Below are 69,089 nucleotides of genomic sequence, written 5' to 3'. Positions count from 1 at the left end.
ACAGCTGTCTGATTATTAGTTTGTGAGATATTGCATTTTGAGTGAAGCTACTCTTGTTATTGTGAAAAAAATGGAAAAAAAGGAATTTCGTGTGTTGATGAAACACTACTTTGTGATGCAAAAAAGTGCCGCCGATACCAAAAAATGGCTTGATGAGTGTTATCCAGACTCTGCACCGGGCGAAGCAACAATTCGTAAGTGGTTTGCAAAATTTCGTACTGGTCATATGAGCACCGAAAACGATGAACGCAGTGGACGTCCAAAAGAGGCTGTTACCGATGAAAACGTGAAAATAATCCACAAAATGATTTTCAATGACCGAAAAGTGAAGTTGATCGAGATAGCTGATACCCTAAAGATATCAAAGGAACGTGTTGGACATATTATTCACGAATATTTGGATATGAGAAAGCTTTGTGCAAAATGGGTGCCGCGTGAGCTCACAATCGATCGAAAACAACAACGAATTGATGATTCTGAGCAGTGTTTGGAGCTGTTATAACAATGGACGAAACATGGCTCCATCACTTCACTCCGGAGTCCAATCGACAGTCAGATGAGTGGACCGCACGCGATGAACCGAACCCAAAGCGTGGAAAGACTCAACAATCGGCCGGTAAGGTTATGGCGTCTGTATTTTGGGATTCGCATGGTATAATTTTCATCGACTACCTTGAAAAGGGAAAAACCATCAACAGTGACTATTATATAGCGTTATTAGAGCGTTTGAAGGACGAAATTTAAAAAAACGGCCTCATTTGAAGAAGAAAAAAGTTTTGTTTAATCAAGACAATGCACCGTGTCACAAGTCGATGAAAACCATGCTGAAATTGAACGAATTGGGCTTCGAATTGCTCCCTCATCCACCGTATTCTCCAGATTTGGCCCCCAGTGACTTTTTCCTGTTCTCAGACCTCAAGAGAATGCTCGCTGGTAAAAAATTTAGAATCAATGAAGAGGTAATCGCTGAAACTGAGGCCTATTTTGAGGCAAAGGACAAATTGTACTACAAAAATGGTATCGAAAAGTTGGAAGATCGTCATAATCGCTGTATCGCCTCTGATGGCAATTATGTTGAATAATAAAAACGAATTTTGGCAAAAAAAAAAATGTGTGTTTCTATTAAACGATACGAACTTTTCAGCCGAATTGTTTTTAATTGCTATTGAATTTTTTGGGAACAAACTTAAAAAATGCCTACGTCGCAGAAATTAAGCACTTGTGTTGCATTTTCATTTTTATTTAACTATGCAGTGCTCCAAGTTTCCAATTTGTACTGGTGTTCGTTTCGTGATCGGAGGTGTAAAAGAAAAAAGTACGTCGACAACATCCGGAAAATAAGAAACGTTGCTTCAAAACGTCAGCCACTTAAGTGAAATAAATATTTTTGAACAATAAATGACTGAAAAAGTCATTTCTTATTATAAAAAACAAAAACGGTTGTTAACAGTTTCCAGTTTTGTTTGATTATGATTACATGGTTACTTTGATGGAAAACTGCTGTTGTCGACAAGTTTGTCAATTGATATAGTCGAAAAGTGACGAAAAAAATATAGTCGAAAAGTGACGGAAAATGTAATTGACTAATAATTATATCATTAAATTTTTGTTTGAGCTGTTAGTAGAATGTTGTCACTAATAGTACTGTTGTTGTACCGTTGAATTCCACTATGTTATATCACGTCATTACACTCTCACAAAGTCACTATTTTCACAGTCACTATTTTTCCGAAAGTGTATAAAACGTTATAATACAGATACGTATTTCGGAGTGCTATTTGCATCCTTCTTCAGTGTATCGGTTTTATAAGTTTATTGAAAGAATGCTGCAATGAAGTTCCTTTTATACAAACGTAAGTAGGTAGAAACGTAAGTAGGTAAACCACAAAATGAAAGGTAAAAACAGGTAACAGAAAACTGGAAGAGTTAAGTGTTTTCTATGTTTGTTTTTATCTTAGATATGGGTAGTAACTGGAAAAGCCAAGAAGATCTATTGCCTTGGTCTCGGTTTAATAAAGAGATGGAGTTATTTTTGAAAATTTCTAAACTTTCTGCTGAATCTAATTTCCATGGATTGGAAATTTGTCTTAAGATTTTTATGTCATTAGTAGAGAGTTCATGATCTTCAAAAAAGGCATGTTCTGCTACTTTTGACTTGAAGTGATGTGGTAGTCCCTTTTCCAATTCTTTGGATGCTTTCGCTATTTCTGAGATATGTTCCTTGAAACGAATGTCCAGTGTTCTCTTTGTTTGTCCGATGTATATTTTATCGCAATGAGGACACGAGATTTTGTATACCCCAGACTTTTTCAAATTCTCTGTAGGATCTTTTGTAGAACCTAGTAGAGTTTTCAATTGGTAGTTCATACTGCTGAACACTAAATCTAAACCAAATTTTCTTAGTTTTGATTTTAGTGGGTGTGAAATGTTTTGATTGAAGTCCACTGATATTCTTTTAAAATTTTCAGAAGGGGGGGGTCAAAGTTGTAAGTGATTGTTTTTTCAACAGTCTTAATTTTTTATCGAAGATGGTTTGAATTGTATGCTCTGGATATCCATTGAACTTTCCAATTTCGAAAATAAAGTTTTTCTCTTTTATCGCAGCATCTTTTCTAAGGGGCAAAGATAGCATTCTGTGAATCATATGGTGGAATGCTGCCATTTTGTGTTGATGGGGATGATTAGAAGTATTTGGTATGACACGGTCCGTATTGGTTGGCTTCCTATATATTTCGAAAGTTAAGGATTTTGCCTCCCGGACAATAAGAATGTCCAAGAAAGGTAAACTGTTGTCTTTCTCTTCCTCATAGGTGAATTTAATATTTTTATGTAAATTATTAATTATTTCTAAAAAGTTCGATAAATCGTTGCGTTTGATGATGCAAAATATATCATCTACGTATCTCCACCAGCGATTAGGTAATAATCCCTGCTTATTTAGAAGTTCTTCAAGGTTTGCCATGAATAATTCACATAAAAACGGGGAGAGTGGATTGCCCATTGGTGCCCCTTGTAATTGTTTATTAAATTCCCCTCTGAATTTGAAATAATTTACATCCATGCAAAGCCGAGTTAGAGTAAGATAAGACCGTACTTTGCATTTCCATAAACTACTACTATTTTGTTGAAGTAACCAATCTTCCAACAGATTGATTGAGTCCTTCACTGGGACACTTGGGAATAAGGCGGTTACATCGAAAGATACCATCATTTCGTCATCTTTGATATCGCCTGAATTCTGAAGTTGAGTAACGAATGTCTGTGTGTTAGGAACTGATTTACTGAAGAATTTTTTTGGCATAGAATTGGAATTATATTATGTTATTTAGAGAAAACATGTTTTAATGTAACGTTTCTGTATATGAAATAACGCAAAAGTAAAACATGTTATTTAGCTAAAAACATGAAATCAGAGTTTTTATTCATAGTGTGAACATAGCATTAGGCTTAATTCATGCAACGTTTCTTTTAGGCTGTGAACCATTTCGCGGTTAATTTTAACTTTTGGTTAAAATCTGACACTCGAGTGGTTAATTTGATGTTGTCAAAAATAACCCTGCTCGAGAGCATGGTTATTTTTGACAGATCGATAGTTATTTTCCAACACTGAAAAAAATCTCGCAATGAAAATTCTAATACTAATTCTTTAGTTGAAATTATTTCCAGTGGAAAATAAACCCAAATAACTTTCCGTCCGTCAAATTTTGAAATGGGCCACAGTTTTAGTCAAATTTAACTACTCGACACCAAATAACCACTCAAGTGGCAGATTTTAACCAAAAGTTAAAATTAACCGTGAAATGGTTCACAGCCTTAGAATCGATTTTCCAAACCATAAAAATATAATTTTTGATTACCGCGTGCTTTCAAAATGTTGAGGAATATATGAAGAAATTGATTTAAGTTTCCTGCTCCATAGTACAGTATTTCCTAGGATACATGTATTTTTATTTTAAAGTTTCTATTCTGCGCAGTATATGCTCAAGTAATCTTCGAGTAGGACATTATTTTTCATAAATAATAAATATTCTCGACGTAAAAAAAGTTTACGTCATTTGGAATTTTCAACGTAAAAAAAGTTTACGTCATTTGGAATTTACAACGTAAAAAAAGTTTACGTCATTTGGAATTTTCAGCGTAAAAAAAGGTTTCCTTATTAATTTGCAAACCAGTTTGTATAAGTCAATTAAAACGAGAAAAGCACTTGGGTTGGTTTTTTTAATCAATTAATGACAATTAATTACCAATTGACTTGAAATGATTTGGTTACAATTTGGATATCAAAAGCGTTTATATTTTTCTATTTCAACAAATGATAATTATGAAATTACGTTCCGTAGATTCCCGTAGACATCAGTTAATGACATTGGAGAAGGAAATAATTGTAAAAAATAAAAAATAAAAAATTCTGGACCAGCAAATATGATTTTTGGATTATGAGCGTTGAAAAATTCAAATTGTTATTAGAAGTGGCGATGCAAAAAACAAAAACTTTTCTCAACTTGGCTCAATTCAGTTTCAAGTTCTTGTGAGTTGGTTGCCGTTTTGGTTACACCTGTTTCTGGTTTTCGGTTTCGGACGTAACGGAAATAGTGGTCAAAACTAGGCCGGTTTTCACAAATAAAGGCTTTGTGGTTTCGTAAGTTTTTTTTTCGTCCGAATCCGGTTTCCTGTTCTAGAAATACAACTTGCTCCGAATGTCAGATCGTTATACATTTGCATATTTCGTGATTGCCCTCGATTAACGTTAGCCTATCATACATACATTATGAGTGTTACTTCACACTTATGTGAACTTAATAATAATTTCAATTAAACGATTACAAAAACTCCATTGGATTGTTATGGCTGTACTGCATGCGAGGAATTCAGCTTCGAAAAAAGTTTCACAATGATCTAGCCAAAACATAAAATTTGATCCAGTTTCCAGAATCAGTAGGTTGGTGAGAGTACAACGATTATCGTATAGTGGTAATTGAAAACGATTCAGCCAAGGTGTTATTCGAAAAGAAAATAGCGAATTTCCGAATAATACCAATTCAAAGGTCACGAACAACTTAAATACAAATTGATGGCAAGGCACAAATCTCCAAATATCAAGGGGAACGTGCCATTTGAGCCAATTTGTTCTGATTCCTGATTCCTGAATTCAATGGTCACGAACAACTTAAATAGGAGTGGTCCGAGGCTCCACACGAGCCAGTTCTCATACGGTCCGTTTGCTGTGCCTTTCCAAAAACACGCACACGAAGTCTAAAGCACAGGCTCGTGTGCCGCGTTTCTACTAGATCAAGAGTCGTATCTTTCGAAGAACCAGCTCGCGATTCAACTGGTGTGCTGGCTCATCTGCTGGCTCATGAGCTGGAATGGGGAGCTAGCTCGTGAGCTGACTCATGTGCTGGCTCATGTACTGACTTGAGTGTTCGTTTTTTATTTAATAATATAAAATAGTTTTTAAGCACACAGTGTCCGCTCTTGTATTGTCTCTCGTCAGTAGGTGGACTACACAAATAGCACACGCACATGAGTTTTGAAAAGCACAGCACACGAGCTTAATACGCACACACTGCAGGTGTAGAGCAGCTCATGTGCTGAGCTCGGACATCACTGCTCAAAACTATTTCAATTTTTAGGTTTTATTATTTGATGGACATGCAAACCTTTTTTGCAGCATTGGTTCCCAGTTTCAGGTTCCACAATTATCGTTGGAAACTCATCCTAGCCCCGTAATATTTATTCAACCATCCTTAGATTTTTCTTAGTCGTTTGGCTTCCCAAGAAATGTTTTTGATGTATAAAAATGTCATGTGTAAATAGTATGTAAAAAAACAATAGATGAAAATGTCCCATTATACATTTTGCTTATGCCTACTTGTGTTTACCTGTTCTAATGTATCTGGAACACGCGGACCAGTTCTAATTATTAGAACTTCAAAATTGTAGTGAGTTAGGTAAAAATACGAATGGTAAATTAAGAAGGTTATAAAAGAAAAGTGTGATATCATAGTATATCTCTACCAAATTTCCAATTTTTATTAAAGTTGCGGGAATTTTAGTGGGGCATAACTCCTCCATTCAAATGTCGGAAGGACTTGCCCTCCATAGTTGCCGCCACAGAGACTGTACAATTAAACTCACGCTTAGTTTTGCTTTTAAAGTATATTCAAAAATGAAAAACTGGAAAAAGATGTAATTTCACAAAGTACTTTTATCTTTGGTAGACTTTTAATAATAACTTAGTTCACGTAAGGCGTTAGTTTGGGTTCAGTGCTGTACTTAACAGTAAATATCCTCTAAATGTAGTTCCTCGACTAGAAAAAAAAGGCTAGTATCAGGACCTCTACAGAGAATTATTTGGTATTCATGTATAAATTGCCAATTCACTGTGAATCTAATTATTCACTTAAAAAAAACTATGCAAGTATCTGCTCTTTCTCTTGATAAATCACAAAATTTCTACGCATTGTGACTTTTGATGGAACTGTAGAAGCATTTGTATTCTGTTCGACTGCAAAATCCAGGAGTTTCTTCTGAAACATTAAATACTATTTCACTCCTGATTGCTACTTCGATACTGATCGGGATCAGCTGCCTTTCTCAAATGCTACGGCGAAATTAGCAGGGATTTCAAAAACTTTTACTAAATGGGATTGATTTCTACAGTAGAAACGGCCGACTTGGAGACTTCCCAGAATATACTAATATAAGATTTTAATCGTGAACATTTCTTGTTTTATCTAACGTATCAACACAATTTTTGCTACACGCCATCGAAAATATAATCAGCATTTTATGATAAAATTTCCAATTGACATAACCACAAATTATTCAAAAGTTTTCTGAAACGTATGGTATCAAAGGGTAAGCGACGATGATTTTGAGGTAATAAGCGACATTTTATTTCCCCGTTATCTACTGGGTAGGTATAAAAGGTATGTTTGGTTCATTCTAGCTTGCGCAGTTAACGCAGTTTCAAATGGAGGAGGAATAGATTTGCTGGTCAAGCGTTGTATATTCGAGGGAAATGACATCGAAGTGACATAATTAATTGGTTCTTTTGAAAGCAAACATTCAGTTGCTTTGCTTTCAAGAAAAATGCACCGAACGGTGTTCAATATCGGAAAAAATAAAATTACACCGAAAAGCGAGAAACGACTGATTTTGACAGTCCTTCTATGGCTATAAATGTTTACAAAGCTATTCAATTTCAACTGTTCAAATATGAAAATCAGAAGTAAAAGTAATCAATATGGTGAACTGTTCGCAGTGAGAGCTTCGCACCAAACGAATGGAAATAAAACCAACATTCATTTGTTTTTCGTCCGAAAAGAATACAAAACTAATGATGCGTTTTGATGACTTCAGGATATGCAAGTGTTTCCAAAAATATTCTATTGTTCATTACATTTGATTTGAATTAAAGGCAACTCTTCGTATTTACGTCAATCCGGTTACGTCTTTGAAATTACCTGCCCGTTTTTTTTCATGTAGAGCACTTTTTTTAATGTACTATTTTTCACACAACACAAAAAAACCTGATTGATTGGTTGTATTGGAATGTCTACTATCAATAGTGATATGAACAAACAAACCTAAAATATTGCTGTTATTTATTCAACATTCCTCAGAAGCAGTACATCAGATTCAAATAATATTATTAATATTATAATACTAACGAGTTTTCGTGATAGACGATTTTCATCAATGAAGCTGTAGTCTTGAAAAATTAAACATGACATAAAATAAGAAATGTTATTTTAACAGATTAATTCATTCTTAGTAGCTCAAAAAATAGATTTGAAAAAATTCTTTGAAAAAATTAAGAATGAACTGTTAAAAAAATACTCTACGATGAATGAAGAGATAGTACAGTAAAATAGAGTAACTAGAAAGTAGCAAAAGTGAAACCCCTGCAATTATGGCCTTTTACGACGTGGAGGCAATAACCCATCAAACTTATTGCGCCGGATTTGACGTGGTCTGTAGGCTTGTCCTGTCTGGGAACAAATAATAAGTATTATCAATGGAACTCAACCCCTGGAAACATTCGATACTATTGCATTGGTGAATGGACGGATTGAAATCATTCACAAATGACAAATACTCGACTTGAAATTTGAAATATGTTTTCGAAAAGTGTTATTGTGCAGTTTTTTTTTCAATTTTGGTTAATTTATTATCTCATGTGAATCATAATTTGAAGAATGCAACTAACGATATATAAATAACGTACATTGCAAACCACAATTTAAGAATAATCAAACTCTGGTTCAGCGAACGCGACGGTCTTCTTATGTAGCGAAATGAAGCCATATTATTGCTAGCATGTCAAAACTCTGTCGTCAACAACCCTTCGAGAAGCCACACTGCGTATCAGAGAGAATAAAATAATTCGAAACCTCAGACAACACATGCACAACATTCAGAACACGAACACAGCTACATCTCGAAGGTCCACCTTTTTCCTACCGTTTATTAATAATATAACAGAATTATCAAAATGACTCCACCTTTCTGTCATAATAATAAATTGTTTATGATATTTTTGCGTCTATCCCCTTTTTACGACGTTCCATTTTAGCGCACACACTTCTACTTGAAGTATATGAAATTGGAACCAGAAGAGTGGTATTGGTGCACCTTGTCCGTCTTCGTTTCTTCCTTACTGCCTACTCTGAACGACTCCGTCCTTCTCTGACGTGAAACTGTGCACATCTGTCCGTCTCCCTACGTGTTCAAGCCGTTGATTATATTTATGTTTATGCTTTATGAAAGATAGGCGAGCAAAAGAAGAACTGCGGGTTTTCAATAAATATTATGATTCGTGTATGTTCCATCGCTGTACACATCCCTCTGCAGACAGACGTACGACCGGACAGATTACTCGAGACGAGAGTTTTCCAAGCTCTGATTGTGTGCAGCGAAAACACGTTAGCGGCTGGTTCTCGTTTACCATCGTTTGCTGTGCTGTGCTGTGCTGTGTGAGAGAGTTTTTCTCGCTCTTGTTTCTACGCTCAGCATAAAGCAGCCCACTAGGCGAGACTATGTGCCTGTGTGTGATGTCGAAGCGGTGTGCTGAGCATAAAACATCAGTAGTGCATCCGTTACTAGTGTGGAGGGGATGAATTCGGATTGTGGTGGGGATGAACGGCACTTCATCAAGGGAATTGCGTTGCAGGCTGGTGTTGGTTCCGCGGTCAGACCAGTCTTTGCGCTATCGTCGTACAAGTAATTGGTTCCTTTGTCAATATTATGTGGAAGTTTGTTTAGTAATGTTTTGTAGTTTACGGAAACGCGATCTCTGCTAAGAGGAGCTGAGCCACCGCGTGTGTTGTAGCGGGAGAGCGGTTTTTATGACACATGAGATTTTTTCATCCGTCTTTGTGTCACGCAAGAAAAACAATACTACGAACATACAGAAAAAAAATCAAAAGACCGAGATTCGAAACTCGAACGCTGCATCATAGTGAAGTGTAAAATTATTTGTGTTTTTTATCGACTCGTCCATCATACACGGGTGTATGCTCGCGCGCGCTCACTCTCTCCCTCTATCATCTAGCTCTATGTATCTTTCGGTCTCGAACTCGATTGATTTTGACTTATCGACCGAATGGCTCGCTTAGCATATAGTTTTAATCAGCAGTAGCGCGTTGATTGTTGAATGATGTGGTCGAAAACCGCAAACGTGAACGAGTGATTTCTATTCAGTAACAGAAAAATACAATTATTTGCCTAGTACTCGCCACATTCGCGAGTAGTTTGTAACGGAATGTCGAACAGAGTGAAACGTTTAGAGTAATCCAGCGATCAATCAGTAGAATTATGCGACACTCATTATCCCAGTTCAAGTGAGGTGCTAGTAGCAACAAACAACTGTTCCGACGGTGATATGAACATAGTGATGTAAACAAAAAAAAAAGAAAACAACCACAAATTGGTGCAATAATCTGTCCCGTCAACAAATCGGAAGTGAGCAAAATATTAGAGTAGTGCGTATATAATGACAGATGCAATTGCAGAATAGTTCGAAAGGTCATAACGGGACTGTGTTGAGCAATGATCCAGGTCGATTCTGTTGGATATTCAAGATTGAAAGATGATTCGAGTGCTGAAGGTGAACAGAACTTATTTACTAATATATCGAAACATAAAACGGCTCTATTTGCTCATGCCGACGGTAGTCTGTCTCTAGTTGCGAATAAAGCTTAATGTAACAAATAAAGCTGCATACGAATGTTCATTTGCTTTAAGATGTCAATTGTCGATTCATGTTTCTTTTCGTACTTAATTTTAGAAATGGAATGATAGGAGTTCATGAATGTTATTCCTATTCTTCTGATTTGGGAAAACAATTGAATAAAGTTCAAGCTTTGCATGGGCAGATGTTTCTTAAGATTAAAAAAACAATGATGAATGATCTTAAGGTTAAGCTCGAGGGTAAATAAAGTAACATAATAATAATTGAGAAACAAATTCATTAGATGAGATGTGATGTGTCTATTCGTTGTTTTGTATCATGGTTTTATGATGATCTAAAATATATACAAGTTATAACAAATCGCAGCAACTTTTTTTTTTAATTTTTAGAGGTTATCACTCGCTATTCGGATCAGAAAAATATTCTGATCCAATGTACGGGGTTGGAAATCAAAACCAAGTAGGCTGCGTGAAAGCCAATGGATTTACTCGTCACGCTATACCTGTTCTTCGTATTAGAATTATTAGTCTACAGCTTTAGGGCATGTTCAGGAGTGGTTTAGTTCTAGATGCATAATTTATATCAGTTACAAAATTTAAATCTGAATTTTATAACAAGAAAAACTGGCAGCCCCAGCAGTGTTTTACTCGTGTTTCAAATATACAAAAAAATAGAACAGCATCGTAGACCAGTTTTAAATTTGACAGAAGAACTGGTCGAATAAATAAAACTAGAACGGCTTGCTGGGGATACATTTGTTCCAGTTTCTGCTCTATTATAGATCTTCCATATAGAACTTCTAGCTGCTGAATTTGCTCTTAGAAGATTAAAAGTGCCTTCTATAGTTACCGGGATTTACATTGCAAGGGTTAATCTGAAGCACTAGTTCCTCTCTCAAGGCCAGTTGCGAGAGGCTAATAATATTCGTTTCGGCCGATAACATTAGAAAAACTACATTAGGAGTTGTTTTAATAAACGTTTGATAGTCAACAAAATAATCGATTTGAAGAAAAAATGTATGTAGAAAAAGTAAAAAATTAAATAATGATTTCGCAATGTTTGTTTTTTGACAATTTGCAGTTATATAATGTTTATACATTATCATGCATAGAAAATCGATAGTACTATTAAATCAGTTAAATCGAAAATCTGATTTAAAACCATGATCGATGTAAATTTAAATTGGAATACATTGATTTTTCAATAAACAAGTGTATTTTAAAAAGCGCTTGATTTTGCTTTCAAAGTATATTGAAAAATAAAGAGCTGTAATGAAACTTTCCATTCAATTTGCAAAGTCTTGGTGTTACATTCCTTTTGTGGAATTTGGCCTTTCTGTTTCAACAGACTTCGCAGCCGATTCATTGCATGGCTAGTACTACGATCCTCCATTCAATTATCTGCTCCAAATATGTGCCTGAAACTTGATGTAAATTCACAAACTATTTTTATTTGTGTGGCTTTACATTTGGAGTTGATCTAATGTATCTGATAATTAAGTAGTGCACAATTCTACTTTTAGATTTGTATGAATAAGATAGTAATTCGGTTTTGAAGTTTCATCCGGATATGTTTTTAAATTAACTCTTCATTTCTAGTTTCAGTGGGATCACTGATAAATATATTTCGTGAATGTATATCAATTGTGCATGCACGTATTTGGAGCAGGTAGTCGAAAGGAAAGTTACTTTACAGTTTCTCGTTTGTCAATATATTTTCAGAGCATTCTTTAAAAACACAGTCTTGTTCATTGAAAAATCAATGCTCTCTTAATAAATTTTATATCGTTCATGGTTTTAAATTAAATTTTCTATTCACCTGATGTCTATATTACTGATTTACATGTCGTGTACATTTCATAATTTTTTTTCTATGGTAGCTTCGACTGGATTCTCTAAAAATATTGAAAATTGACTATATTTCAAGTTTGCAACCACACTATCTTTTCAATACAACAACTGTATATAGCAAGAAAATGCGTCATTGATTCGTTGCAAACTAAACATAATTTAGAGGACGGGTATAGCGGCGTGATGTTTTTCACGCAGTCCGCCTGGGTTCGATTCCCAACCCCACACATAGGAACAGAAAGTTTTCCTAACCCGAAAAGGCAAATGACGGCAATAAACATAAACATTAGTAGTAGTAATTAACTACCGATGGGTAGTTTTACTAATTAAAGCATTTAAAATTGCGATGATTGACGCAACTGACCTAAGCGAGTTACTATTTCGGAATTTAAATTGAAAAATTCAGCTCAATCTTCAAGACACGGTAATATGGTTTCACCGCGTAAAGACCATGGTTTTGTCGCGAAAAGAACATTGTTTTCTAGAATGTATTTTCTGTTTTGAGTCTTTCCATGAGAAAATGAAATTAAATGAAATACGGAAATAAAAATTTTCAAAATATAATTTAGAAGTTATGATTTTAAGAAGATTTGTAATATGTTAGCTTCAAAGGGAAGAATTGATTTACTCAACTTCAATTTTTATAATGGACGAAACCGGGAGATTTTTTATTTTTTTTAACTCCAATTCTCAAAACGAGCAAAACTAATACATTTGATAGGAGTATTAGCACAAATTCAGACGTTATGTCGTAATATATAGATTACAATGATGAATGAAATGAAATATTTTTTTTTTGCATAGCATTCTATCGTTTATAGATTTTTTCACTTTAACAAACGTTTTTAATGCCTCATCCTCGAATAGAAAAATGATGAGTAGCAAATAGGGAATTTCTTAGAATCAAAAATAATTCTTCTTGATAATAATTCTTGAAAATATTTTTGTTATAAACTGCGTTATGATTTTTGTATTTGTTCCAAAAAGTCTGATAAAAACGGTTTATTTATTTAGATAGAATAAATACATTTTATATAAAACTAGAAGAGAAGAAGTATGTAAAAATATATAAAAATACATTCAGATGTATTTAAACAAAATAGTCGGGGTTTGCTTGCCGGTGATTAACAGAAAAACATTTAATTTCTATTTATCAATCGAATATTCCGCAAAATCAAGTGAACATTTTGACTAGGACTTGTATTCCAATGCCTTTTTTTTTGCTCTTTCATTAAATCATTACACAACCCATCACATTGTCACTTGATTTAGAAGGTTCCGGAGGAAGAACATTGGAGTTACGATTAATTTTCATTGATGATGAATTGGTTCATTCTGATTATGAAATCATAATCAAGGGTTATGACTTTGTGAGAAAATAAAATTAACGGTTCCATGATATTTGAAGCATGGGAACGATAACGAATTTTGTTCCGTGCAATCATATTTTTGGTGTCAACATAACTATTGCAAATTTGTGAATTTTCATAAATACTGATATTTGTAAAATAAGCAATAATTTATTTATTGTTGGTGTGTTACGAATGTAAGCAATGGATTCGTGCTTGTGTACCAAGTCAATTCTTTGTCGTTAAGGTCTAAGATCGATTGTCCGGGAAGGATTCTTAATGTCAGCAGGATCGTAACACCATCCATAAAATGGTTCTGTACGCTATGAATCGGCTGTGAAGTCCATTGAAATAGGAGGTGAAATTTCACGGAAGAAATTTAATACTAAGCGTCTAATCAAAACAGTCGGAACATATAACAAACTGTACTTTTTTCTTATAAACGAAAACTCATACCGAAACTAGTTTACACGAAAAGGATGAAATATACGTAGTAGCAAAAGTAAGTCTTCATTATGATCATTTCATCTATTGCAATTAATTACTCCCTGTGGTTGGAATCATTTTTCGCATGAAAGCAATTTATCAATAAATCGATTCATTTCATTTTTCAGTGGCTAATTTGTTATACAACATATAAACTAGTCTAGTCAGCAGCGCAGACCAGTTTATGTGTGTGATTTGTTTGACTGGGTGTGCATGAATCTGCGTCCACGTTTGCATCGGGATCAGACTGAGCCGTGATCGTTTGAAGAAACAAAATGAAAACGATACGCAGAAAGATGTTAGTTGGATCCAGCGGTTGTTCCTCAGACCATTACGAGCAAGCATCGACTTGGCACATACGGCTGTTTTTAATACGCACGAATCCATTGGTTACATTCGTAATATACCGACAGTGAATAAATTATTACTTGTTTTACCAATACCGGGTGGAAGAAAACGGAAAGATTAGTATCAATCGTATTACCAATATTTATGAAATTTAACAAAAATGTGATAGTTATGGTGAAGCCAAAAATATGATTATGAGTAAAAAAATCTCATATGTTCCCGGTTTCATACGATATGAAAATTGAAGTTGTGTAAATCAATTATTCTGTTTAAAACAAACGGCCGTTTACTTACACACTCTTGAGTCGCTGTAAGAAGATTTCACTAGAAATTCTAGTGAAACTACACATTTGGCCGTTGATAAATAAATTATCATGTTGAGTTTAGAGCTTTTCATACGCATGATACTCATGATTTGCAGCTAATATTACTCGTACATGATCGCGAGATTGAGCTTTCATTATTATTCGGTATGAAGATACTTTAGGCGTCTTAGAGCTAAGGCCTTATTAAATATATCGTAAAATTAAAAAAAATGGGTACGCAGCGTACTGTCACATGTTGTTCCGATTTCTTCATTACAATAATTTCAATTAATAAATCACTCAGTTCACAAAGCTAAAGCATACCTCAGTATTCGAGCAAAAATTTACTCGTTTCGTGCAGTAAATCGAGTACATAAATTTGAAGCTTTTCGGTGTAACTGACTAAAATCAAGCGCGTAGAGCACATCGCTCAGTGGCAATGTAAACGGCAGTAAAAGTCAACGGGAGTCAACAATTGAATGCATAATTTTATCAATTTTAATGAGGTTAGCTCTCCGCCAAAATAAAATTCGTACCAATTGTTATTATCAGCCCCGGTTGTGCGGTTTTGTTTCAAATATGAAATTGCGAGGCAGACATTAAAATGCAGCGAAGTTTTCAAAGCATACGAAACAGAAATATGACAGAAATACTCTGAAAAATTGGAAACCATTTTGATTTTAACCCGTTTTTTTTTCGATCGTCTTGCCGCCACCGAAACCGGCGACCATCGATCGTCGTTCGACATTCCACTTGTGTGCAGTTCGTTTCTTTTTGGTTTATTCTCCTTATCACCTTCGTTGTCAGACAAGTTGTGCCTTTTCCTGAACGAAATCACTGGCTGCAATTACCAGTTTGCTCATAAGATTCTGCTGGAATCTCGGCCGAACATGGAACTCGCCGGGTAACCCAGGCACGCATCTTCACACAGCACGGCCAGATCAAGTTCTGGAGTTCCTGTATCATCTTCCGACGCTTTTCTTTCATCTTCTCGCACTTCTTTAATTCTTCCTATATGGACACGCATACGATCTTTACATTATACTCGCGATTTTATTCAACTTCAGGTGATTTTATTCAACTTTACTTAATTCGAGCTTATAAGTTCACAAACACATGCCAGCGCTGGAACAGCCATGTCGAATCTAAGACAAACGCGTCGTCGGTGCGCCTGCCAAAGTCCTCGAGAGATGCTGTTAATTTATACACATCATCACCTGGAGGAAACCAGTTTTCTGCCCGAACACCACTCGAAACGCCCATAATCGTTCCCAGTCACACACACGTCCTGATGCAGCGGTGCAGTATGCAGGGAGATTCATTTTTTGGACTCTTTAAGAAAAGTCTTGCGAGGTTATGCTTTTATCATATTTTTGAATAGTTTTTTTATGAAATTAAGCTGTATATCATAGCTCCAAATGATAGATGATTTATATCGATATATAATGTTCTTAGAATTGTTTTGACTTGAAATAAATTGCTTATACTATTAGCTATCAGAACGCATTTGCTCAAATGTCACGTTTCCCGATAGATTTGGAGATTTGTACTTTGTGAATGGCTCATACTAGAAGCTAGAAACAAACTGGGCAAATTACTCAAGTGAAATTCTTGGAGAAAAAATTCCGACATGCTTCTTTCAATTGTTTCATCAGAAGCATCAATGTTCATTTTTTAAATCACACTTATTAAAACTGACGCATATTAGAATAACCATGTTAGGGTGGATCAAAAAGTCGATTCTTTTGATGTTGTTGTGAAAGAACTGGCATTTTTCAAACTACTAAATAACTACTGAACCGATTTTTTCAACCGATTTGGAATGTTGTCTAAAAATGCTAATAGTTTCTCGGGAAAATAGGTACATACTTCGAAAAAACCTTGCGATTTTACATCCCATAAGATGCACTTAAATGAAGCGTCGCATGTACATGAAATTCATTTAAATAAATAAAAAAAAACACAGATAACGAGAACGGTGACTTGAACCGAGAATCATTGAAGTACGTCCGTTAATCGACTGAGCTACAGCCGCACTTGCTAGCTGAATGGAAATTACGGTCGGAACAAGTAAAATTCCGTCCTATCTAACATTAAGTGATTACAAATGGAATTTTCAGTCATTTGACAAATTAGATCTTCATGAATTGCACCATATGTGGGATTAGGTCACCAGTATAATTCAATTTTTTTTTAAGTGTAGATATGATAAAGCTGTAGCTTTATGTTCGAAAACGCTAATTGTATAAGTACTTAGCGGTTTTCATGACATACGCTGGTTTTTAATGTTTCCTATACTCGGAACACGATTAAAACGCTTCTGGAGTTGGCAGTTTTTTTATTTTCAGATTCAAATCCTAAAACTGGCACTAATTATGCGTTGAGAACTAGAATACTCATGAACTTATCTCATTTCCCTTCAATTATATTAGACCACATAAACGCTAGATTTGAAGAATATATGATTATTCTCGTCGTATAATTGACAAAATCTATTTGCGGCCGATCTTGAAGCCGGCCGAGAATTGAATGGAAAGTTACTTCACAGTTCTTATTTTTTCCATAAACTTTGAAACGAATGCTAAGCTTTTTTTTAAATATACGGTCATGTTAATTGAATCAATGCATTCCAATTTTATTTTAAGTCGATCATGGTTTTGAATCAGATTTTCGATTCAATTGATGTCTCTTTTATCGTGTAAATTTCAATATATTTTTTTCTGTGTAGAGTTTAAAGATGAAAGAGAGAAGTATAAAGCTAAAAGTGGTCATTTACTTTTGCATTTCACATTTATTTATTCAGCCTTCATCAATGTCGTTTTGTTATCTGTGTTGTCATATTTGTTATATTTTCAGAATATCATCTTTTTACAATTTGATTGTTGCTAAAATATTTGTGGACGATCGGTGCTCAAAATTAAAAACTTATGATGAATTACGCACAATGTGTTGCATATCTATCTGCATTTATGTCATTTTGAGTCACTCGTATACGAGCTCCAAACATGGCCTAAATGCAGAAGAACGTTGTTTGAGATAGTTTTCTTTTAAATCCAGTCATTCGATGAATTAAAATTACTATAGTGAAATTTATAAGATTTCCTTTTCGGGTTGAATGCGTTCACAAACCTTTCTTGAAATCGATATGCTCGCTGGTTAAGCTAAGTTGAGATTTACTTAGTTTCTTGTTTCACTGTTGGTATTCCGTCTACCAAATATTCGAAAGAAGTTGTTTGGAAAATTGTAATATTAAATACATGGGAGTCGAGTTCTGTTCCGTTCCAAGTTTATAACTGATTCTGTCAAGAGTATCTTCATATACCTCGTCTTCTTCGGTAGTCACGACCATTGTTCCTGGTAAACGATCATTGTAAGGTTAAAACCTGGGTTAAATAAATAAATAAAATCTCTCAGTTAGTGTTTGCTAAAAAAAACAAAATAAATCGATCTAGTAGTCTCTCACCAGGAACCAATACTTTTAGAAAACCATTACCGCAGCCTGCCTGGATTGAACCTAACCTGCATATAGGTTCTAGTTTTTTCTTTGATCTTATAATCTTTAAAATAGGAATAAAAAAAGAACTGATATTCTAAAAAATAAAACTTCTTCACTTATTTTTGGACGAACTAGTTTATTTTGCCCATTCACGAGATGCCATATCTACATTCCCTTCTATTACAGCTATGTGAACACACGGACATATCATCTATCATCGACGGGAAAAAGTCTTCACGCCAACTTTGATTGAAAGTTTTAAAAAAAATTCTGTAGTTGTCAAGGAATTGATTTTTCCCATTCTTAATGGTTTTCAATCGTTTGTTCAAAAATTTTTTGAAATGGAATGTTTTTAACCAACAGTTTTTCAGTACATCGTTATGATTATAGTGAGAATCTTATAGTTGATCGCCCTCTTCAACCTTTAACTCCAGAACTGACATTCAGTTGAAATGAAAAGACCAAATTTTATGTATTTGATGTGATAGAAACACAGATTTGAAATATTCCCAAAATGAAATAAGCTGATAATGAGCTCATTATACAGGGTGATTTTTTAAGAGCTTGAGAACTTTTTTAAACAATAAAACGCATAAAATTTGCAAAATCTCATCGGTTCTTTATTTTAAACGTTAGATTGGTACATGACATTTACTTTTTGAAGATAATTTCATTTAAATGTTGACCGCGGCTGCGTCTTAGGTGGTCCATTCGGAAAGTCCAATTTTGGGCAACTTTTTCGAGCATTTCGGCCGGAATAGCCCGAATTTCTTCGGAAATGTTGTCTTCCAAAGCTGGAATAGTTACTGGCTTATTTCTGTAGACTTTAGACTTGACGTAGCCCCACAAAAAATAGTCTAAAGGCGTCAAATCGCATGATCTTGGTGGCCAACTTACCGGTCCATTTCTTGAGATGAATTGTTCTCCGAAGTTTTCCCTCAAAATGGCCATAGAATCGCGAGCTGTGTGGCATGTAGCGCCATCTTGTTGAAACCACATGTCAACCAAGTTCAGTTCTTCCATTTTTGGCAACAAAAAGTTTGTTAGCATCGAACGATAGCGATCGCCATTCACTGTAACGTTGCGTCCAACAGCATCTTTGAAAAAATACGGTCCAATGATTCCACCAGCGTACAAACCACACCAAACAGTGCATTTTTCGGGATGCATGGGCAGTTCTTGAACGGCTTCTGGTTGCTCTTCACTCCAAATGCGGCAATTTTGCTTATTTACGTAGCCATTCAACCAGAAATGAGCCTCATCGCTGAACAAAATTTGTCGATAAAAAAGCGGATTTTCCGAATGGACCACCTAAGACGCAGCCGCGGTCAACATTTAAATGAAATTATCTTCAAAAAGTAAATGTCATGTAACAATCTAACGTTTAAAATAAAGAACCGATGAGATTTTGCAAATTTTATGCGTTTTATTGTTTAAAAAAGTTCTCAAGCTCTTAAAAAATCACCCTGTAGATATAAACAACATACTGTATGCTATCAATAGGAAAGATTCAAAACATGGGTTTTGAATACTTTTGATTTTGATCGCTGGTCATAGTCATATTCGTTTGTTTATTCAATCAGAGTAAAATTGACGACGTCAACTCGACCACTAATGAGATTTGTTTCTTAGAATTCTATTTAGTGAATCAGTTTGAGTGACTTTAACTTTTCTTCGGAATTACCTTTTTTTGTCCCGATTGAGCAGAGCACACTGAGAGGAAGCTCGTGATAACTATCATGAATCTGAGATCAGAAAAAGTTGCCTTAAGTGAGTCGATAGATTTTAACAGGTGGGCGGTTTGCCTTGGTTTTTTATCCTTGATCTGAGTAAGTTGGTAAAAAACACTGTACTAAAAATGGAATTTTTGTGTACCCCCGAAAGGGTACTAGCTTATTTAGTACAGTGAAAAATGACCTTAAGGTTAAAACCTCAAATTCTGAACAAAAAAAGTTATATTAAATGTCACAGATTTTCATAGACAGTCTAATGATTTTCTGAACTGTTCTTTAGGTATCTGATTATTTTTCATTCCATATATCCCTTCAATAATTGGCACGATGCGGTTCAACAAAATTCACTCGGTATTTTCAACATACTCATACTAGTATTAATCACACAACCACTGCGAATAAGCACACCAACACATTCACACGTGGATTGTACAACGGGATGTTGTGATCCTTAAAAGGCCAAGGTTGAGAAGAGGCAAATGTTTTCTTTATAAATTCATACGCTTAACACAGCAAGAGAAGATTTCAAAATTCACTTCATTCACTAAATTAAATATAACTTGTAACTTCTTTCACCTGGCAACACTGGAAAACATAAACGCAGTTACTGATCCTAATCAGGGTGCTCATATTCACAATTTTTTCTGTAAAACTAAAGATTTTTTAATCACTTTAGCTACAGTCACAGATCACAGATTTATCACATTTAAAAAGATTATAGGTTTTTAGATGTTTCACCAAGATCTTCAACTTTTTTTATGCAGTTCATGCATCACAGATGGGGGAAGAATTTCTAATTTTGAAACACATATTTTTATATGGCAGCCCTGCTCCTACTCGCTCTTATTTCAGTGTACACACAAAGAAAAAAATGTATCAACGTCTAAATTCGGGTTTACACAGTGATTTATTTTATTGAAATAATGACAAAAGAAAATCTGTTCTGATATTGCAAATATTGTTGCTTGAAAGTTCAAAACCAGATAGTTAATCTTTCTCAGTGGATTAGTTTATTTTTGATATTTTTCAAACATATTTTTACTAGTGCGTTGCTGTCAATTTTTTGACTAATAATTTCACAGTAAATAAAATTTGAAAAATCAGTTTTAAAAGAACGAACTTTGGATAAAGGTAGTATTTGTAGCGTTTTAAATTTACGTACTAGTCAGTTGAAACAATAAAATAAAATTAATAAGCTTAACACTACTAGTTATTTAAACTAACGTTTTTGTTTGTTTCATTCATATTTTTAGTATGGTTCGGTAATAATTGAAAGAGGAAGTAAATAAAAAGAGGCTCTCGTTGGCAGTTAGACCATTTTTTGTTTCGAATATACAGGTTTTAACTTTAGGTCGTTCGCTTCTTCGAGCCAGAAAAATTTTATCCTATGTGTGGGGTTGGGAATCGAATCCACATGGGCTGCGAGAAAGGCGTTGACTTACCCATCACGCTATCGAATTATTCACACACTACAATCTAACTCTGTATGGTAATCGGATTGCACCGAGAAATTAGTACTTCTGTAGTTCTTAAAAAGTTAGTAAAAAATAATCTGGAGTTCGGTAAAATCGATTCATAAATAAGAGCAAATCACCATCTTGTTAATCTTATCTACCCAAACATAGCAAAAAAAAAACTGTCGCAATAATTTACCTAGATTTTGGGGATATTCACTTTCCATTCATCCTTGAAGCATTCTACTCAAAATCCAATGAAAGTGCAGGTCAGAGTCTAAAATTAGTGAATTTTCTTTTAGTTTTCACTAAATTTCGCCAAATGCTATATATTTTTTTAACTAATTTTCTGAGTACTTTGGAAGTATTTTGGATACATTCAGATGGCAGAGTGGTATATTAATTTCTATAGTCCAACGATTCGGTTGGGTAAAAAAATAGAAATCCAGTATCAAATATGTTGTTTTTGTGAAGAAAGCGATAAAGCGATTCTACAATAAATCAACCGAAACAAATATTTTTTTCGAAGCTTAATTCATAGTAACTTATTCGACCTAAATTTAGATGAGTATGAACAGCCTTTTTCAATCCTCCTAGCGGTATAATGATGCCTTTCTCATATTACTTATATTTTCAAAAACATGACTAGAAGATGCTGCCGAGAATTTTTTTCAAACTTGAATAAAATCAAATACTTTTCTTGGGTATAATTTACCATAACCTTTTCAATTTAGCTATGTCAAGTTATTATAGATTTAATTGTGGCTAGCCTGCACGCTATACAAAATTAAACAAAGAACGTTGAGTGCTAGGCGATGGTGTTTTTTTCTTCCGTACCAGCACGTACCGATGCGTACCGGTTTTACATAATTTTGTATGACAGTTTGGAAGTTTTGACCCTCATCGCCCTCTAATTCCGGAACTGGAAGTCGGATCTAGGTAAAATGGCACAGTATCTTTTAAGACTATGACAGCTTAAATTTGAATCATAATTTGTGAAAATCGGTTTAACCGTTGCTGAGAAATCGAAGTGAGTTCCGTTGTTGGAGCTTTTCTTGACAATAACCGGTGCTTTCGTAAGCGGAAACCGGGGACTAGCTGTCGCAAAGTAGATTTATATATTCACTAACAAGGTCTGCAACTAGATGAATTTATCAGTAAGTTTTATAAAAATTTGCATCTTGTTTCGACATCACTTGTGAATGGAATTTTTTTAACTTATCGCAGTGTAATACCGGAACCGGAAGTTGGATTTGGATCAACTTTTCGGGGACCTTTTATTTACATCTTAGTTTGTAGAAATCGGCTATGAAATTTCCGAGGAGATTGCGTGGGGATTTTCTTATAGATTTGCAGGCATTACCTTGTAATTTCGGAACTTGAAGTCGGATAAATATAAAAATCAATGGCAAGCTATGGGACCATAGGACCTATCGTTTGAATCTAAGCTTGTGAAAATCGGTTCAGCGATCTCTGAGAAAATCGAGTGACATTATTTGTGACATACACACAGACATACATACAAACACACACACACATACACACAGAAATTTTGTGATTTCGACGAACTGAGTCGAATGGTATATGACACTCAGCCCTTCGTTCAAAAGTCGGTTTTCACAGTGATGGAATAGCCTTTTTATATGAGAAAGTAAAAAAAAAAGAACTGTTCACGAGAACCTCTCATCGCATCAGATTCCGTGAAAACGGTGAGAAGCTCAATGTAGTTATTATATTGATAAACGCAATTGGTTCTTGAAGCATCATTGTATCTCAGGCATCGTGAGCATACTTTAACCGATTAGACCGGTGGAAACATTGATTTAGGTTTTAGAAGTTTTGAAGAATTTCCCAATTTTCTGTGAACAATATATTATATTATATTGTTATTAATTTAATTATACATCTATTTGCCACCGATTTCTCATTTTGAAACCTTGCCTTTATAGTTTAGAGCTCAAAGCTGTTAATTTTATGTAAATATACAAGTATTAGTACTCTTGAAACAAAATCTACGGATTTGATCACAGAGAAAAGTAGTATCACTGGCTCCAAGCAAGAATCAGTATCGAACCGACTTGCACTCGGTGCGGCTCGATAAAGCCGTAATGCAGGTAGCTATACAAAGCCAAAGAGCAGGTTCTGGACTTTCTGTGATTTAGTTTTGTACGCCGTTCGCTTCAAACGAGAGACATTTTCATCGAAATTCTGAAAAAAAACAAAATTTTTGAGAAAATGGATGAAATCTTTATTAGCATCGATAGAACGATCAATTTAATTTAATGTTTGGAAATGATTTCATGTAAATGAATGCCTCGGCTCCACTTTAAATGGCTTGTGCAAGGTCCAATTTTGACACACTCTCTTCAATATATCGGCCGGTATTTCACGAATAATATATTTCTCGATTCACGATCTAGGCGGCCAATAGACGGACCCAAAACGTGAGTGAAACTGTTCACCAAAGGCAACTCTCAATTTGGTCATTGTTTCGCGTGCTGTTTGGAATGTGGCACCGTCTTGTTGAAACTACATGTCAGGCAAGGCCGAAAAAAATCGTCAATCATCACACGGTAGCGCTCGCCATTCACAGTAACGTTCCGCCCATCGTCGTCTTTGAAGAAGCACGGCCCGATGACGCTATCGGTTCATAATCCACACCAAACAGTGACTTTTTGGGATGCAATGGTAGCTATTGCAATGCTTCTGGCTGGTTTTCACTCCAGATGCGGCAATTTTACTTTTTGACGTATCCATTCAACTAGAACTGAGCTCCGGCGCTAAACACAAATTTTCTGTTAAAAATGGATCTTATAATCCGAGCATGAATTTCGATAGTAAAATTCAATGATTTTCAAGCGTTGTTTGTTCGTAAGTCGATTCATGATTAAATTATAAACCAAGTTTGAACAAGTTTGACAATAATTCACGCGTGATTTTTTTATATCATTTGTTTTATCCCGGCTTTAACCATTTTGGTCGTTCACCGGGTAGAAGTTATTAAATTTGATCGTTTTGGCTTACAGAATTTCGTGTTGTTTTATGTTTGTTTTGTTTTCCTGTTCCGTTGTGGCCGCGGGATATAATGATCCCATCCCAAGAGGGTCCACCCGTGATCTGTCAAAAACAGTGTGGCCAAAACAATATCAATTGGACACATAAAAAAGCGTAGTAATGCACTTAAATTTAAAACTTTAACATACACTAAAGCTTTACAATTTACAAAGTAATTCAAATGAATTTGAAGTCTAAACGGACTCCAAATTTTTATTTTATTAGTAAATAAATGATTTTACGCCATGTATAGTATTAATTTTTTCATCTAAGAATGAATGAATTGTACTCCGAACCAGGGGGGCGAAAACGCTCAATCTACAACAAAAAAAAAGTTTGTGACAGAACTTTGTGAGTCCATGGATAGAACCCGATTAACGTTGTGAATAAACTCCAGTTACATTTGTTTGTTTTTAGAATTCAAGAGCATGAACGTTTTCGTTGTGAATTTGAGATCGTTCCCGTCTGAGGGAAGGGCCGACACAACGTCTGATGCGAAAATAATACTTATATGGTGTTTCTTTAGCAAAATCTAGAGTAAAATAGCCCAGTAGATACATTATAAATTCTCGAGAATTCATTTTGTCATTATATCTGATGCGTGTCTTTAAGACCGTACAGTAAAAAATACAACGTAACATAAAATTAAGAATTGACTAATCGAAAATTTTCAACGTTAATCATAATTACTATCTTCTTTGCATAGAAATTCACTAATTGTTGAGTTGTCCGATTAGGACGAGAGTAAAATTGTAAAGGAATTACATGATTGCTTCTGGTGAAAGTCTTTCCCTCTATGAGCGTTGCACCATTTAAACTAGACATAACAAGCAGTACTCAAACATCAAATGGACTAAACCTCGATACAAAAAAAAAGATCTGGGATTAAATTCAACACTGTACGCGATTTCAATTTATTGAATCGGCGTTTTTTGAAATTTATTGCTACGTGTATTAAAATCTGCCATTCTTCACAAATCAACAGTTTCATGAATCGGACTAACTTCAAATGAGACGCTCGTCGAAGCTATGTATCACCGATGATGTTTGATAGCGTCGAGCGGCTATCACTTACCGGGAGAAGCTGGTGCAGACAGATATGGTATATACCGAGTCATGAGAGGTAAACTTCGAATTGACGTTGTGCGATCCTGAGTCTGGCTGTACACTTTTCGATCATATAATGGCAGCTTTGACCAAGCACAGATTTTAAACCCGAGAGAGTACGTCAATGCTGGTCAGATAAGGCAGAATTTACACAACTCAACCATGCCCTTCATGTAATCCGAGCAGGGATCGTGTGAGAGACGGGAGAGAATGAAAAAATGCATATATAAATGCAACTAAAGGTGTTGGGGCGGAATAAAAACTGGAAAGGCCACATACGTTTTGGAGCAGTATTTTTCAAATCTATTTTATTTTTTGTTATTAAGATTTAGCCAGACTTTTGTTTGATGAAGAATGAAAAAAACAAATTCATAGAGCTTATTACTTGATATTTGAATCTTTTGAAACAACGCGCACAGCAAATCGTTCGTACTTTTGCGAAGCATGACGTATTCCCTTTTCGCTCTGAACCCTGTTTATTGTGATATAAATTTACATACAGTGTTTCTTTTGTTCTTCTACATTACATTCGCACAGATTTGAAGGAAAATGGCTACATTGATAAGGACAGCAAAAACGAAAACCAGTCGGTAAAATTACTATCGAAGATGTCGGAAGAATTTGCCGAGGATTGCAGCAGGCGGGAAAAGTTGAACGATCACCATCATCTTTCAACGCGGCATCAACAGCACGATCGTGATGAGATTGCGCATAACGAGGATAATTTAAGTGACGAAGAGAATAATGACGAGGACACTGGCCGAAGTGAGGATACAAATGGCAATAAGAAGAGCGACTATGGATACCAAAATTATACGAATCACGGAATGAGGGATGATCAGTCAGCAGCCAATATGGCTGGATCAACAGCGGCTGCTGTGGCACTTGCTGCAGCTACAGCAGCGGCGGCTGCTGCTGCATCGAAAAATCCTATAGCTGCTACTTCCACATTGTCAAACGAATTTAATCCCGCCGCATTTTTTCCTCCTCCGGGACAAATGTCGATTCAAGCCTTTCAGAATGCGATAGCCCAATTTACCGCTAATGCGTTGGCTAACAATATGGATAACGAAACGGTGGTGAAAAATCTCGCCATACTGCAATCAGCATTGTTTACTCTGCAGCAACAGCAGTTTCTGCAGTTTCAACTAATTCAACACCTACAATCTCAGCTGGTGAAGAAGCATAGCGTTAAAGATGAACCAACGAATGAATCTAGTAACAGTTCCATGTTCGATCCTAGCAACAATAATAATAACAATAATCATAGTAAGCGAAACGAGCCTCAAGACCTGCGAAAACAGGAACGTCCGGAAGATGATGAAGAAATCGAAGAGGAAGGAATTGAAGATGCTTACAGTAAAAGCTATCAGATGGCGAACATCATGGCGGCGGCAGCTGCCGCTAGCGGTGAAAATCGGCCAGTGATTCATCCTGTTCCTGAAGAAGACCTAAGGTAAGCTTAGTTATAGAATGTTTCCTTGCGACGTGAGTTGTATATTTATCTCGTTTTTCGTTTATTTTTTTCATCAAATCTAAATTATCAGGAAACCGAAGGCTTCCGAAATGTATGTCGAAAAGCCTCCCAGCACGCTCCCATCGCCATCTGTGGTGTCTAGTGCAAATGTCAGCCTTACCACCTCCTCCTCTATATCAAACACTGCTCGAAGTAGTTTATCCGAAAAGGACGAAATTTTACCATATCAGGACTCGTGTTTTTCCTCGTTAGCCGCAAATATCATAACTGATCATGCACCGTCGATTATGGGTGAACCGAATTCACTTGCGATGTTGGAGAAGAAGGCACAGGAAGTGCTAAATTCTGCCTCGCAGGGTATTCTGTCGAACAATCTGCTGGATGAGCTTGCATTTGCAAACGATAAATCATCTCCGAACGGACGGAATGATGCTGCACTGTTCAAGCATCGATGTCGGTACTGTGGTAAAATTTTTGGATCCGACTCATCACTCCAGATCCATATCCGGTCGCACACAGGAGAGCGACCATATAAGTGCAATGTTTGTGGAAGTCGGTTTACCACTAAAGGGAACCTGAAGGTTCACTTTCAGAGGCATTCGGATAAGTATCCACACATACCAATGAATCCGAATCCAGTCCCGGAACATTTGGATAAATACTTTCCGCCGTTGATTCCTCAGGAAGCATTGAAAGAGCAACAACAACAACAGCAACAACAGCAGTCACAAACTCCCTCAACATCTATTCCGCCTCCAGGACCACCAACGCAATTTCCTGGCATTGAATCACGAGGGTTCCCTCCCAGATCATTTTTCCCCGATTTTTATTTACCTCGACCACCACTCGATATGTTCAGCAATGCTCTCAATGAGCCCCCTCGGAATCCTGTAGATCTCTCACAGGTCAAAAAGCCAGATCCGCCAAGAGAACCTACTCCAGAGATGAGGATATCACCGGAGGTCGTGATACGCGAAGCTCCACAGATAAAACAGGAACTCATGGAAGAGTCTCTAGACCTTTCGGACAAATCAACAAAGACTGCCCACAAGGAGGAAGAAAAGGAAGAAATTGAGCAGGAAAAAGAGGAGAGCGCTAATCTCAATAACAGCACCAGTGAAAAAGATTTCCCACTGAAGCTGAAGAATAACTCTATTGAGAATTTGGCGACCGTTCCTTCAGTTTCTCCGCCATCGAGCTCCTCATCGGGATCACTGTATCAGGATACGGTGCTGGATCCATCATTTTATTCAGCGCACCTTCCTCGGCCAGACAGCAATGACAGTTCTTGGGAAAATTTTATCGAAATCTCCTCAGAAACATCGAAACTGCAAGAACTGGTCGATAACATAGATAGCAAAACAACTGAACCTAATCAATGTTTGGTGTGTAAAAAAGTGCTATCCTGTCGCAGTGCACTTCAGATGCATTACCGCGTTCATACCGGTGAGCGACCGTTCCGATGTAAAATTTGCGGCCGATCATTTACCACAAAAGGGAATCTAAAAACGCACATGAGTGTCCATAGGATAAAGCCACCAATGCGAACCCTTCACCAGTGTCCGGTATGCCATCAAAAGTTCTCCAACATCTTTGTCCTGCAGCAACACATTCGGCTACATACTGGAGAAATGACTGATTTGACACCTGATCAAATAAAGGCAGCGGAAATCAAAGAGTTCGAAGGGCCTGACATGCGATTAAACCCATTTGGAGTGCGGCTTAGCGAGTTCACACCAAACAATCAAAACAAGCGTAGTCTAGAGCATTCTGATGAGGAGAATGAACACGATGGACAGGAAGAGAAATCGCACAAGGTGCCAGTGAATGAAAAGATCAAAGTCAAATCCGAACTTACTTCCCCGGCAATTGAAAATCAAGTAGAAGATTTACGTGCAGTGAATTTGCAACGATTATCAGTGCGATCGCTGCCAAATGATGAGTTCACCCGTGACTCGGCATCTGCCAGCCCAAATTCGTCCGAAGCGAAGCGTATGAGATCATCTAGTCCGATGGGTTCGATATCATCGATAATGTCCACACGATCACCTCTATCAACACCACCAACTTCTGGAGTTGAGCAAATAGGAACGGGAGCGGCTGGACGAGCTGCAGCTGCAGCGGCAGCGGTAGCAGCTTTTCCGTACGGGCCACCATTTCTTGGGATGCCACAGTTTCCTCCGTTCATCAATCGGCCGCCTTTTCTTGGAAATGTTCCCATTGTGCCACCCGGTGCAAACATGCCACCTTTCGGATTGTTCGGTAAGTGAAAGCTTTAGGACTAGACATTGCATATCTTTTCAGAACAATAGATTTCTATTACAGAAAATTTGATTAATTGTAGGCGTACGTGGAAACACAACAACTTGTAATATTTGCTTTAAAACTTTCGCCTGTAATTCCGCGCTCGAAATTCATTATCGAAGCCATACGAAGGAGCGCCCATTCAAATGCACAATCTGCGATCGAGGATTCTCTACCAAGGTAAAAAAACTGATTGACTATTTCGAAACTCCCCTTCCCTCCCACCGGTCTTAATTTTCTACTCATTTCTGTACAGTTACCTATCTATCCTAGAGTCCGTCCCTGTATTCAAAATTTAGACTGAGTTTTCTGTTGTGAACCGAAAATTCTGTTTTTTTTTCGGTAACCACACAACATGTGCCTTCAAATCGATAATCATACTTTGTCGAATCCTATGTTGTATGTGAAAAGCAGTAAAAAAAGACGTCCTTTGACTGAGTGTATTTTTTGTATGGCTTGTTGAAACCGGATATTACTTTTTAAAATTCATAATTTCGTTATTCTGGTCATGCAGATAATTATCGGTCAGTGAAATGTACGATGAATGAATCAAAATTAATGTAGGCGGTATTATTTTTAGTGTATTCTTTTCGTTTCACCAATATAAAGCCTTGCGTCGAAGGAAACCGAGAGTTGACCTAACATAATTGTCGTAAAGCCAAGCGACATTTATTCTTCGATCTCGGATGCAGTTGATAGGTAGTAGAAGATTTTTTTTTCGAGAGAAAACAGCACCGGAGGAGATTAAATTTCATGTGACATTAGCAGAGCAGTGCAGAGAATGAGGAAAACCGAAAAAAACAAGAACGATGTAATCGAGCATAAAACCAAACGAGTACAATACCAAATTTTCTGTAATTTGATAAAAATAGAACTGAATTTACCCTCACCAATTTGATATCGATACCTTGCGCTTACAGCTCGCACTACGCTTCACCCTCACTTTCTTAATTTGGCTGCCTTTTCCCTCTAAACGATCTTTCAGCTTGCTGGCCCTGGCCCTCATCTATTTAATGCTGCCTAAAGTGTGCGCTTCAATCGTGCGCAATAAATTAGAGCAAGATTTTTTGGAACTAACCCGAACTCAACTTTTCGTCACTGCACACTTTTTTTTTGTTACGTTTGTTTTATTTAAAAGTATAACATATATTTTGAGTTTGAATAGCACATGATATTTTGTCGGTGTCATTAATGCAACGATAAATTTTTTTTAGCACCCAGCTAGTAATGAATCAGAATAAATTAATGCGATGTAACTATGTACCAAAAAGTAAAACAAAAAATCGAATTGACATACTAGAGTAGATGCATCGAATGTGCCAAAAATGAATACATTTTAAGTGTCTATTTTCATAGCTGTCGTTTTTAACGTTCACTCTTCTACTCACACTTACTTAACTTGATTTAACACTTCGGTGCGAGTCGGTTGATGATTTTATAGTGTTCTAATTATAAAACTAACTCAAATGTCTTTTATTACATAATTACGTCTTTGCTTTCTCGTGCACAGCAAATAATCCATTCTATCTCACACGTTTCCTTAGTGAATAACAGTAGAATTAAGCGTAATGCGAAGAGGAACGAGAAATACTAATCTCTGTTGTTGTTGTTGTTTCTCAATTGCAGGGAAATATGAAGCAACACATGCTCACACACAAGATCCGTGATATGTTTGGCAGTTCGGGTGGCAATTCCGGAGACGAATCGCGCACACAAACCCCACCACAGGATCCGAACAACTCTGGTAGTAACTCCACTGGTGGTGGAGTCTTAAATCCTGCGGTTATGAGTCGATTCCCGCAGTCCTATTCTCCAGTTCCAATGAAGATACCAGAGGATTACCCTCCGAGCGGTGGACGGAAACGAGATCGTTCGCAATCTAGGGGGTACGACAGTGCTTCGCCATCGATGGTCAAGCAGGAAAGAGAAAATTCGATTGATGACAATGGCTCCAACAGTCTGCAGTCGAATGTTTCGGAAGCGCCTTCCAACAACAACTACCGAGAATTCATCAACAAAGATGTGGATATCAAGAACTGGTGCCAAACACTAAAAGAAATGCCAGAAAACATTGCTGCAAGTTGATAACCTGACATGAACAAATCTTTCATAACCGGTAGGGAAGTCATGATGAATGATTTTATACTGAAATTATAGTTCAGTACCATTCACGATTCGCTTTCGCGTAGAGCTTAAACATTTACTGGCCAAATAAAATCAGTTGTTGTTTCAAAGCTGAGTGTGAATTAGGCACAGCACCACCAGCAGTACAGGAAATGGAACTAGTAATCAAATGTGCGATCTCAGATACAATCCCTATCTTCGTTTTATTGATGAAGAAAACCGAATTTGTATTTTTAACTGGAAATGTCTATTTTTGTAAAAATTGTAACATATCATCACAAATTTATATTAATTGTTCATATGGCAGACGGAGATTCAGATGGATATTGTGGAACAGTAGAATAACCACATAACATCCACATGCACAGTGTTAAAAATATAAAAATAAAAAATGAGGCAAATAAAATAGATCATAAAAATGCGATATCGTTTCGAATTTGGTGCGAAGAAAATTGTGAATCAGTCTTAAATAGAAGCGTATCTGGTAAGCAAAGTGACGCTAATTACCAATGATGTAGCAAGAAATTCAATCCCAAACAAATCCATACAAGGAGACTGTACAATCTACGTTAAGTCCTCGTGATCTTGAAAATTCGCTTAAAATGATGGAGTAAAAATATGCAAAAGACCGATCAGCAAAAATCAACTTAAAGTTTTTTTTTGTTCGATGAGAATACATACCTATTGCAAACACCGGAAAGATAGGAAAATTGTTTTGTATAGAGCATAATTTAGCTATTATATGAGCTTAGAAGCTCTTTTAAAAGTACTGTATGTGCGTGTGTCACTGTATGTATGTACCTATAACATTGAAATAATACATTATGCTTTATGAAAGTCTAAATCAAATAATTATTTAAATTAAGTTATACAAACAATGAAATAATATTTGTAAATGTATAGTTATTGATGAAGGAGTAACAAATCGTAGAAAATAAAATGTGAGAAAGAGATGTAAGAACATTCGGACCGATTTGAAATCTTTGTGAAATTGAGATATGAAACAAAAACTACCAATCAAAACCAGACATACCATATTTTATTTCTTAAATCCTATAGTTTATACCATCGATTATCGTATCGTCAGCTTGATACGGTTGCGAAAATACTGAAAACGAATTATAGATAGCGTAATCGTTAAATCGCAACAGATTGGTATCCCTCTTTCACATTTTGAATCGATAAACAGACTTGCAGTTTAGTTTCCTATTTTTTTCTTCCTTACATTTACGAATGTATACCAGAGAAATGAAATCTAATTAAACAACTTTTTGTGATAATTTATGTTATTAGGTTTTATATTTTAGGTATTTATATTCTATTTTTATGACTCTGTTTTTATTGAGAATGATTATGTACAGCAGCGAAAAACGGAATGACAAAATAATATACAACCAAAAGAAATATTACAGTGTGAGATTGTTTGAATTGAATTCCGAACCGAAACTGTCCTTTTACTTTAACAACTTTTCTCTTAGAACGTCAATTTTTGCTGACTTTCGTTTGAAAATATAATGACAATATCTTTACTATTCCTTGTTTGTTCTATGTACATATTTTTTTTTAGGAAAACCAAATTCCACAATATTCAGACTTTGAATTCAACATATATATATTTAAATTCACTCAAAGATCATAATTTTTTAACGGAGTCAAGTTGGAATGTGTTGTCGTCGTTGAGTTTGGTTTTATTAACACGCATTGCATGATAGATGATATACTTAACATTTTTCGAGATGTTTGGTATTGATGAGAGTTTTAGTTTGTTTGCCGCGCTTTACTATGATTGCGGTTGATTCGGTCGATAGTCTGAACCAGAAGTACAGGATGCACTAATTTTTCCTAATGGTTATAGATGACGTCTTGAAAGTTTAATTGCAGGGTCTACCTTTGTCAGCCGGCTGCTCGCGAAATTGACATCCAATATACTGATTCTCGTATGTTACCAGTGATTTAGAAGGATATCCTCCGCCCAGACTGAATGTCATATAAGAAGGAAGCCCCCTACCCCATAATCGTATACGTAACACATGTACGCAATCTTGGGTGCCAGAAAATAACCTGTTTTAATCCACTTAGTGGTGTGAAAATGTCTTTCTCATTAACATTTCATGAGAAATCAATGCAAGTTTGATATTGGAGTTTTTGACCATCTGTTTGCAGTGCCGGAACCCGGAGACCGTCATAATCTTAAAAAAGCTTTTGCGGCCATCGAATAGCCATGTTTGAAAATTTCGTGCTTATTTGTGTCGTAAATTGTATGACAGTTAGATGACAAATATTGCGAGCTTCAATATCAATCAAGAGCAAATCGGTTTAACCATGGCTATGTAATCGAAGTGAGCCTCATTTTTGAAGTTTTTTTCACTACTACTCCGGAACCGGACACCGGGGACTAGAAGTACCAAAGTAGGTTTATATATCTTTAAAATAACAGGATCTGCTAACTATAAAAATTTACCAATCATTTTATGAGTTATTCGGTCTTGTTTTCGCCATCACTTGTAAAAAATACTCATGAAATAGATAATTTTTCACTTACCGTGCAGTAACTCGGATTTGGATCGAGTTTTAAAACTTTTTAAAGAGTTATAAGACCTTTTACTTGCATTGCAGTTTATGGAAAACGGTAAAGGATTTTTCGAGAAAATTGAGTGCTAATTCTATAATAAATTATCCCATTTTACACTGTAATTCCGGAACCGAAAGTTAGACAAAGATAAAATTCAAGAGCTTCCGATCAGATTATAAGATTTTTCCTTTGAAGGTATGTTTGTGAAAATCGGTTCAGCCATCTCTGAGAGCAGTGAGTGCCATTTTCCACTCGGTATTTCCGGAATCGGAAGTCGAATCGAAATAAAATTCTATAGTGGCCCATGAGATCATACGACCTTTTATTTGAATATTAGTTTGTGCAAATCGGTTCATCATTTTCACATACACACATACAGAAACAGGCATACGTACACACAGACCTTTGCCAATATTGTCGGGCTGAGTCGAATGGTATATAACTATATGGGTATCCGAGGCTCCGTTTGAAAGTCGGTTTTTTCAGCAATTCTTCATTCTCCACGTTTTTGTCGAGGATGAAGAACAGGATTTTTATTTCGAATAGACTGATAATTGAAACCTTTTTGCGTCATGGATGTACTGCATGGATCTCTAAATAGCCCAATACCAAATTTAATGGCAATCTATCCACTAGTGTTTGAATAACAGCTGATCGTGTCAGACGAGTTCTAGTTTTCATCAAGCTATGAAAAAATACAAGTTTCGTGTCCTGATAAAACAGCAACGGTGAAATTGAATGATTTGCGGTGCGGGTTGGTCCACCATCCGCCGTATTCTCCAGACCTGGCCCCCAGCGACTACTATCTATTTTCAAACCCGAAAAGGTTTCTTCAGGGACACTAACGGAAAACGATATGCTTCTCGGTTCTTCCACAAAACAACATGGAAGAAATTTAAATGAACGATATAGTTAGTAGCGAAACATGTATACATTTTTATTGGTAGCTCAAAACAGTGGAGTTTGTTGAATATTAAAATTGTCTAACATAAGAACTTTTCTACCGGGAAGAGTTATATCTTTTCGTTGTACTGAGCTGTGTTGACGTTTATAAAAAAAGTTTGTTCGATCACTTGTTTTTTGCGTGTGAATCAAATTTCGAAAATGAACGCCATGCATTACTCTTTAACTCCTCCGCATGGAAGATTTTTCATCATCAATTTCCATGGACAATAGAGTACTTATTATATACAGGGTCCGCCATGTACCTTTTTTTTAAACATGCAATAAAACACAAACGGTTCATCCGATTTCAAAATTTATTTTTTCATATTAAAGTATAATCATTCCGGTTAATTGTGGAATATAATTTCATTCAAATGGCTGCCTCGGATGGTCTTGTTTTATTGCTTTATTTCAGCTATGGCTGCACGAATGTTGTCCTTCAAGGCTTGAATTGTCTCTGGCTTGTCCACATGACACTTTTCTTTGACAGCCTCCCAAAGATAAAAGTCTAACGGCGTCAAATCACAGCTCCGAGGCGGCCAAACGACACCCGAATTTCGACTGATAATTCGATCTTCGAAGACTGTGCGCAGAAGATCGATCGTACGGAGTGCCGTCTTGTTGGAACCAAATCGTGTCCAAGTCTTCCTCTTCAAGTAACGGGAAGAATCAATCGCTAATCATGGTACGGTAGCGCTCGCCATTGACCGTGGCAGCGGCTCCTGCCTCAGTTTCGAAAAAAATGGCCCTATGATGCCGCCAGACCAAAATCCGCACTAAACCGTCACTCTCTGAGGATGCATCGGCTTTTCCATGGTAACGTGCATATTTTCCGTACCCCATATGCGACAATTTTGCTTATCAATATACCCGCCGAGATGAAAATGTGCCTCATCCGAGAAGATAATTTTTTGGCAAAAATCGGCATCTTCTTCAAGCTGATCGCAAGCCCAGTTGGCGAAGCGATAGCGCATCGGATATCCGGATATCGGATTATACACAACCATTTTCGTTCAGCGGAAGGATAACACTAAGTTACTGTCAAATCAGAAGTGACATTAAGGTTACCAATGTCGAAATAAGCAGTGTATCGATAAGTAGTTAGCAACATTCAAACAGTTATTACTCTGAAATGGCTTAATTTTTTGCAGCGTGTTTTGCGGTGACATGTTCGTTTACATGTCAATAACAGCTGCGCAAATGATTGGTTTCGGTACGGTTTATCGTTTCAATGATGAGTCGAATTAATCCGGAAACGCGAAAGAAAATTCTGCACACTTGGTGCTCAGAAAGTGTTGTCACGTACAACGAAATTGCAAAACGGGTGAAAGTGCACCACACCAGTGTCAAAAATATTATCGAGAAGTTCGGTAACCTCCTTTCAATGAAGGATTTGCCCCGATCCGGCAGGAAAACGGGTCCCAGCCAGCCCGGCCGGGACTTAAAAGTGGTTGAGTAGCTCAGGAAAAACCCATCGGCGTCGACGCGGGATTTGGCCAAGCAATTCAACAACAGCATCGGGATGATTCAACGGATCAAAGTTCGGAACTCCCTGAAAACGTACAAGAAACAGAAGGTGCCGAAAAAGTCCCTGGTACAGCAAGTTCAGGCTAAAACAAGAGCGCGAAAACTGTATAACCGGATTCTACAGAATAAAGACGGATGCATCCTGATCGATGACGAAACCTACGCCAAGGAAGACTCTCGAGCGCTGCCCGAACTGCAATATTATACCAAAACGGTGTACCAGGACCTGGACGACGCGGACATCACGGTGGCGATGGACAAGTTTTGGCAGAAGGAAATCTGGAAAGCAATTTGTACCTGTGGTTTGCGGTCGTCGATTTTCTTCACGAAGGGCACAATTAACGCCAAGGTGTACGAGGAAGAATGTTTGAAGAAGAGAATGCTGCCACTGTACAGAAAGCATAAGGCTCCTCCTCTCTTCTGGCCGGATTTTACTTCAGCCCACTACGCCAACTACGTTCTACAGTGGTTGTCAAAAAATAATGTACAATTCGTGGAAAAGGACATCAACCCACTGAACTGTTCGGATCTTCGGCCAATCGAAAGGTATTGGCCAATTGTCAAGCAGCACTTTCGGAAGGAAGGTACAGTGTCCCAAAACACGCAGGAGTTCAAAAAAAAAAAACTAGACAGCTGCCACCAGAAAAGTCACAAAAGTAACTGTGCAGAATTTAATGAAGAATGCCAAGTCCAAAGTGCGAGCGTTTCACAGAAACTAGTTAAATATAATCAGTGAAATACATAAAAATTTAATTTTTCTACAATATATCGAAAACTGATGTCAAAATATGTTTTTTTCGCTTTTTTATTCAATGATCAATGTTGCTAACCACGCGGACCCACACGGACCGAGGAATGCGGCCAACATAGAAAATTACCAACGCCATCTGGAATCATCTCATCCTAAATTCAATTCACCGGCCACTACCGATCGCCAGCTGAAAGCTGGATTCTCGAGAACCCGCGACCCCGATACTACATTATATAATGATACTATTCTAGTTTTAAGTTAGACGATAATTAAGATTAGTAAATACCCTTGGCATCTTAGAGCTTAAGCAGTGTGCCTTAATATTATATTATATTATTGAATAAAAAAAAAATGTTGCTAACCACTTTTCGATACACTTCTTAATCGCTAGTTAAAAAAAAAAGTTAGATGGCGGACCCTGTATAAGTACAAATTACAATTTGTTTTGCAGTGTTAATATTGTGGATGACGCACTTTTCTTTCAAATTTTCGCGCCTTCCCTACCTGTTTAACACAACCCTCTAACATTTCCCTTTGCCCGCTCGATTTCGGCGCACAGGCCTGGGAAGCTCCATCGTCTAAATTTTCGTCTTTTATTTCATTTGATTTAACTCAAGATTAGCGTATTTCAATGTATTTTCATATATTGAAACATATAATTTTGAGTGCCGGCTTGAAAGATTGGAAACGTTTTTTTTACAAATTTAAGGCATTCTACAGTCATACAGTCATTTAACGATTGACTTTTTCATGAATTGAGACTCCTGTAAATTAGATAATTGTTTGCTGTATAGGCATGAGAGCCCACCACTTTGTCGCTGCTCTCTCTCTGGGCTTCGCTGATCTCGATCGATTCTGGACTCCTCGAATTTCTAGCTATAAGTGATAGACGAAGGTTAAGGATTTGAGAAGAAACCTTTAGGACAGTGGGTCCGATCTTCAGGATACAGAAGATAATGGGCCAATATCTGACATGTACTTATTGAATTCGACTCAGTCAGGCCCGTACCAAGGATTTTGTTTCGGAAGGGACCTTTGGGTCAAAAACCAATCATACTGATGATTGCTTAGTCATCTCATTTTCAGTGCGTCTTCAATATCCATTATTTTTTGGAGGTGTGAGCGCGGATTTTAAATTGAATATCAGTTAATAAAAATTTCCGAGCTCACTTAGCAAATAATCAACACTTTATTTAAATAGTAACATATTTTGGATGCGACTGTGAGTGATTGATGTTAAAAGGGAAGAGATCGTTTTTTATTTCGACTATACCCTATAGTCCTCTAGATTGCTAATCAATTTCGTTCAGATTCGACTTTCGGTTCTGGAGTAACAGAGCGATGAGTGTTGTAACCAAGAATTTCAAGAATGTAAGGAATAAATACCTGCCTTAAAACTGTTTAGTAAAACTTACACCGATTTCTCAGTGTTGAAAATCTTTCAGTTTCTAGGTCTAGTTGCAGGTTTTTGGTAGAATCGATTAAAAATTTCAAAACAAAACAAATATTGATTCACGAATGTAAAATGGAATCCAATGAAAGGTTTCACTGATTTTTTATTTAATTCTATCCGAATCCGGCTTCTGGTGATTATATTTAGGTTTTCCTTTTGTAGAGCACAAAATTTCAAAAGGCTTGTCAAATTATCTGCTTACATTACATTAAATGACGAGAATTCAGTAGCCCGAGATGGCTCCCTTATTCCGATTGGTAAACAACCTTCTGAATGTGTCTTCAAACTATTCTAATTTGTAGGTCGTATTAGTTGATGGCCATACAAATTAAATTTACTTTGGTTATATCGGTTCTCGGTTTCAGGATTTGGAAATAGCTATCGAAGACTTCAAAACCAAACTTACATCGATTTCTCAAAGATGGGTTGAGATTTGGGAACAGAAAATAGTTCGAGTGTGGCAAATCGGGCGAATGAGATAGATTAGGAAGCAATTGGAATCCTTAGTCGTTGATTATAGCATTGCAGCGATGATCTTGTGCATTGTCTAAGAAAAATTATTTTTTCGCTTCATTTATGTGGGCGAAAAAATAATTTTTCTCAAACAATGCACAAGATCATCGCTGCAATTCGCTCTAATAAAGTACACTAATGCTGGCTGTCGGTGATTTTTCCTTTTCGAAGTAGTCCACCAAAAAATACCAATACCATGACTGTCACAGAAAACCGTCATGACGTCATGACCTTTTCGACACATCGAGTCACCCTAGGGTGCTTTAGAGCACTCGCGCCGACGTCAGTTCATTGTTGGATAAGTGTGTGTGTACCTAATGTTCTCTGCACGGAGAACCCTTTGATCATAAAATTGCGATATCGCAGTTTTTGATTTTTGCGATAGTTGATTTAACTAATTTATTTTTGATTCAACCAATATGGTTTTTGATTTGCATATATTCAAGTAGTTGAAAAATATGTTGTTTTGAATGCTGTCAAATGCCGGAGACAGTTGAAAGCAAAACAATAATTGCAATGCAAAATCAACAACTTTTTTAGTTGAAATCTGTTCGTGTCGCTTCAAAATGTCAATGAAAACAACATCGATGGTTAAAGCGTTTGGTGAAATTGTGTTCATTCGATTTGAGAAATTTATGATAACAAGTGTTTATCTAACAGCGGTGTTGTGATAAAGTTAACCTTGTTTAAGATGAAAAAGATTTGGTGACAAATTAGAAAATGTTAATAAATGATCATCTCGTAATCTTTCAGGTATGCGCAAAAATTTTATTCTTCAAATTCGATCATTGATTTACTTCCAGCAGACTGTTTTACTTCCAGCTGTTTGGTACCGATGATGATGTTCATGCATTAGCAATAAAACGCTTTTTGACATGAATTTAATTTATGAAAGTAACAGGAGCGAAGGGTTTCAAACACACAGAACGCGCTGCGATTGAATGGCGCGTTTGAATTGCCGTCGCAAAATTCCAATTCCCAGCGGTTGATGCATCCAAGCTCATATAAATTGACTAAAATTTTCGCAAATCAATAACATTGTTCGAATCGATTCAACTATTTGCAATGTCTAAAACAAATAAAACCGATTTATTTTTCAACTAACAGAATTTTGTTTCAATAACAACACCAGTTATTTCAACTAAAATATTTGTTGAAATTGAAAGGTATGTGTCCTCACTAATTGACAGCATTTTTTTTCAAACAGTTAAATTAGTTGTTTCAACCATCGTTTCTGCTAATCGAAAAACAAAAATGACAGTTTAGTTAAAATAACAATCGATTAGTTGTACCAAATTTTAACCAATCGAATTCAGAAAATCAACTGATTTTCTGGTTGAAATGGGATCGCGGGTGGTTCCGTGTGGTATGCGTGAACCGTTCTACAAATGTTTTTTGTAGAGTTTTGTGCGGAGGGGGTTTTAGGCTATATTACATAAGGAAAATCCTTCGGGAAAGTGAAGAAAGTCTAGAAAATTGTTTTTGCATGAAATTGGAAATTTTCCACTCAATGCATGCTAGATCTCGTTGATTGCTTGGCACTTATCGAGTAGTGCTTTGCTTGCCCGCTGGAGAGCTAAATACTAGATTACTAGATTATTTATATCATTTATTAAATTTCTTTTTGCCGTTTCGCCTCAAAAAAAAATATTTTCAAGAGAAGAAAAATTTTCTTCTTTAAAAGTATCCTTATTTTGTAATGATTTTTAAGTATCATTGATGAACCGGAAGTTGTAATTTTGGATGTTACACTCTTCCAATATCGATGGCTCCTTGTGAAATAAGCAAAACAATTCACGGTGTTCAAATTTGTCGGTTTCTATCGCAATGCTTGCTCTTATTCACTAAGGCTTTTACATACTTGAACGAACTGCATCAAATCGAATGAGCGGTTTAACACCATCATGCTAGTTGTGTAATGAGGGAAAAGCTCTTGCATAACGAAGGTAATGAACCATATGATTCCATTTAGTTTATAATGATTTCGGGTGATTTCCGCTTAATTAAGCATACCATCAATGTTCTACCCTACGTGCACTAAATATCGAAAAAGAAAAGGATACCCATTTATGAAAGTCATTCACAGTGTGGATTGGATGTTTTGATTACGTGCTGCCGTTTGTATGCGTAATTTAAAAAAAAACGGTCTGTTGGTGTAGAAACAAAATGAAATTTTTCAAAACTCATTCAACAAATTGCCCAAAAATTGAACTGCCAGTAGAGTGGCTCGACCACACATTTTGTTAGCTCGGAAATTCCATTATCGGCGGATAGAATTTTTCGAGGGCGCATATCATGCAAAGGCAATCACCCATGGAAAGGATCTTCGTATACCTGACTTTTTCAGGAATTCATTTGAAAAACACAGAGTAGATGTGGTGACACTATATTTTTGTTCATTCAATGAAGTTCATTCATTCAAGTTGATATTTTCAAGAAATCCTGCTTCAAACCGGAAAGTGGCTTTAATAAACAAAGTGAAGAATTGAAAATATAATGATTTTTATGCGTAAGACAAAGATATAAAACCGGTTTTTATTATCCTAGTGGTGCGATGATGCCTTTCTTATATCACTTATACCGTCATAAATTTTACTTTGTTATTTTCCAAAAACAAAAACTTTTCGTTGAATTTTGAATAAACACAAGAAAAATTGTTTTGGTATAAACTACTGTGAATTTTACAACTATTAATCGTAAACGGAATCACCCAGAACGGTGCACTTCTTACCTGTATGGTGTGTCTGAAGCTGGTTCTTTTATAATTTGATTGACCTGTTGCAGTCATATCCACCGCAATTTGTCATGGCATGCTATGCATTGATTATTATGAACTACCATAACCTAAAAATTGAAACAAATTTTAGTGACGGCTTGAAATTTCGAACACCCGATCGGATGAATTCTACAGCCATTTTTTACCTTACATTTGTTAATAATCCGTGAAGACATTTCTGAGATAATGGAATGAGTTCAATTTCGAACCTGGATTAGGGTCCACCTGGATTCTGAACTTAATTTAAGATTTAGATTTTAGTTTCAGAATTCAGTTTCAACGTTTCGTTCCAGAGCACAGGTTCAAATATTAAAACTTAGACTATGAAACTGAATTTTTGGAACTGTTTCTTGGCTGGATTTTGGAGCTAAATTAAGTTCCTTAATTTTAGTTCGGAATTCGTATCCAGAATTCTGATGCTAGAATTTCACTTCAGAATTCTGAAACAAAATTCATGATATGAATTTGAATTCTGGAACTGAATTTTAGATTTCCACTAAAACCTGAATTTTGGAACTGATTTCTGAACCATTCCTGTATGAAATTTTAGAATTTGCTTCCTGAATTCAGTTTCCGTATATTAGTTTTCCTCTACTTAAAGCTTAAATCTGTTGTTATTTTATCATCAACTGTATATTTGATGTCGTATGTATCACTTTCGATGGAATTGTAAGAGAACACGTATCCACTGGATGACTCCAATCGAACCCGCACATTTTCTTACTAAACAGGCTGTTTTGATGCTTGATTTAGTGTTGGATGACCAGCTTGGGATCTTTTCAATGGTAGAGGTTGGGGTCTACTAGGAGATTGATAATACCTATTATTTTTCTCCGGACAGGACCAGCCTGGATGACACCTAGAATCCGGTGGGAAAAACGACGGTTCCTGCTTCCACGTCGAAGAAGGTGACAATTGTAGGAACTTCAATTTTCCTTTCTTCAACATTTTACATCTGGATATAGTATTTTACTAATTTAACTCTTCATTCAAAGGACAGCATTATTTTCTAATTTTGAATTTTGTGACAAAATTTTCTTTTATTTATTTTTCATCTAGCATTTTATTTGGTATGTTTTTCTTTTTCCATGTTATTACACGTGGAAAGGTGGGGAAGGTGCTAAAATTTAAAAGGAAAGTCAAGTTATTTGCACTTTTATTTTAAAAGTACTCTATTGTTCATGGAACTTAATATTGAAAAATCTTCTATGGGAGGGTGGGGCAATATGTGAGTGGTTAAAACCCCCAAAAACCCCCTTGAGCACAGGCCTGAGGAATAATGTAATATAAAATCCGATTATCATAATTACAAATTAGAAATCTACAACTTTTTGAGGTTTTAATGATGATTCTTATCAAATCTGGAAAATCAAAAGTTCATCCGGAGTTGGTAACAACATTGTTGCTACAGTAATATTATCTTCTATACATTCTCCTAAGTGTTGATATGCTCACAATTTAGACCTCACCTCAAAAATGTTTGTTGTTGTTTAAAACGAGTTGCTTCTTTTCAAAGTAATGAAAACCTCCCCGCAAAAACAAACGAATTTAATGAAATCTGAAGCGAAAATATCGTCTTAAAAAAAACAAAATGTAATCCCTTGTACTACAATTGACTTTTTATTGTTTAAGTGAAATATCATGGCGTCCCTGTGGGCAATTTCCTTGCACGATAAGGGAGTGCTATGATTTATATTTTGTAATGGAAAATTAGCATCTTCGGAAAAGTTTCCCTCCGAGAGGCGTCTTGTCTTCCTGCAAACCGCTACCGAACCCATCCGGAGATATCCCCTAATTTCACAAACGAAGGAGCAGCAGGCAGACATTTTTCATCTTCCCGGTACTTTGTTTCAATCATCGCCAGTAGCTCCAATTCGGTTGATGTGGGGCGGATGCGGATGAGTACAAATTCAACAAATATAAGATGCTGTAAAAGGCAGGGATGGAAAAAAATGCCAAAGAAGGAAATCACTTCAAAAGAAAAGTTTTTGAGGCAAACGGTCTGACATGGCTCAGCGCCGTCAGTAATTTTGCATTTCATAAATTTGTTTGGAGAAGCTAGGAAGCGTCCAAAGTGGTGAGTTCGGTGAGAAATAAGGAAGTTGTGGTAAGCCATTGGATTTCAAATTTACTGTACACATCCGTTCTGTAGAAGTTCATTAAATTAAAATGTGGAAAGTTCCGTTACGAAAAAAAAAAACACTGCGCTTATTGGGGTAGCGTAAAATCGGATTAGGAAGCAGCTACGGAGTCACACAGTGATAATAATTGCTTCCCAGTGGCACCCTTCTCCGTATATCTGCACGTTTCATCAGATAGCTTAAATATGCTTTTCCGCCTGTTTCCAGAGATAAAAATCTGACTGAAAACAAATATATGCAAAAATGACATTTTCCCATTAATAACTCGGGAGATTATTTTAATCTCTTTGTACGACTATATAGAACGGTCTGAGCGCATAATAGTTCTATTGACTGTGAAATTGAACACTCGTTCTAATGCTTCCTATGGCAGTTGTAAGACTTTTTACGCACTTGTTCCAGAACGGGTGTCAGTGCTTTGCGAACGCGAAGGGAGTAGAAGTCTGGTGCCCTCCTGTATGAACAAGTGAGAATTATCAATAATCTAATTGGGGGAAGGGTGTCATCATCCCTTTATTCGCTATTATTCATCGACCCTACGCGTTTCCGATTTGCCTACGTTGTTGGTAAGAATTGATGTTTTTTTTTGGTACGATTCTTTCCTAGTTTATCTTTTATCTTTGCCACACTATTTCATATAAAAATCAATGCTGTGATTTAAGAATTAAATCACATTCGTTGGTTCACTATAAGTAAGTGAATAGATTCTTCTAACTGTAAGTAATTGTGTTGAAAAGTAACATATTAAGCATATGTTTACACAAATAACTGAGTGTGCACCCCAACCTATCGTACTTTATAATGGGAAGATATAAATGTTATTAATTTTTACCCACAGCAAGAAGCAAAATGTGTCCAGATGTTTAAGTGGTATACGAGTTAATCTCCGTTCAATCTATGGCCAACATTCGTTCATGATAATGGTAAATTGGTAAGTTGGTATATCTGCAGAAACCATATACTCCCTTCTGTGCTGTGTGGCCACAGCAAAATGGTGAGATATTTGTATCATACGGATTTGAGCTCAAATTTTCTTATCCACCGAATACGATTGTAGCTGAATCAAGTGTGAACAATGTCGTAACGGTTAATGACTAAGGTTGATGGTATGACATTTTAAGACAGAAAGTCGGAAAATTTAATATTCTTAGTATTCCACATTAGAAAGATTGTATACAGTAACAGAAATCAAAACAAAGTGCGCATGAGAAAATATCAATAAAATATAAAATTTTGTCATCGTAATATCAAACCAAGTACAAAATATATATAGAAAACGAATTTTTTTCAATTATTTGATATTTTATCATTCAGAATAATATCATGAATATCTTACCTGATTCTGAAGCGACCATTATGGTACATTATACTCGATTTGAGTCGTAAAGTAGTTGTTGTTTTTCTTTACCAAATTTGTTGACTTCATAAAGCTCAACATTATTTTCGAGTAATAGTGAAAAAATCCCCAAATCTCCTAATATTGATTTTAAGATGAAATGACATTTTTTATGTACGAAACAGTTGTAAGACATAAATAAAGATAAAATATTATATAAAATAATTGGTCATGCCTGAATGTTTTCTTTTACGTCAAAATGCGACCATTTTAAGATTTTTGATTTCGAGGTTGGTGCTCTCCGAGTCAGATTGCGTCCGTATGAGTGGGGATATGTAGCTCAAACCAAATGTGTGTTGTAACTGAAGGTTACAGTATATAACATTCCGATTATTACTGTGCATTGTATACTTTATTAAATTTCTGCGGGAAAATTATTTGTGTTGTATTCGAGATGGTCGGGTAATCACTTTCTTAGCCTCGAACCCGACCCGTACCCGATCGAAAATGAGTTTATCCATACCCGACCCGAACCCGAGAAAAACATTTCATATAAACCCGAATCCAACTAAAGCTTGCTTCAGATAGAATTGGAACAAAGACAATTGCCTAAAAACTTACGTTTTTTCTGCCACAGCTTCAAATGCCCTGCCAAATTATAAATTTTCTTGCAAAATTGTCGGCAAAATCAAATTTAAATTTGGCTTGAACATACCCCCTAGCCGATGACAAGTAAAATTTTTGACCTGGGATTTGCCCGAAGTCAGCCTTGACATAGGTTTCATCGTCCATCAGAAGACACCCGTCGAACTCGGTCAGCACCTGGTCATATAGTTTCCGAGCACGAATTTCGACCATACTAATCTGTTTTATGGTCCGATTTGGGCAGCACCGAATTTTCTGGCCAAATCACGGTCCGACAGATTAGGATTCCTATTAATCGTCTTCAAAATCTTACCACGCAGTTTCCGGTCGACAGTTCCACTCCAACGATTGGCTTGAGGCTCCCGAATCGTCGTCAATGTTTCCTTATACCGTTTGATAACGCGCCATACGGTATTTCTGGGCAATTTCAGCTGTTTAGCTAGCGTTGATGCAGACCACAATCGATTTTCCAAATTACTGTGCACAATTTTGCCCTTCTTTCGACTTCCATGTTGATTGTTTACAAAGTACAGTCGATTTGCGGAATGTCAAAAAATCATACGTGAAGCTGACAAAATTCCCTACACGCGGGCGCCAAGAACTTCCAAATCCGTCCACCAGGAGCGCCACAATATGAGCAAAAGTTTTTTTTTTTTTTTTTTTTTTTTAAATAACTATTTATTGGAATATGAGTTAAAATTAAATTATTAAGATTTAAATTGGGTGTTCAGCCACAAGTGGTGACTTTTCAGCCCTGTTATATATATATATATATATATATATATATATATATGAATTGGTTATTACCATGAAGACATCATTTGCTTCCGCAATTCTGAGATTTTTGTGTAGGGAAAATTCTAAACCTACTTGTATTGTGTAATGGGGAAAAGGAACTTATATACTAACTTACTAACTAATACAGAGAGCGAATCGATTCAATTGAAGATTGCATCGATTTTTGTCGGAATTTGCTTATAATATTATGTGACATTACATCTAATGGTTCTATATTTGTGAGTCTGTGTAACTCATTTGTACTAAACCAGGGAGGACGCTTCAGAATCATTTTCAGAATTTTATTCTGAATCCTTTGAAGCGTTTTCTTCCTGGTGGAACAACAGCTTGACCAAATTGGTACCGCATAAAGCATGGCTGGTCTGAAAATTTGTTTATAAATTAACAATTTGTTTTTTAGACAGAGCTTAGAATTTCTGTTTATAAGAGGATATAAACATTTAATATATTTATTACACTTTGCCTGGATTCCTTCAATGTGATCCTTGAAAGTGAGTTTTTTGTCATACGTTAAACCTAAGTATTTAGCTTGATCAGACCATGTCAATTCCAAGCCATTCAATTTGAGAATGTGATTATTGTTTGGTTTAAGAAAAGAAGCTCTTGGCTTGTGAGGAAAGATAATTAATTGCGTTTTTGCTGCATTTGGTTTAATTTTCCATTTTGACAGATAATCACTGAAAATATTTAAACTTCTTTGTAGGCGACTGCAGATCACTCTTAGATTTCTACCTGTGGCTAACAGACTTGTGTCGTCACAGAATAGCGATTTCTGACAACCAACGGGTAGATTTGGAAGATCAGAAGTGAAAATATTATACAAGATTGGAGCTACACTCGAACCCTGCGGAACACCGGCTCGTACGGGTAGCAATTCAGATTTACAATTCTGATAGCTAACCTGAAGAGTACGATCAGTTAAATAATTTTGAATCATTTTGATCAAATAAATAGGAAACTGGAAATCAGACATTTTTGCTATTAAACCTTTGTGCCAAACACTGTCGAATGCTTTTTCTATGTCTAGAAGAGCAACTCCAGTGGATAACCCAGAAGATTTATTTGATTTTATCATGTTCGTTACTCTGACAAGTTGATGAGTAGTTGAATGTTCATGACGAAATCCAAACTGCTCTGGTAAAAAAATTGAATTCTCATTTATATGAGTCATCATTCTTAACAAGATAATTTTTTCAAAAAGTTTACTGATAGAAGAAAGTAAGCTAATTGGGCGATAACTTGATGTTTCTGCTGGGTTTTTATCAGGTTTTAGGATAGGAATTACTTTAGCGTTTTTCCATCTTTTTGGGAAGTAAGCTAATGAAAAACACTTGTTGAAAATTTTAACCAGGAGTCTCAAGGCAACATCGGGAAGATTTTTAATAAGAATATTAAAAATTCCATCATTACCAGGAGCCTTCATGTTTTTGAGTTTCCTAATAATTGATTTAATTTCATCAAAATTCGTCTCAATAATGTCATCGTGTGATAACACTTGGGTTGAAATATGATCATATTTCAGTGAGACTTCATTTTCAATAGGACTCACAACGTTCAAATTAATATTGTGGACACTCTCGAACTGCTGAGCTAGCTTTTGAGCTTTTTCACCATTTGTAAGAAGTATTTGATTTCCTTCCTTGAGAGCAGGAATTGGTTTCTGAGGTTTCTTAAGAACCTTAGAAAGTTTCCAGAAAGGTTTAGAATATGGTTTAATTTGTTCAACTTCTTTAGCGAAATTTTCATTTCGCAAAAGAGTAAATCTATGTTTAATTTCTTTTTGTAAATCCTTAACTATGTTTTTCATAGCAGGATCACGAGAACGTTGATATTGTCGTCGACGAACATTCTTCAACCGAATGAGCAGTTGAAGATTGTCATCGATGATAGGAGAATTTAATTTAGTTTGAGCTTTGGGAACTGAAAGATTTCTAGCTTCGATAATATAATGATTCAAATTATCAATTGCTGTGTCGATGTCCGCAGAATTTTCTAAAATAGTTTCATGATCCACATGATTTTCAATGTGAGATCTGTAATCCAACCAATTAGCTCTATGATAGTTGAAAATAGAACTAATTGGATTAATTATAGCTTCGTTGGAAAGTCTGAATGTTACAGGAAGATGATCTGAGTCAAAATCAGCATGAGTAATCGGTTCACTACAAATGTGACTTTGATCTGTTAGAACCAGATCAATTGTAGACGGGTTTTTCACGGAAGAGAAACAAGTAGGATTACTGGGATGAAGAACTGTAAAGTAACCAGCTGAGAGTTGATTATGAAGTATTTTACCATTACTGTTATTTTGCCTACAATTCCACTGGACATGCTTAGCATTTAAGTCCCCTATTACGAAAAATTTCGATCGATATCTTGTAAGTTTTTGCAAATCGCCTTTAAAGAAATTTAATTGTTCGCCGGTGTATTGGAATGGCAAATATGCTCCAGCGATGAAATAAATTCCATGAATGGTTTCAACTTCGATTCCCAAGCTTTCAATAACTTTAGTATTGAAAGAAGGTAAAATTCGATGTTTAATTTGCCGTTGGACAAAAATGGCAACTCCACCACCAATTCCAGTAAACCTGTCAAATCGATGAACCACATAATGTGGATTACTTTTCAATTTTACATTTGGTTTAAGAAAAGTTTCTGTCACAATGGCAATATGAATTTTGTGAACTTTGAGAAAATTATAAAATTCATCTTCACTCGATTTCAAAGATCGAGCATTCCAATTTAAAATATTCAAATAATTATTTAACATCACTGTTAAATTTTAAATTCGTTATAATATTATTTGCAAATTTCCATCCGATTTGAAATGCTTCAAAAAGTGATGAAGTCGAATTCATTTGGATGATCATTTGAAAAAGTTGATCTTGTAGGTAGATCATTTTATTTTCAGTTATATCGCCTAAATCGACTTCATTTAAAGAAGCGAATGGCATTGAAGGAATATTTGTAGGTAGACTGCCATTAGAAGAAGATGATTTGGCCGGTCTACCTATTAATAAATTGTTTTCGTTAGAAGAAGAACTGCAAGGCGGTCCTGTGTTTTGATTATTTACATTAGAAGAAATAGGAGATAGATTTCTACCTAATATACCAGCATAACTGACATTAGAAGAAGATGATGACGAGGTCGATCTACCTGTCAATAAATTGTTTTCGTTAGAAGACGAATTGGCAGGTGCCTTAGAAGAATTTTCAGGTATGTTCTGTAAATTTAAGGTCGTTGATTTGACTTGTTGTCTAAGCGAACGAGCGTTTAAAATTTTTTCCCTGACAGGACATTTCAAATAATTGGATTTATGATTTCCATTGCAATTTGAACATGAAAATTTATCAGTGGTTTCATTCATTGGACAAACGTCTTTCGAATGCGATTTACCACAATTCAAACACCGTATATCCATATGACAATTTTTGGTTCCATGGCCGAAGCCTTGGCAACGACGACATTGCGTTAAGTTTGCAATACGATTATGCCGTTTATAATGTTCCCAATGAATTTTAATGTGGGAAATGAAACGTACTTTTTCTAAAGTTTTCAAATTGTTTACATCACTTCGATTGAAGTGTATTAGGTAAAGTTCATGGGAAATTCCAGAGCGTGGTTTAGAAGTACCATTCGCTCTTTTTTTCATAAGTATTACTTGGGAAGGGGCAAAACCAAGCAATTCTTTTATTTCATTTTTAATTTCATCAATACTTTGATCATTTGATAATCCTTTCAAGACAGCCTTGAAGGGTCTGTCTGATTTTATATCATATGAATAAAATTTATGAAGTTTTTCGGACAAATATCGAATAAGACGTTCGTAATCTTCCAATCCATCCACCAAGACTCGACATTCTTCTCTTCGTCCGATTTGAAATGAGACTTTTACTTCCGGGAGAAAAGTAGAAAGCTCAGTACGGAATGCTTTGAAGTCGGAAATCATCACCGTCACTGGTGGCATAGATTGATGTTTCTTCCCAGAACGACAAGCGTCCATTTTGGGAATTTTTGAAGAATTTTCTTCTATGTCGCTACAATCGGATTCAGGAAGAATCTCGTAAATATTGTTAGACGGCATAGGATCAACGGAAGGGAAATCCGTCCGTTGTCTTTTATTTTTACATTCAGATTCTATAAGATCGTGAATGTTATTAGAAAAATGTTGAATAACGGATTGTGATTTATTCCGTATTGAATTATTTTTAGCCTTAGGCTTGTTGCCTTTCCGGTTGGACGCAGGCATTTTTGAAATTAATGAAATTTTAAATTAAATTAACTAGGCTAAATTAGTCTTCGATTAGACTCCTAGCTAGCCTTAAAAAAGGCTGATTAATTTCTTAGTCACTCTAATATCACTCTTTGTATCACTTAGTCACTCTAATATCACTCTTTGTATCACTTAGTCACTTAGTTAGTGATTCAGGTAGCCTTGAAAAAGACTGAAGCCTTGAATCAATGAAACTCTAGGTAGCCAGAAAAAAATTCCAGGAGCCAAGAGCTATACGCGTGCGGTGCGAACGACTGTTCAACACCGACTGAGCAAAAGTTTGTTCCAATTCTAAATGAAGCCCGTTAAAAAATAAAAATCTTTACCCGTACCCGACCCGAACTCGAAAGACTTTGGTAGTCGGGTACAAATACTCGAAACCCGACCATCTCTAGTACGCATATACAAATAAGCTCAGTATATGGAAACCAGCGATGCCAAATTTGCAGATTTATTTCTAAATTTACAGATTTTTAATGAACGTTGCGGATATTCATTGATCTGTGGTTTCACTTATTTTTAAATGTTAGATGGACATTTTTTAAATTTCGTTCCGTTCAATGTTTTCCGCTGCCAGTGAAGCAGTTTGATTGCATTTTTTTTTTAAATCAGCTTGAAATCAGCTTAATAGTAAATTTAACTTGCAAAATGAACTAGCTTCAAATAAAGGTAATATTTGTAGTGATTTGAATTTATAAACAGTTGAAATAAATTATGAAATATTAACTCAAATGATTCATTCGTTGATAATCTGATTGAATTTTACTGTTTCTAGTACTTTACAAAACTTAACATTCGCATGAAATGTTCAAAAAACCGTTTAAACTAACAGTTTAGTAACCTTTCGAAGTGAATAAGCTGATGCCAGAGCATGCATTGCACGTTTGTGCCGGATGAACTTAGATGCAATGAGAGTTACAAGCATCTACCGAATGACTAAGACAGTAGCACAATATTGACTATACAGATAGTCGAACATTTCACATGCATTCATTACGTGAAGTTTTTCAAACCTGGTCAAGAGCTCTTCGAATAACGACGTACAATTTGAATTGCTTCGTAGGGCCCAAGGATGGCTTTTATCGTATCAAATAACGCTCACTGGCAACTCTTCACACGATTGAATCAGTGCCATCAAAGAGAGACGGATATCATCGCAAAAACAAAAACCCGACATGGCTCATTCAACATAGAATCGACACCAGTGCGAGAGCGAATTTCTCTCGATGACATTTCTCAGAATCAAAGGTTAGCACGCTGCTGTGGTGATCTTCTCTGAAGCAACAAACGGTCGCTTATTCTCGTTTCGCGATCCGATTCTATACAATCAGTTGATAATTGTGATAGAATCATTTTACTATTGCCGCTTATTCTAACTATGTGCATATAACCTTTGTATAAGTTGTGTCTATGAAAATGTCTGTGAATGCTCCACACAAGAGTTTTGAAATATTGCAACCTAGTATGAGAATCATCAAGTTGAATCATCGATTCGATTTTTTGCGATAATTGTCAACCTGCGATTCTCTCTTGGGAAATTCCACACAGCAACGATCATTATCAGACTGTAATTTTTTAAGGGCGTGAAATACTCAGAGTATGAAGTGGAGCGAAGAAATGTAGCAAAATTCTCTCCCGGTTCATGCATTGAGAGACTCGAGTTCTTGTAGCATCTTCTACCAGATTGAAAATGTTGTATATAATAAAGATAGCAATATAGCAGCTTCTGTCAAATTTTCGGCAATCACCAACACTGGTAGGGCTAGTATGTTCGATCGAATAATAGTTGTTTAGATAGAGTTGCTAAATTTATCGAATTTTATAGAATTTCCTCAATAGAATACTTACCAAATGATTCATGTATCAGGAGTAATACATCTGAACTTTATAATTGATCACTTTCTGAAATATTTTAGCGGAAAGAAAAAAAAAGATTTGTCGTTCACGTCACTTGTACGATTATATCTCCGAAAATTGAACGTTCAGCCATATGATTTTCGAACTAGATCTGCTAGATTTATTAGTATCCGAGAAAATTGAACGGTGATGAGTTTTCGCATCTACGTCATTTATATTGTTATATCTCCTGAGCAAGGAGTGATAGTCGTTTGATCTTCCAACTTGGTGTCGTGGTGTGGACCTTCCACCAATATCAGCAATAATAGACCTTCTTCTTGATGCGAAGCCTCGAACGCTCAGGTAGCATTCGCTTTTCGAACGTCGTTGTGAGCAGTCGCCTTCTCAACCAGCAACAACAAATTATCAGCAATCCTAATTCTAGACTTTGGAACCAGATTTTTTGAATTGGTTTCTTAACTAGATTTTGGAACGAATTCCTTAGTTTGAGTTCAGGATATGAATCCAGAATTCGGATTCAGAATATCAACTTCAAAATTTAAAAATAAAATTAAGAAATGAATTTTAGATCTGGATTCTGAAACTAAATTTTAGATCTGAGCTCCGAACCTGAATTTTGGAGCTGACTTCTGCATCAGAATTCAATTCCTGAACTTAGTTTGAGAATTTATTTTCTAAGAATTTATTTTCTAAGTGGAACTAAATTCGGAGTTCGGATTCTAGAACTAGATTTTGAAACTGAATTCAGTTCCTTAAACCAGGTTCGGTTTTCAAAATCCTGCGTCCTTGACCAGAATTTATGTTTTGGTGTAGATCATGTCTAAAAGTAGCCAACAGTTATAAAGTTCTGTATGTGTAAAGTATGTGAATCTTAAAAAACAACAACTATATCATTTTAAGTTGTATTTCAAGGTCTAACTTTATTATGGAGCACCTTGTACTATTTAGTTTTAGTCAGTTAATTCAGTTTCCTAAAGAGGAGTTATTGGAATCGAAGGGGTAAGAAAGAACCGGAGTAGAATGTAATATTGATTTGTATCATTTCGATACACCCGATAGAACTTCATAATGTATGTAGTGAGTCCTCGATATTCATCAGCTGCTTCAGGCAGTTCACCTGGGATTTTTGCATCATAAAGCAATTTATAATCGCAGACACGTTAGCTCTTTCAACACCCATTAAGGATATATTTACGAATCATGAAATAATAAGGTATGTTACATTTTTTCATTACTGACTAGTAAAATGATTTATTTTTTATTTAATAGCTTTGGGGTCACACTTCTTTACCGTTAATATTAGAAAGTGCTTCCAGGGATTCACCAGTAGTAAAGCTTGAATCCTGAAAGAACAGCGCGATAACAAAAAATCACCGATAGACGTAAGTGTAAAAACGAAATTATTATGAAATGATAAAAATAAATAACAAAGTTTTTATAATAATGCAACTATCTTTTATTGCAGCTTTTGATTCCTCTCAATATAATAAGCCCATTGTTTTTAACAATATTGTTTTTAATAATATTGCGAATATATCACTTGTTTAATTCAATAGTAATCATTTGATATATATATTTATATTACTGGTATATGGAACTATAATGGCCTGCATTAAAGGCTATTTATAAATGTTATACAACAAGCCATACGTTTTACATGAATTTATCTATATAAATTCTGATTGAATAGAATATGCACATCAGAAAATGTCCCAATATATGTTGTGTGATTATCTAATAGTTGTTATAGGGGTTGCTAATAAATTTTATTGAGTCTGGAAATTCCATTCGCTGTATGAAATTTTTATGGAAATAACTTTAAGAAAAGTTTTAAGTTTTATATGATTATCGTATATGTTTGACATGATATTGATACTTCATGTAGTTTTCATTGGAATTTCCAATAGTGCAAATATATTAGAATATCATATAATGTGAAAATGAGAATTTAGCTCAGTGTATGTTTTAGACATTATTGTCATATGCATTTCATACTTCGAATTAGAAATCCTAGATGATGCCAGAGGAATTGTTGGGTATTTTTCTAATTTGAATGAATTTTCTTTGTTAACGCCATCGTAATCGGTCGCACCTTTTACCCAACCTTGTAATTTTTTGTTCTCATATGCAGGGACATTGTATGGACATGAAAAGTTTCTTAAAAAATGATAAGGAATATCGTCGAATTAAGTGCGTTTTAAATACATCAATTAAACAAAATAATTCACATGCCAAATTTGCTTTGATTTCTGAATATTTTTTGATTATGAAGAATAGGAAACGTCTATCAATAAATCTTCAAATTTCCGAGCATCTTGAAAAAATGTGGGGAAATCCCCTCTTGGGCCCCTCCCTCTCGGCGGCCTTGCTAACATATTCCGCTGTATTCAATTGTATGGTAGAAATTTTTTCTCTTTGTACTTAAGTATATACCGTTATGATTCTGAAATCGAAGCAACAAAAGTTTCCACATAATCCTTCAACTAATATTAACGATTATTTTTCATTTGGAAGTGTGAAAGAAGCGTGTCCATTTTACTCGTATTCACGTTTTCCAGTAATGCCTCTGACATTACTCAACCAATTTTTTTATTACTCTTAGTATTCATCTGACGACCAATTCGACCAATTCACATTAAGTTTACTTGCACAACATTTTCTTAAATCAAGGTTATCTTTTCTAGAAAAATGTGATTAGAGAGTTTTATTGTCAAAACGATAAATTTGTGAAATAAATAAAACAACTCTAAAGAAGAAAAAGAAATGGCTCCTGCGGCAAGGAAAAATTGCTCTGAAATCTCATCTGTATGGATGAAGTGTAATAACTTCAAGCATTTGATCGAGCAAAACGGCACCAGGGAAACGAATAAAAACAATAAAACCTGAAAAAAGTTCACTGGTTCGCTTCGATTGTTTTCCCTATTTTACCCTCTCCAAAAGTACGAGCCCTTACCGGGATTGGGTGGTTTGGGATCCACTTGCACTCTGAGAATATACGTTTGGTCCTACGTGTGTTCCTTCTCTCAACCGGGAATACAGGATATAAATATAACAGAATGAATCCGTGGACCAACACGAAAGAAATGAAAAAAAAAATGGAAAACATAACCCAATAGAAAAAAAGCAGCAAAGAAGTCATTTTTTGTATTTACGTTCCATTTCCGCCCACCCAGAATATCTCATAAAATAAGACCAAGATAACCCCAACAGCATTAGAAGTTATGCGATGCTACTTTGGTCCTTATTGGGCGGATGGCGCAAGTGTTTGGATGCTGAAGAACCCTAGACTAACAGGTCTAGCATTCAGTTTGGAATGGGGAAGGATTTTTATATCTTCGCTTCCAGATTCATGGCGGAAGGCAAAGAGGAAAAGGAATAAATGTTTTTTGCTACTCCTGTGGCACCCCTTCTTGACACTCCCCTTCGAAAGGATGGGAAGTGGAAATACGTTCCAACCATTCGCAATATTTTTGTTGCCGAGTTTTCCGAAGCTGCTGTGCAGTACTTTTTTTCGAATCGAGATGTATTTTTTGTTTCGTAAAATGGGGAGAAAGCTTTATTTTATTTTATATTTATGTAAATTTGTTGGATTATACTGCAAGGCTATAATTTGTTTGTATTTATCTAGCAGGACCTCGGCGATTCATTTCGGTATGGAAAATCTTATTCATCGAGTATGGAAAATCAAATCAATTTATCTGATCAGTCATTCTTTGTCAAGTAGCAATGGCATACGTTTTATTTTGTTTTTTTTTTAATAGTGCGGACAGATCGTAGGAGAAGATTTTTTCAAAGTGTCAATTAATCCTTATTCTTCAATGTTACGAATTCAGATCACCTCACTTCGCAGCAAGCTACTCGGGAAATTATTCAACTTCTAGTGGCGAGCTAAAAATTATTGATTCCTGACAGATCAAAGGGAAACAGAAGCTCATTGAATTATCAATATCTGTGAAATGAATCAGACATGCGGTGGCATCTTTCAAATCTGTTTCGCGAACAAAGACTGCTCGCGATCACACCACTCACCAACTGTACGGCAACTCGCCTGCCAGTCTGTCTGGGTCTGTCGACATTTCTCGTGCAAGCAATCTGGGACACCACGGTGCGAGGTTTCCCGTCAAGGTCCCGAAGAATGAAGCACACGTTAAAATAAACAAACTGAATGGTTAAGAGCATAAAAAAACAGTCACATTCAAACCAAAGCTGCTCCTATACATATATTTGCCCTACTCTTCTGCAGCTTTCAAAATTCTTCGAACACCTGAGAATTTTTTAAATTATAAATTTATAAATACAGTGTAAATAAATTTGAACAAAAACCAAAAACTTCGCACAGCATTCAAAGCAGGACACAAAAAGGTGAGAGATTGAAGAGGAAACCGGCAAATTTCTCACCTTCTCCGGAGGCAAAAGCGCGCATATAAAGTCAAAAGAATACAAACAGCGTGCCGCCGTCAACGGACAGACAACGGTTGTACCAAACAAAATTCTCTCCATAACAAGAAACACGGAAATATGATCAAAAATATAAATAAATAAATTATTGAAAGTACATCGCAGCTTTCTGCGGCTCGGAAAGAATGGGACAATATATTTCTTCTTTATGGCGATCCGGTCAACTGCGATTCTCACCGAAAAAAAATCAGGTCCGTTTCAAACCTGTCGCCGAATCGAGCGGTTGGATCATTTGTAGGTACCATTCACCAGTTGCCAGTGGAGTAACTTGAGCTGATGACGAAATGTGACCGAAGTGAGAATGGAACTGAGAGATCTTACACAGGTAAACATTTTTTTTCACATAATTATTGATTTTGAAATTGAATCTATTTTGCTATAGATTTATCGAGTAGATCATTTCGTATAACATATATAACACATCGAAACAAAATAATAAAGAATGTTCGGTTAGTCGGTTGCTTCACCTCTACTATTTTATCTTCAGAATCGGAAGTGCCGAACCATTTAATTATCGAACTTTATCCAAAATTCAATAGTAGCTTTCAAACAAGCCTAAAGGTATAAAAATTAGTTTAGCCATCTCTGAGAAAATTGAGCGGAAGAAATTATGCGTTTTGTCGGTTACGTCATTTATACCATCATATCTCCGGAAACGAAAGTGACAGTTAATTGATCTTCAAATATGATCAATGTCTCAATAGTAGCTTTCAGATAAGCCTACGTTTGTTGAAATCGGTTCAGCCATCTCTGATAAAATAAAGTGGTAATTGAACAACGCACTATGTCGGTTACGTCACTTATACCATTATATCTTCGGAACCGAAAGCGACAGCGAAAGTGATCTTTGCAGTTGATCAATTGCCCTACAGAAGCTTTAGAACGAGCCTAGAGTTTAATTTACACAGTCATCTCTAAGAAAATTGAGCGGTAAAAAACAAAGCGTTTTGTCGGTTACGTCATTTATACCATTATGGCCCTTATTACCGTTCTCACTTCCACTTTCACATTCACTTCACTTGCATGTCACTTCACTTGATTTTACTGAAATTATCCTCTAGTGATAAAAATCATTTTTCCAACAAAATTTTGGTGAAGTGATGTTCGTAATAACAACAAGCTCATCTAAGTAATTACTTTTTTCTCTGATGCGACATCCGTGTTAAAAATCAACATTCACCTCACTTGATTTTCACCGTGAAGTGATACCGATAATAAGGGTAATAATCAATTCACTCGGTTTCACCGTGTAGTGATACCCGTAATAATGGCCGATATCTCCGGAACCGAAAGGGACAACCATTTGATCATCGAACGTGATTATTGGTCCAATAGTAGCTTTCGAACTTCAAACGCACAAGCTTGTAGAATCTTTGGAAATACAAATACACACATCCTCAATTCCGCGCCAAGTCAGGGGGTGCGTAAGTTAAATTTCGCGTAAATTAAATAAAACAGCGCTATTTCAAATTTTTCGCGTGAAAACGGTTTTTGCCTTTCTCTATAGAAAGGTATTAGAATTGCTGGAAAAACCGACTTTCGAACGGAGCCTCGGAGACCCATAGTGTTATATACCATTCGACTCAGCTCGACGAGATCGGAAAATGTCTGTGTGTGTGTGTGTATGTGTGTGTGTGTGTATGTGTGTGTGTATGTGTGTGCACTTTTCGAAGATATTTGAACGCGCTCAATTTTCTCAGAGATGGCTCAACCGATTTTAACAAACTTGGGCTCGTTTGAAAGCTACTATCGGGGCATTGATCAAGTTCGAAGATAAAATGGCTGTGACTTTTGGTTCCGGAGATATGATTGTATAAGGGACGTAACCGACAAAAAGCGTTGTATTTGAACGCGCTCAATTTTCTCAGAGATGGCTGAACCGATTTGAACAAACTTGGACTCGTTTGAAAGCTACTGGCGGGCCATTGATCAAGTTCGAAGATCAAATGGCTGTGACTTTTGGTTCCGGAGATATGATTGTATAAGTGACGTAACCGACAAAAAGCGTTGTATTTGAACGCGCTCAATTTTCTCAGAGATGGCTGATCCGATTTTAACAAACTTGGGCTCGTTTGAAAGCTACTGTCGGGCCGTTGATCAAGTTCGAAGATCAAATGGTTGTGACTTTTGGTTCCAGATATATGATGGTATAAGTGACGTAACCGACAAAACACGTTGATTTTTACCGCTCTTGTATATATAAGGGTGCCAAAATTTTGGGATCAACTCTATTTTCGTAAAGTTCTAGTGCTCAAAAGTTTAAGCACCTCGAAAAAAGCCTTCATGCAAAATTTGACCTAAATCGGACATGCTTAAGGGGTGCTGCCCGGTGGTAAAGGTTTGACAATTATCGATCTTGAAAAAGCACCATAGGGGGGAGTACATGAAATTTCCAAAATCGAAAATTTTTTTTGATGCCAAAACTCTTAAAACTGCATAAAACATCGAAATTTAGTGTCATCTCAAAAAAAAATTTTTTTGAAAAAATCAACTTTCTGGGACTTAGAAAAATTTTCATATTTTTTCTAAGTCCCAAAAAGTCGATTTTTTCAAAAAAATTTTTTTTCGAGATGACACTAAATCTCGACGTTTCATGCAATTCTAAGCCTTTTGGCATCAAAAATTTTTTTTCGATTTCGAAAATTTCATGTACTCCCCCCTATGGTGATTTTTCAAGATATATGAAAATTTCACTAAGTGGACTAAGAAGGCTTTTTGCCTTTCTCTATAGAAAGGTATTAGAATTGCTGGAAAAACCGACTTTCGAACGGAGCCTCGGAGACCCATAGTGTTATATACCATTCGACTCAGCTCGACGAGATCGGAAAATGTCTGTGTGTGTGTGTGTGTGTGTGTATGTGTGTGTGTGTATGTGTGTGTGTATGTGTGTGCACTTTTCGAAGATATTTGAACGCGCTCAATTTTCTCAGAGATGGCTCAACCGATTTTAACAAACTTGGGCTCGTTTGAAAGCTACTATCGGGGCATTGATCAAGTTCGAAGATAAAATGGCTGTGACTTTTGGTTCCGGAGATATGATTGTATAAGTGACGTAACCGACAAAAAGCGTTGTATTTGAACGCGCTCAATTTTCTCAGAGATGGCTGAACCGATTTGAACAAACTTGGACTCGTTTGAAAGCTACTGGCGGGCCATTGATCAAGTTCGAAGATCAAATGGCTGTGACTTTTGGTTCCGGAGATATGATTGTATAAGTGACGTAACCGACAAAAAGCGTTGTATTTGAACGCGCTCAATTTTCTCAGAGATGGCTGATCCGATTTTAACAAACTTGGGCTCGTTTGAAAGCTACTGTCGGGCCGTTGATCAAGTTCGAAGATCAAATGGTTGTGACTTTTGGTTCCAGATATATGATGGTATAAGTGACGTAACCGACAAAACACGTTGATTTTTACCGCTCTTGTATATATAAGGGTGCCAAAATTTTGGGATCAACTCTATTTTCGTAAAGTTCTAGTGCTCAAAAGTTTAAGCACCTCGAAAAAAGCCTTCATGCAAAATTTGACCTAAATCGGACATGCTTAAGGGGTGCTGCCCGGTGGTAAAGGTTTGACAATTATCGATCTTGAAAAAGCACCATAGGGGGGAGTACATGAAATTTCCAAAATCGAAAATTTTTTTTGATGCCAAAACTCTTAAAACTGCATAAAACATCGAAATTTAGTGTCATCTCAAAAAAAAATTTTTTTGAAAAAATCAACTTTCTGGGACTTAGAAAAATTTTCATATTTTTTCTAAGTCCCAAAAAGTCGATTTTTTCAAAAAAATTTTTTTTCGAGATGACACTAAATCTCGACGTTTCATGCAATTCTAAGCCTTTTGGCATCAAAAATTTTTTTTCGATTTCGAAAATTTCATGTACTCCCCCCTATGGTGATTTTTCAAGATATATGAAAATTTCACTAAGTGGACTAAGAAGGCTTTTTGCCTTTCTCTATAGAAAGGTATTAGAATTGCTGGAAAAACCGACTTTCGAACGGAGCCTCGGAGACCCATAGTGTTATATACCATTCGACTCAGCTCGACGAGATCGGAAAATGTCTGTGTGTGTGTGTGTGTGTGTGTGTATGTGTGTGTGTGTGTATGTGTGTGTGTATGTGTGTGCACTTTTCGAAGATATTTGAACGCGCTCAATTTTCTCAGAGATGGCTCAACCGATTTTAACAAACTTGGGCTCGTTTGAAAGCTACTATCGGGGCATTGATCAAGTTCGAAGATAAAATGGCTGTGACTTTTGGTTCCGGAGATATGATTGTATAAGTGACGTAACCGACAAAAAGCGTTGTATTTGAACGCGCTCAATTTTCTCAGAGATGGCTGAACCGATTTGAACAAACTTGGACTCGTTTGAAAGCTACTGGCGGGCCATTGATCAAGTTCGAAGATCAAATGGCTGTGACTTTTGGTTCCGGAGATATGATTGTATAAGTGACGTAACCGACAAAAAGCGTTGTATTTGAACGCGCTCAATTTTCTCAGAGATGGCTGATCCGATTTTAACAAACTTGGGCTCGTTTGAAAGCTACTGTCGGGCCGTTGATCAAGTTCGAAGATCAAATGGTTGTGACTTTTGGTTCCAGATATATGATGGTATAAGTGACGTAACAGACAAAACACGTTGATTTTTACCGCTCTTGTATATATAAGGGTGCCAAAATTTTGGGATCAACTCTATTTTCGTAAAGTTCTAGTGCTCAAAAGTTTAAGCACCTCGAAAAAAGCCTTCATGCAAAATTTGACCTAAATCGGACATGCTTAAGGGGTGCTGCCCGGTGGTAAAGGTTTGACAATTATCGATCTTGAAAAAGCACCATAGGGGGGAGTACATGAAATTTCCAAAATCGAAAATTTTTTTTGATGCCAAAACTCTTAAAACTGCATAAAACATCGAAATTTAGTGTCATCTCAAAAAAAAATTTTTTTGAAAAAATCAACTTTCTGGGACTTAGAAAAATTTTCATATTTTTTCTAAGTCCCAAAAAGTCGATTTTTTCAAAAAAATTTTTTTTCGAGATGACACTAAATCTCGACGTTTCATGCAATTCTAAGCCTTTTGGCATCAAAAATTTTTTTTCGATTTCGAAAATTTCATGTACTCCCCCCTATGGTGATTTTTCAAGATATATGAAAATTTCACTAAGTGGACTAAGAAGGCTTTTTGCCTTTCTCTATAGAAAGGTATTAGAATTGCTGGAAAAACCGACTTTCGAACGGAGCCTCGGAGACCCATAGTGTTATATACCATTCGACTCAGCTCGACGAGATCGGAAAATGTCTGTGTGTGTGTGTGTGTGTGTATGTGTGTGTGTGTGTATGTGTGTGTGTGTATGTGTGTGCACTTTTCGAAGATATTTGAACGCGCTCAATTTTCTCAGAGATGGCTCAACCGATTTTAACAAACTTGGGCTCGTTTGAAAGCTACTATCGGGGCATTGATCAAGTTCGAAGATAAAATGGCTGTGACTTTTGGTTCCGGAGATATGATTGTATAAGTGACGTAACCGACAAAAAGCGTTGTATTTGAACGCGCTCAATTTTCTCAGAGATGGCTGAACCGATTTGAACAAACTTGGGCTCGTTTGAAAGCTACTGTCGGGCCATTGATCAAGTTCGAAGATCAAATGGCTGTGATTTTTGGTTCAGGAGATATGATTCTATAAGTGACGTAACCGACAAAAAGCGTTGTATTTGAACGCGCTCAATTTTCTCAGAGATGGCTGAACCGATTTGAACAAACTTGGGCTCGTTTGAAAGCTACTGTCGGGCCATTGATCAAGTTCGAAGATCAAATGGCTGTGATTTTTGGTTCCAGAAATATGATTGTATAAGTGACGTAACCGACAAAACACGTTGATTTTTACCGCTCTTGTATATATAAGGGTGCCAAAATTTTGGGATCAACTCTATTTTCGTAAAGTTCTAGTGCTCAAAAGTTTAAGCACCTCGAAAAAAGCCTTCATGCAAAATTTGACCTAAATCGGACATGCTTAAGGGGTGCTGCCCGGTGGTAAAGGTTTGACAATTATCGATCTTGAAAAAGCACCATAGGGGGGAGTACATGAAATTTCCAAAATCGAAAATTTTTTTTGATGCCAAAACTCTTAAAACTGCATAAAACATCGAAATTTAGTGTCATCTCAAAAAAAAATTTTTTTGAAAAAATCAACTTTCTGGGACTTAGAAAAATTTTCATATTTTTTCTAAGTCCCAAAAAGTCGATTTTTTCAAAAAAATTTTTTTTCGAGATGACACTAAATCTCGACGTTTCATGCAATTCTAAGCCTTTTGGCATCAAAAATTTTTTTTCGATTTCGAAAATTTCATGTACTCCCCCCTATGGTGATTTTTCAAGATATATGAAAATTTCACTAAGTGGACTAAGAAGGCTTTTTGCCTTTCTCTATAGAAAGGTATTAGAATTGCTGGAAAAACCGACTTTCGAACGGAGCCTCGGAGACCCATAGTGTTATATACCATTCGACTCAGCTCGACGAGATCGGAAAATGTCTGTGTGTGTGTGTGTGTGTGTGTGTATGTGTGTGTGTGTATGTGTGTGTGTATGTGTGTGCACTTTTCGAAGATATTTGAACGCGCTCAATTTTCTCAGAGATGGCTCAACCGATTTTAACAAACTTGGGCTCGTTTGAAAGCTACTATCGGGGCATTGATCAAGTTCGAAGATAAAATGGCTGTGACTTTTGGTTCCGGAGATATGATTGTATAAGTGACGTAACCGACAAAAAGCGTTGTATTTGAACGCGCTCAATTTTCTCAGAGATGGCTGAACCGATTTGAACAAACTTGGACTCGTTTGAAAGCTACTGGCGGGCCATTGATCAAGTTCGAAGATCAAATGGCTGTGACTTTTGGTTCCGGAGATATGATTGTATAAGTGACGTAACCGACAAAAAGCGTTGTATTTGAACGCGCTCAATTTTCTCAGAGATGGCTGATCCGATTTTAACAAACTTGGGCTCGTTTGAAAGCTACTGTCGGGCCGTTGATCAAGTTCGAAGATCAAATGGTTGTGACTTTTGGTTCCAGATATATGATGGTATAAGTGACGTAACCGACAAAACACGTTGATTTTTACCGCTCTTGTATATATAAGGGTGCCAAAATTTTGGGATCAACTCTATTTTCGTAAAGTTCTAGTGCTCAAAAGTTTAAGCACCTCGAAAAAAGCCTTCATGCAAAATTTGACCTAAATCGGACATGCTTAAGGGGTGCTGCCCGGTGGTAAAGGTTTGACAATTATCGATCTTGAAAAAGCACCATAGGGGGGAGTACATGAAATTTCCAAAATCGAAAATTTTTTTTGATGCCAAAACTCTTAAAACTGCATAAAACATCGAAATTTAGTGTCATCTCAAAAAAAAATTTTTTTGAAAAAATCAACTTTCTGGGACTTAGAAAAATTTTCATATTTTTTCTAAGTCCCAAAAAGTCGATTTTTTCAAAAAAATTTTTTTTCGAGATGACACTAAATCTCGACGTTTCATGCAATTCTAAGCCTTTTGGCATCAAAAATTTTTTTTCGATTTCGAAAATTTCATGTACTCCCCCCTATGGTGATTTTTCAAGATATATGAAAATTTCACTAAGTGGACTAAGAAGGCTTTTTGCCTTTCTCTATAGAAAGGTATTAGAATTGCTGGAAAAACCGACTTTCGAACGGAGCCTCGGAGACCCATAGTGTTATATACCATTCGACTCAGCTCGACGAGATCGGAAAATGTCTGTGTGTGTGTGTGTGTGTGTGTATGTGTGTGTGTGTGTATGTGTGTGTGTATGTGTGTGCACTTTTCGAAGATATTTGAACGCGCTCAATTTTCTCAGAGATGGCTCAACCGATTTTAACAAACTTGGGCTCGTTTGAAAGCTACTATCGGGGCATTGATCAAGTTCGAAGATAAAATGGCTGTGACTTTTGGTTCCGGAGATATGATTGTATAAGTGACGTAACCGACAAAAAGCGTTGTATTTGAACGCGCTCAATTTTCTCAGAGATGGCTGAACCGATTTGAACAAACTTGGACTCGTTTGAAAGCTACTGGCGGGCCATTGATCAAGTTCGAAGATCAAATGGCTGTGACTTTTGGTTCCGGAGATATGATTGTATAAGTGACGTAACCGACAAAAAGCGTTGTATTTGAACGCGCTCAATTTTCTCAGAGATGGCTGATCCGATTTTAACAAACTTGGGCTCGTTTGAAAGCTACTGTCGGGCCGTTGATCAAGTTCGAAGATCAAATGGTTGTGACTTTTGGTTCCAGATATATGATGGTATAAGTGACGTAACAGACAAAACACGTTGATTTTTACCGCTCTTGTATATATAAGGGTGCCAAAATTTTGGGATCAACTCTATTTTCGTAAAGTTCTAGTGCTCAAAAGTTTAAGCACCTCGAAAAAAGCCTTCATGCAAAATTTGACCTAAATCGGACATGCTTAAGGGGTGCTGCCCGGTGGTAAAGGTTTGACAATTATCGATCTTGAAAAAGCACCATAGGGGGGAGTACATGAAATTTCCAAAATCGAAAATTTTTTTTGATGCCAAAACTCTTAAAACTGCATAAAACATCGAAATTTAGTGTCATCTCAAAAAAAAATTTTTTTGAAAAAATCAACTTTCTGGGACTTAGAAAAATTTTCATATTTTTTCTAAGTCCCAAAAAGTCGATTTTTTCAAAAAAATTTTTTTTCGAGATGACACTAAATCTCGACGTTTCATGCAATTCTAAGCCTTTTGGCATCAAAAATTTTTTTTCGATTTCGAAAATTTCATGTACTCCCCCCTATGGTGATTTTTCAAGATATATGAAAATTTCACTAAGTGGACTAAGAAGGCTTTTTGCCTTTCTCTATAGAAAGGTATTAGAATTGCTGGAAAAACCGACTTTCGAACGGAGCCTCGGAGACCCATAGTGTTATATACCATTCGACTCAGCTCGACGAGATCGGAAAATGTCTGTGTGTGTGTGTGTGTGTGTGTGTATGTGTGTGTGTGTGTATGTGTGTGTGTATGTGTGTGCACTTTTCGAAGATATTTGAACGCGCTCAATTTTCTCAGAGATGGCTCAACCGATTTTAACAAACTTGGGCTCGTTTGAAAGCTACTATCGGGGCATTGATCAAGTTCGAAGATAAAATGGCTGTGACTTTTGGTTCCGGAGATATGATTGTATAAGTGACGTAACCGACAAAAAGCGTTGTATTTGAACGCGCTCAATTTTCTCAGAGATGGCTGAACCGATTTGAACAAACTTGGGCTCGTTTGAAAGCTACTGTCGGGCCATTGATCAAGTTCGAAGATCAAATGGCTGTGATTTTTGGTTCAGGAGATATGATTCTATAAGTGACGTAACCGACAAAAAGCGTTGTATTTGAACGCGCTCAATTTTCTCAGAGATGGCTGAACCGATTTGAACAAACTTGGGCTCGTTTGAAAGCTACTGTCGGGCCATTGATCAAGTTCGAAGATCAAATGGCTGTGATTTTTGGTTCCAGAAATATGATTGTATAAGTGACGTAACCGACAAAACACGTTGATTTTTACCGCTCTTGTATATATAAGGGTGCCAAAATTTTGGGATCAACTCTATTTTCGTAAAGTTCTAGTGCTCAAAAGTTTAAGCACCTCGAAAAAAGCCTTCATGCAAAATTTGACCTAAATCGGACATGCTTAAGGGGTGCTGCCCGGTGGTAAAGGTTTGACAATTATCGATCTTGAAAAAGCACCATAGGGGGGAGTACATGAAATTTCCAAAATCGAAAATTTTTTTTGATGCCAAAACTCTTAAAACTGCATAAAACATCGAAATTTAGTGTCATCTCAAAAAAAAATTTTTTTGAAAAAATCAACTTTCTGGGACTTAGAAAAATTTTCATATTTTTTCTAAGTCCCAAAAAGTCGATTTTTTCAAAAAAATTTTTTTTCGAGATGACACTAAATCTCGACGTTTCATGCAATTCTAAGCCTTTTGGCATCAAAAATTTTTTTTCGATTTCGAAAATTTCATGTACTCCCCCCTATGGTGATTTTTCAAGATATATGAAAATTTCACTAAGTGGACTAAGAAGGCTTTTTGCCTTTCTCTATAGAAAGGTATTAGAATTGCTGGAAAAACCGACTTTCGAACGGAGCCTCGGAGACCCATAGTGTTATATACCATTCGACTCAGTTCGTCGAGATCGGAAAATGTCTGTGTGTGTGTGTGTGTGTGTGTATGTGTGTGTGTGTATGTGTGTGTGTATGTGTGTGCACTTTTCGAAGATATTTGAACGCGCTCAATTTTCTCAGAGATGGCTGAACCGATTTGAACAAACTTGGGCTCGTTTGAAAGCTACTGTCGGGCCATTGATCAAGTTCGAAGATCAAATGGCTGTGATTTTTGGTTCAGGAGATATGATTCTATAAGTGACGTAACCGACAAAAAGCGTTGTATTTGAACGCGCTCAATTTTCTCAGAGATGGCTGAACCGATTTGAACAAACTTGGGCTCGTTTGAAAGCTACTGTCGGGCCATTGATCAAGTTCGAAGATCAAATGGCTGTGATTTTTGGTTCCGGAGATATGATTCTATAAGTGACGTAACCGACAAAAAGCGTTGTATTTGAACGCGCTCAATTTTCTCAGAGATGGCTGATCCGATTTCAACAAACTTGGGCTCGTTTGAAAGCTACTGTCGTGCCATTGATCAAGTTCGAAGATCAAATGGTTGTGACTTTTGGTTCCAGAAATATGATTGTATAAGTGACGTAACCGACAAAACACGTTGATTTTTACCGCTCTTGTATATATAAGGGTGCCAAAATTTTGGGATCAACTCTATTTTCGTAAAGTTCTAGTGCTCAAAAGTTTAAGCACCTCGAAAAAAGCCTTCATGCAAAATTTGACCTAAATCGGACATGCTTAAGGGGTGCTGCCCGGTGGTAAAGGTTTGACAATTATCGATCTTGAAAAAGCACCATAGGGGGGAGTACATGAAATTTCCAAAATAAAAAATTTTTTTTGATGCCAAAACTCTTAAAACTGCATAAAACATCGAAATTTAGTGTTATCCCGAAAAAATTTTTTTTTGAAAAAATCAACTTTCTGGGACTTAGAAAAATTTTCATATTTTTTCTAAGTCCCAAAAAGTCGACTTTTTCAAAAAAATTTTTTTTCGAGATGACACTAAATCTCGACGTTTCATGCAATTCTAAGCCTTTTGGCATCAAAAATTTTTTTTCGATTTCGAAAATTTCATGTACTCCCTCCTATGGTGATTTTTCAAGATATATGAAAATTCCACTAAGTGGACTAAGAAGGGTTTTTGCCTTTCTCTATAGAAAGGTATTAGAATTGCTGGAAAAACCGACTTTCGAACGGAGCCTCGGAGACCCATAGTGTTATATACCATTCGACTCAGCTCGACGAGATCGGAAAATGTCTGTGTGTGTGTGTGTGTGTGTGTATGTGTGTGTGTGTATGTGTGTGTGTGTGTATGTGTGTGTGTGTGTGTATGTGTGTGCACTTTTCGAAGATATTTGAACGAGCTCAATTTTCTCAGAGATGGCTCAACCGATTTTAACAAACTTAGGCTCGTTTGAAAGCTACTATCGGGGCATTGATCAAGTTCGAAGATAAAATGGCTGTGACTTTTGGTTCCGGAGATATGATTGTATAAGTGACGTAACCGACAAAAAGCGTTGTATTTGAACGCGCTCAATTTTCTCAGAGATGGCTGAACCG

The 69,089-nt window shown here is 36.3% G+C and overlaps 1 protein-coding gene across 3 annotated transcripts; it reads left to right on the top strand.

The window, feature by feature from the left end:
* The first annotated feature begins 9,208 nt into the window (after positions 1-9,208).
* LOC131432170 (homeotic protein spalt-major) lies at positions 9,209-32,690 on the top strand. Of its 3 annotated transcripts, none has more exons than XR_009229811.1 (5): positions 9,209-10,114; positions 25,918-26,836; positions 26,928-29,119; positions 29,183-29,341; positions 30,788-30,926. XR_009229811.1 is itself a non-coding variant. In XM_058598283.1 (5 exons), exons 1-5 carry the CDS (start codon positions 10,057-10,059, stop codon positions 31,244-31,246), a joined length of 3,768 nt encoding a protein of 1,255 aa, XP_058454266.1. In that variant the 5' UTR covers positions 9,209-10,056; the 3' UTR covers positions 31,247-32,690. The 3 variants fall into 3 exon arrangements, 2 of the variants coding, with proteins under 2 accessions (XP_058454266.1, XP_058454267.1); XM_058598283.1 differs by having other exon boundaries at positions 29,202-29,341; positions 30,788-32,690; XM_058598284.1 differs by lacking the exon at positions 29,183-29,341 and having other exon boundaries at positions 30,788-30,975.
* Positions 32,691-69,089: the final 36,399 nt, after the last annotated feature.

This window comes from Malaya genurostris, chromosome 2 (assembly GCF_030247185.1).
Source record: "Malaya genurostris strain Urasoe2022 chromosome 2, Malgen_1.1, whole genome shotgun sequence".
In the NCBI taxonomy this organism is placed as follows: domain Eukaryota; kingdom Metazoa; phylum Arthropoda; class Insecta; order Diptera; family Culicidae; genus Malaya; species Malaya genurostris.
The sequence above is the reverse complement of the archived record's forward strand: the minus strand, read 5'-3'. Positions and strand labels throughout refer to the sequence as shown.

What these genes read in the sequence shown, in the direction of transcription:
- LOC131432170 (XM_058598283.1), top strand. Translation starts at nt 10,057, where the DNA reads ATGATCCAGGTCGATTCTGTTGGATATTCAAGATTGAAAGATGATTCG. An exon ending in GTTCCTGAAGAAGACCTAAG is followed by an intron (nt 26,837 to 26,927) that starts GTAAGCTTAGTT and finishes CTAAATTATCAG; the next exon opens with GAAACCGAAGGCTTCCGAAA. An exon ending in ATCGAGGATTCTCTACCAAG is followed by an intron (nt 29,342 to 30,787) that starts GTAAAAAAACTG and finishes TCTCAATTGCAG; the next exon opens with GGAAATATGAAGCAACACAT.